The sequence below is a fragment of the Chlorocebus sabaeus genome, chromosome 22 (genome assembly GCF_047675955.1).
Source record: "Chlorocebus sabaeus isolate Y175 chromosome 22, mChlSab1.0.hap1, whole genome shotgun sequence".
Classification (NCBI taxonomy): domain Eukaryota; kingdom Metazoa; phylum Chordata; class Mammalia; order Primates; family Cercopithecidae; genus Chlorocebus; species Chlorocebus sabaeus.
The window spans coordinates 22,325,709-22,397,797 of NC_132925.1; the positions used below are offsets into that span (position 1 = coordinate 22,325,709).

The following is a 72,089-nucleotide window of genomic DNA, read 5'->3' on the forward strand; positions in this document are numbered from 1 at the left end:
GTTTATAGCAGGGTCAGCAAACTTTTCTGTAAAGGGCCAGATCGCAAATATCTTAGTTTTTGTTGGTGTCTATTATGGTTACTAAAATATGGCACTGTATCTCAAAAGCAGCCAAAGAAAATTTAAACACAGATAAGCCATGTTCCAATAACATTTCATTTATAGATACCATATTTTGAATTTCATGTAATTTTCACTTTTCATGCAAGGTTATTCTTCCTTTGATTTTTTTCAACCATTTGAAAAATGTGAAAACAATTTTTAGCACATGGACCATACAAAAATAGGTGATGGGCAGAATTTGGCTTGCCAGCTGTAGTTTACCAATCCCTTGGTTTACGTTTTAATTTTCGGGAAGTCACAATAAGATATCCTAGAACATCAAGAAATACATTTAAAAAACCAAAATTATATACATGGAGCTTTATGGATTTTTTCTTGGAAAGTGATAAAAATATTTAAAAAATTATGAAACCAAAGTTTTGTAAAGTGGCTAAGCCACAAGAATAGTAAAGTTAAAGTTATACCAATATAATAATTTTGTTATTTCTATTTTTGTATCTGTGAAAAATAGAGATGCTGAATTCAAAAATATATTTTTTGATTAAAAGTTACCTGAGGCCAAATGAAACTGTCAGTGGCTTTGTTTGTAAACTTAGGATTCTCTATAAAATGAGATTAACTTGAACCTTTCACTAACATTGTAAGTTCTTGAATCTAAAATTTCACCATTCAAAAAGTAAGAGAAACTGAAGACCACTTATTGTTATCCATTAGAATTTAAAGTATGGTATTTGCTCATATGTGCTTATCTGAGAAAAGCCAGGGTTACAACTACACTATCTCTCAGTTGAACACACCATCATTACGTGACAGAATATAAATCTTGTTTATATTACATGAATTGTACTTTGAAATTAAATCATTTTTCTTTATATAATATTACGGAATTGGAAAGAATTTGTGACCAACTTTTCTTTATATTTCAAATGTAATTTATCACAATTTTCATGTAATAAGTTGTAATAATTGAATAATTTTTAAAAACTACTCATCTTTTAGAGATTTAAAATTGTTATCCATAGAGTACACACATTTAAAAAACTTTTGTACATTTGTGTATTATGTATTTGTGCTCATGTATTTGAATTCTGGCAGAGCAATTCTGATTAGAAACCTATTGAATAAATATTTAAAAGTAAGGTAATATATTTCTACTTTCTAAAATTATTTATCAATTCTATTAAAATGTGTGCCATCACTGTCAGTGAAGTGTAAAGGAGACTTAGTAGAAGATTGTATTGTTTTACTTTTTTTAGTTTATAAAAATCAAAGTTACTTACAGGGCATAAAAAGTACAGCTGAACCTTGTTTTAAAAAGTGATCCAATTAATTAAAGCTACTTATAGAACATAAAAATACTAGTGAGACTTAAAAAAAACTGAACCAAGGAACTCACTAAATTCAAGCCATTTTTAATGTGAGTTTTATATATGTGGGTACAATTTCAAATCAATTTCTAGACCCCAAGTCCCATTTTCTTTTGTATTAAAAACATACAAAAATAAATATAAATTATTTCTAGTGATGGGTAGATTGATGTGATGGTTTTAGTCTGATTGATGTTTAGATGAAATTGAAAAGTTTAATTTAATTAATGATGGAATGTTTAAACAGTAAAGCATTATCTTGAGGACTAAATGTTGACACACTTAATTTTCTGCATTTTGATGATATGGCACTATCCCCTTTGTAGCAAGGTAATCATTCATTTAACAAACATTACTTGAAAATCTGCAGTGGATCTGGCACTCTAGCAGCTCCTAAATACAAAGACAAATATAATACTCTTCCTGTCATGAAGCTTAGAGATTTACTAGGAAAGAACAACGATGTACATCTAAAGAGAGATTTTGCCCCCTAGGAGACATTTGGCAATGTCTGAAGATATTTTGGGGTGTCACAACTTGTGGGGGAACTATTCCTGGTATATAATGGGTAGAAGCCAAGGATGCTGTTAAATATCCTACAATGCTCTTATGGCATCCTACAACAAAGAATTATCTGGCCCAAAACATCAATAGTGCCAGCTTTGAGAAATGCTGATCTAAATGCATAGCATTTTTAGAACTGCTGTTATAGAATGATGCATAGAGTTTGATGAAAATACAGAAGAAGTGGTCAATTCTATGCGCAAGACAGGATTGTTTTGATAGAGGAGTGTCTTGAAAGAAGAGCGTGGGAAGATTTTTGAAAAACTGAACAGAGAGATGTCTTTGTGGTGGGTTGGTGGGCTTGGGAAGAGCTGCTTTATAGTTGGAAGCAGTAAAGTGAGAAAGATACGGATATAGAAAACAACTTATTGAATTTGGGGACCGTAGTAAGTCTAGAGTGGATACGATGGGCATAGGGAATAGAAACATTCTATTGGGCAGATAAGAACTTTTTGTTGTTGTTGTTTTTTGCCGTGTCATGGAATTGTAGCTTTCTCCTGAATGGTGTTGAAAATAATAAAGGGTTTCAAGCAGGGACATGACATACTCAGGCAGTCTATTTATAGGATTCCTCAACCTTGGTGTGAAACGTCACGGTTATTTAAGAAAGCACAAAATTTTATATCATTTGATCAGAAAAGAGCCACAGGGAGAGCGAGTCTCTCGGTGGGAAGAAGGATCCCTTCTTTTTTCCTTACAATTATTTTACTTTTGGTCCAAACCTTTTCACTTTATTTGTAAGAACTCTTATCAAACAAATACAAACTGAACTCGTTTTCAGTGGGTTCATAAACGCGCGATGTTGCTGATTGGCTGACTCCTTCAGGCTTAAACTGCCATGTTGTACCATCAGGGAGCATTATCCTTTCTTGGAAGTTCTGTTTTCAGATTCCAGCTATGGAGTCATGGTGAGGAAAAAGTAAATATGCTTACCGGTAACAAAGACAACTAGAAATGGAATCTCAAGTATAGCAAAACCTTATTCCTCTATCTCAGTAGTTAGTAATCTCAAACGCTTATTAGAATCACTGCGGGAGAAATTTGGACATTCATATTTCTTAAAACTCCTCAGGTAACTCAAATTAGCAGTTAGGATGCAGACCATTATATTACCTTAACTCAAGGATCTCTCCTATAAACACAGAATATTAATCTTCCAATTTTATTTTGGCTCCATAATGATTTTTTAAAATATTTTTTTTTTCTCCAGGAAACTCACCTTCTTATTTCCATTAAAAATTAAAATAAATGTGCATTTTCTAAGCATACACCAACTTCCAAAGAGTAGCTTTCTGACATTGTTACAGTACAAGAGGGACCTCGATTATGATTTCTCACCTAATGTTCATGAGTTAGGTGAGTCTCAAGTAGCGGAGAGAGAGCTAGAGATTTCAACGTGGAGTTTTTCAATGGTGGCAATGCCTACTCTTAAAAAGTCCTATTTTGTGCTGCGCGGCTCTGTAATTGATTGGTTAACATGGCTAGTAAGCAGTGTGCTAGCCATGGAAAGACTGGGAGTTTGCTTTTCCTGCAGCCCATTCTCTACTCTTCAGCTGTACGTCACATATTCCATCCTAGGTGGCTGCTTTGGAAATGGGGGTTTTCTTACTAGAGTGCTACAGGAGAAACTGTGTACCAATGCTAATTCATCCTTGTAAAAAGTAACCAAAGATGTCAGTCTTCATCCTTTGTTTACAAATAGTCATTAATTATCTGCTCTGTGTAAGGGGATGATTTTCTTTTATCCATCAGGACACAGAAAGGAAACAATGGTTCAGACTTTGTTCCCTATGAATTAATTACAACACTGCATCAATGAGCAAAAGAGAAAACACTATTGTTATAAATTGTCCTCGTCTCTCCAGTCTCTTGAATATACATATTTTTGCATTTCCTTTCTCTGCCATCAAGTTTTCCCTTTGTGAAAAATTTTCTTCTAGATACAAATTTCCTTCTAGGTACCTTCATATTTTTCTCCTTTAATTCACAAATGAATGCCCTATATCTATTCCCTCTACTTCCTTACCGTAATATATATTTATAACAAGCATCCTCCCAAGACACACACAACTGAAGAATCAATCAAACTCTATAATCCAACTTTGAGGCTTTACCTAGAACTTGGGAAAATACATTTTCTCTCAACATTGTTATTGTAAGTGTTCAGTCTTGGAATGCTCATTTCCTCTTGTTTGCTTCTTCTGTGAACCCAATCAAAACTTGTCTGTGGGTGGGAAGATTCAGCCCATGGGTGCCATGCTGCTGTCTTGTTCTAAACCAGTAGCTTTGAAACTTTTTGACTATGACTCATGGTAAGATATGTTAACAGTGATCTAATATATACACACCTATAAATGCATACAAAGCACATATATATTTTATGAATACAGTACATACACAGTGCTCTCTAAGATGTTCCATTCTATTCCAATACTTTCTATTTGCTCCTATATTATGCTATCCTATTCTGTTTCATGAAAAATGCTGCTCTTGACTCATTAACCAATATTCTAGCACATTGTTCGTTGCAAATCATTGTTCTAATCTAATTCCGTGATTTTCAGCAGGGCCTGTGGAACAGGGAATTAGTAAAACTCTCCAGGGTGTGTAGGTAGTTTGAAAAATAGCTGTTTTTATTTTGTTGTTGTTGTTGTTGCTCCATTACTTTGATTTCTTTTTAGTGAAGAAAGCTAATTTATTTAGAAGTTCAAATATCACATACAGGAGGAAATTTGACTCTTTTATGTTTTTCAAATATCTAATCCCTGATCTTCTTCAAGTCCATTTATATTTCATCTTTGTTTTATGGCACTGACCAAGGAATAGACCAAACTAAACAGCTATTGTCATTCAATTGGCAAGTAGTTATGTATTTCTGGATGACATCTTTTGTGTGAGTCTCTGGGTAGAGATAGTTTTGCCATGATGAATCTTGGTTTTCATACTGTTCTTGATAGAATTTTACCAAAATATTATGAAATTTATTACATATTATAATATACAGAAAAGGTGGGGGTCTTCATGCCTGTAAATGTTTATGTTCAAATTTGCCAAAAATCCTGATTTACTAATTATAATGCAACATTATCTGCAATCTGAACCAGAATAATACATCCTTCTGCTCACCTCCTCCCTGCCCCTGGTCCTAGCCCCACTAAAGTAACTTTTCCTTTGACAGAGATCCATTGCTAGAACAGCTTACCTTGCCTACTGTGGCTCACGGCTATTTCTAGAGCTTGCCTGGTGTTTCAGATCCCAAAGAACATTTTGGTTATTGAGATAGGAGCTGAAAGTTATGTTTAACCTTATGTCTCATATCCCCAACTTTGACTATGGTAGGGATATAATTTTCTTAGAATTATGTTCATCTCATCCAAGACACAAAAGCGTGTTAGCTATCTTCTTAAGTAATAATTTTCCTTCCCTTCAATGCTTTCGTTCTCCAATATCTTGACACCATTTACTTTGATCCTTTAAATAAGTTAGTCTTATTTCTACTTCTATGCCTTAAGTCTACTAGATGAAATATCCTTTGCAAATTCTATAACTTAGTTATATTATATTATATTTCAAATATACAAACATTGAAATAGTATAATTAGTATAATCGTTAACATTTTGACATATTTCCTACACACATGCACACTCACACACACATGCACACACACACACACACGAACATTTTTTAAAGAGTCATTTCAAAACAGTAATACTGCCACTACTTAAAAGTTAGAATTGGGCTGGGTGCGGTGACTCACGCCTGTAATCCCAGCACTTTGGGAGGCTGAGCAGGTGGCTCGCCTGGGGTCAGTAGTTCGAGACCAGCCTGGCCAACATAGTGAAAACCCGTCTTTACTAAAAATACAAAAATTAACCAGGTGTGGTGGTGCATGCCTGTAATCCCAGCTACTCAAGAGGCTGAGGCAGGACAATCGCTTGAACCTAAGAGGCAGAGGTTGCAGTGAGCCGAGATTGTGCCACGGCACTCCAGCCTGGGTGACAAGAGTGAAACTCTGTCTCAAAGAAAAAAAAAAAAAAATTCAGAATTCATACTTAATTCTTTCCTTTTAATTATTAATTTCCAATGTAAAGATTTGTGTAATGGTTATCTTCATTTGTCTATGAGTGATTTTATGAAATCCATAAAATAGAAGCAATTAGTATAGTGCTAATTGAAGTGTTTAAAAGTAAGGGCTTAAATTTTAGGTTCTCCCAGATTTCAATATTGATTGTTCAGTAATACTTTTGGGTATATATGCTACTTGATCCAACTGGCTAAAACTTTTGTGCATGTGATTTCATCATGTCTGAAAGTATCATATTTTGTGGATGTAGTTTTATTGTTCACAAGCAGGTATAAATTTTAGAAATTATTATTTCAGGAGATGTTTTTAGTTATCTTCTTTTATATTACTTATAGCAATAATGCAACTATTTAAGAAAAACATTTAGCCACTTGACATCAATTTCCAGATCTAAAGGGCAAAGGCAGTTCTGTTTGCTTCAACACCTTCCTGAGTGAGGTCATGAAGTTTAATATTACATCCCCCCAAACAGGTCAACAACTAATTAAAAAAAAAAAATCATGAACGTTAATGAGAACAGGGTTGAAAATGTGTTTTGGGCAGAATAAAGTACCGTTATAAATTACAGCAGCCTATTTTATTTCGTGATTGTTGCTTCCTAAAGGCCATTGAGAGACAAAAATGTAGACTCAAAAAGAAATAAAAGTATACCACCAATAGCGACTTATTTTTTTCACGTAATTTTAATTTTGCCATTTTTGTCTGGAAGGAAGGACAAAATCATCCAAAAGCAGAAGGGCTAATGTTTTTCTTTAGCAACATGGAGATTAGGCTGTAAGATCTCTTGCTGATTTTCTCTCTTAAACAATGACCAGAGGGAGATATGAGTGTTTTGGGGATGTATCACTTGCCACCTCTTCAATTATCATGGATAAAGCAAGAAGACAATGGAAGATCTCTAAATCTTTTTGGAATAGTAAAGCCTACATTCTGATAAAGGAGGTGATATTTGAAGGTGGTCCTAGGGAACGTATTACTATTTTATCCCCCAGTTGCTAGAACATCATAGTTTCACAGGCACTTTATCTCTAGGGCAATACTTCATTTCACATATGAAGTATTTGGCAGTAAGACCCAGCATGTGACATCCCCAAGAGCACACACACAATTAGTGGCAGAATGAGAACCAGGGCCCAAGCCTACAGTTATATTTATTCAAGGGAGTGCCCTGGTGTGTGGCATAAATGACATGTTACATGAAATACACAGACAACATGAAAACACAAATATCTCAGTGAGCCTCTAAAAGTTGTTGGCAGGCTCAGCCCACTACTTATGGTGGTAAAGCATTTTTTTTTCTTAAAAAACTTTCACTACCATTAGATCATAAAAATAGTTTCCTATATTAACTTCTGCAAGTTTTACTGTTTTTAATGCAATTATTATAAAGCTGAAGTGCTCCTGTTGATTAAAAAGTTTTTGAGGAAGAAACAGATATTCTATGCAATTAGTGAAGTCACATCAAACTGGCATTTTTATTAACAAACTCAACTATATCTTCTCGGAAAAAAGAGGGAAGTGCAATTAATGAAAATAGTATGTGTAGTCTTCCTGTTGTTTCGGTCAGTGAATTTATTTATGACCCTGTATAAATGTGAGAAACAATATCAAACAGATTTGCTTCCATTGGTTTTTGTTCCCATATAACTCTCTTAGTGTGAGCATCTCACCTTGTAGTCTATGATTTTACGGTTTAAAGAAGTGAATCTTACATTTAACATGGCTTCTGAAGCAAAGCAACCACTTTTTTTGTGTGTTCACTATGACGTTTTTGATCCCCTACATTGAATTATTTAAAAATATATTCGAAAGTTTTAAGAATTAATATTCAAATAAAAAACTAGGCCCAAATCTAGTCATTCCTCAAGATTTTAAGTTCAAATTCTGACTTAAAAACATTCAATAATAATTTTTAAGTGACCTTTGAAAAATGTTTCATCTTATATACAAAGCCAGTTGATTGATGTACTGAAAAGGAAATCAAATATACTACATTTTTAGTAGAGGCATTTTAATATGTTTACAGGAGTTTACTTATCTGTTATTAAAAAATCTCAAGCATTTAATGCTTAAAAGTTAAAAAATAAATTTGTTCAATCTTAGGTTTATTAAATAACTATATATATATATATATATATATATATATATATATATATGACCTTGGTTATATATATAACCTTGATAGCATTTCAGTTTTACATAAGAAGTTTCAATTGTTTACTTGTTACACATTTTAAGTCATAATGAAAAGACTAACTGGTTACTTAAGTAGGTCAAATTCTTTAACACATTTGAACTGCTAAGAAAAACAACATGCATAGATTCTTTAACATTAAAACATTTATCTAATTGTTGATTCTTTTAAACACGTGCTTACATATGCCTGGGGTTAAGCGATGCTCATCCATTTGAAATGCATTTATCTTCTAAACTAACTGAAATTACTTATTAGTCAAAGTTTTGGCTGGGACCATGGCTAGATTCTTATTTGCAGCCATTATGTAACATAATCCTATTTATAGTCTATGTAAGGACTTAATAAATTAGGGAAATTCATTTCATTGTTGCTATAGCCCACACAACTCATCTAGCTCATGTATCTAAGTATCTAACATCCCTTAGATGCAAATGGCACATTACCCAATTCTCTCTGCAACCATGCAGCTTTTAATATTTGATTAAACTTTGCATTTCTTGATTCTTAACATATTCGAATAACTTGTCATGCCACTTTATTTCTGATTTGACAGAATCTTGCATTTTCTCCCATTCTTCTGGTCTGGTAGGACCATGGAATTACAAATTTAAAATGTTATCTGAGGAAGGGGAATTGCTTTATTACAAGAGACTAATGGAATATAACAACCAAATGTAATACATAATCATTTTCACTTAGTTGTATTATCTCCTTGGCCTATTTTAGGGTTTCCTGGATTGGGGAGGGGAAGCTATGTAATATATTTTTTATGAATTGAGAAAGTTTGACTACGACTTGATATTGGATTGTAACTGTCTTGAGACTGATAATGCCATTGTGGTTATGTGAAGAAGCGCCTTATTCTTATGAGATGTGTGTTGGAATATGGATCATAATATCTAAAACTTAATTCCAAATGACTCAGTGTCCACCACTACCATGACAGATAGATGGATGGATAAATAGATGGATGTATATGTGTTTGGATAAATACATAGATAGAAAGATGAGAAATACAATATCTGATTGGAATCTCCATATCTCAAAGTTGTATTAGACTCTGTTATAGTCCTAGTTTCTGAGAATGTAACTTGTGAGTCATTCTTGATTCCTTTTTCATACTCATTCTGCACCTAGAATGCAACAAGTCCTGTTATTTCTTTTTCAAAATAATATTTTAAGTATGTTTACTTTAATGCATCCCTAGTATTATATTGCTAGCACTCAATTCAAAGGTCTTCAATGATTTTCCATTCCACTTATGAGAAAAGGTCCAGCCCGGCCCCGCTGCCTACAGAGAGACTTAACTTCTGGCCCTCTCCTCCTAGCTCAGGATGATAGACTTTCTTCCAAAACAGTTTCACAAACTATTGACTGTTTTGATATTTGAGGACCTATGGTCATGCGATGAATGCTACCTAGTTCGCCTTGCTCCAGCCTTCATCTGACTAACTCGACTCAGTCCTTCAATACTTTTCAACTATCGCATTTCTCAGAAAGTCTTTTCTTGACACCTGCCATCTAAATCAGGTTCTACTGTGCTTTACTTTTCTTTCACAGCAATTGCCTAGTATATTTTGTAAACATTTTTAATGTGCTTGATTATTAATTTAATAACTCCCTCCGTCTTTAGTCTATAAGCTCTGTGTGGGTAAAGCCTATGTTTGTTTTGCTTGCTACTGGCTTCCCAAGACCCTGAGTCCAACACTTAGAAACTGCTCACCAAAAATATGTGAAATAAATAAGTTAATTAATTAACAGAAATCTCAAAGAGAGGAGTACTATTGGAAAAAGAGCTGTTTTATTCTTAGGAAAGGGTTGTCAAAGATGTGAAATTATATTGCCATTATTCATTGTTGGTGCCCATGAACATACTTTTGAACATTGGGGAGTGGGTTTATATTCAGCCAAAAGATATTGACATTGTGTCTCTTGTGATTGATTTCTGTGCTGTGCCTTCTCATAAATATTTTGCCTATCATCTCTATTGAGAAAGAAATATATTTATTCTGAAGTAATAATACTAACAATCAAGTTTATTAGAGGGAAATTAGCAATTAAGATAACTAGTAAAATTATTATTTTATTATTAATTTGTTATGATTACACTTCATGAAAGGAGGAAGGAAGTCAATATGCTAGCATATCTTCAATGCTGCTTCAGAAGAATAAAACGTGCAAATATCTTGAAAAGGAACCTGGTGAATTATTAAGGGAAAGCTTTTAAAGTGACGTAGTTCAATCTGTCATTTCACTTACTCCCCCAAAAGTAAGGTACTACAGTAAATGTTCTAAACACTGTAGATCATTTAAATGCTGTAGATTACTTGAGAAAACCCTCAACAGAAAGACAAATGAGGAAGGCAGGCAAAGGGAAATAAATGAACACTCAGTTTGTGTCAGAGAAAATTGGAGTAGGTTTTTCTCTTAGGAACAGCCTTTAGCTTTCATATTTACTTATGGTATACATCAGAATCTTAAGAACCATAAAATTTCTGAATGTCTTCTTGATGGCTAAACATATTTCCTGCTTTGTTTGAGGCATTATTCCGAAAGTACATGGTGTGTTTTTTTCTTTGTTTAGCAAGACAAGGACATTCTACATTAATGAATGTATATGTACATAATAATGAATATTTCCAATGAAGGTCATATATTTTCATTTAAAAAAAAATATATATGTTGACTCGATTGTCCAAGTGCAAGATAAAGATAAAGAATGTAGAGCTTCAGTCTAGATGCCCCATCAGAAAACATGTTTCTTTATTAAGGAGTTGTGATCCCTAGCACTTTAAAACTAATGATTTATAGTCGGGCATGATGGCCCATGCCTGTAATTCCAGCACTTTGGGAGGCCGAGGTGTGTGGATTGCCTGAGGTCAAGAGTTCAAGACCATCCTGGCCAACGTGGTGAAACCCCGTCTCTACTCAAAATACAAAAATTAGCTGGGCATGGTGGCAGGTGCCTGTAATCCCAGCTACTCAGGAGGCTGAGGCAGGAGAATCACTTGAACTCAAGAGGCAGAGGCTGCGGTGAGTCGAGATCACGCCATTGCACTCCAGCCTGGGTGACAAGAACGAAACTCTGTCTCACAAACAAACAAACAAAACAAACAAACAAACAACCAAAACTAATGATTTTGGAGGGTGATTTAATATGTACTTTTCCTGGAGAGTAGACTGTGTAACATCAAGATTCTTTTTTTTTTTTTTTTCTTTTGAGGCGGAGTCTCGCTCTGTCGCCCAGGCTGGAGTGCAGTGGCGTGATCTCGGCTCACTGCAAGCTCCGCCTCCCGGGTTCACACCATTCTCCTGCCTCAGCCTCCCGAGTAGCTGGGACTACAGGCGCCTGCCACCACGCCCGGCTAATTTTTTGTATTTTTAGTAGAGACAGGGTTTCACCGTGGTCTCTATCTCCTGACCTTGTGATCCGCCCGCCTCGGCCTCCCAAAGTGCTGGGATTACAGGCGTGAGCCACCACGCCCGGCCAACATCAAGATTCTTAACTGGGCAATACAGTTGCCTACCTGTGTGGCTTTAGTGCCTGTTTACCTGGGATCTATTAGTTATCCAATGCTGGAGTAGAGTTTCATCCTTTAATTTAAACTTTGATCTCTGTTAAAATACGCACATTTTTTTTTCTCCTTTTTCCTGAGAACTTTAAATGTTTCCAGTAATTTAAACCTTAATGAACTGTTGTGATCTTTTCTGCAGAGCAGGTTTGAGTGAGTGATACAGAAGCACCAGGTCTGAGGCCATGCCGCTGCAGGAACGGCAGCCTATGGAGAGTAGCTGCTCAGTAAATGCAGAGGAGAGCCAAGAATGAGAGGACTGGGGCATCACCAATGCCAAAGAACTCGTTTCATAGTTTTGTGAATCTGTATGATAAAAAGTTAGCTTTAGTTTATTGGGGAAAAGTGCATGAATCTCAGATTGATGTTTAACATTTGAAGAGATGATATTTAGTTTGAATTTTTTATTTTTCTTTCCAACTATAACAACAGATCAGCCTATATCAAGGCAATAAATTAAGAAAGTTTAAAAGTTTGATAAATTGTTGAGCTCATTTGTCTCTGCAAAAGTTATTTCTTGAGAGCAGATAAAGGCACTTTCGAACATGTTCACTTTATTTTCAGGTCACAGGGGTGCTATTTAATAAATTACTTTTCTCAGGCACTAAGAGCCACCTTTATTCATCTGAAAAGGTTAATGCAGATTTTTAAAGTGTCCAAGTTATTCCCGAAGAGTAATTTGTGCACTGGGAAAGTCTATTTTATTTGAGAAGTACCTAAATAGCAAGAAAAAAAAAAGCAAGTGAAGTATACGTTATAGACACAGAGATCTGGGTTATTCATAATCAATGTTCCCCACCAGCAAGCTTCATTTATGTGGGTTAGTTATATATCTCTGACCACTTTATTTAAAATTTCAACATTTCTTCCCTTCTGCCTTAGAACTTCCTACTATTCTTCTTGCGTTATTCTTCTCCATGTGCTCTTCTCCATAGAGCACAAATATACTCTGTATTTTACTTATAGATTTTGATTCCTTCTGACTTCTCTTAGAAGTTAGAATGTAAGTTCTATGCAGATAAAAAATTTTCTAATTGCTGTACCTTAGCATCTCCCCACCCCCTGGAGAGTACTAGACACATATAAACATTCAGTAATTATTTGAACCGCGTACACAAGAATAAATCGATACTGATCAAATTTACCAAGGAAATCGCCAAATTTCCCTTTGATTTAGAATTATATGCATCATTTTCTGGAAGGCAGTGCCACATGTAATAGTTGAGGGTGGTTTCTGGAGTCATTGTTCTGGGCGTGAATCCTGATTCTGACACTGACTGTCTGCTTAGCATTGGGCAAATTACTTCAGATTACTGTGCCTTAGTGTTCTCATTCCCCAGTGTAAGGAGAATAAAGTGCCTGTCTCATAGTTAGAAAACACATATAAAAGTACTTAAAACACTCTGGTACACAGTCAGCTCTTAAAACTTGTAAGTATTACGTTAAATCAATTTTTGAAAAGAGCAATGTTCTTTATGCACTCACTGCCTAAATGAAATAGTCATGAAAATTGTGTAGATATTAACAAATATTTTGTCTCAATCATCTGAATTATTTAATTCAAAGCATATCTTAAGCATACATTATTAATATAATTTACTTTCTGAAAATCAGTAGGACATTAATTTTATTTATTTGAAAAACTCCAATCAAGTCAAACAGAGTAATGTAATAATTCCAAATGTCAAGCTTGTTTTTGAATTCTGCATTGCCATTTACTATGTCTGTGATCCTGTGTGAGTCAATTAAAATCTTTAAGCTTTGGTTTTCACATTTTTAACATAAGTAAAAATTAAATCTATGTAATTAGTTGAATATTAAACATAGAACAGTGCCTGGTACATACAGTAACAGATCTCAATAAAAAGATTAAACAAAGATTATTTTATATTAAAATCTAAAGAACAATGTTTGTGACAGAACTATATCAATTACTATAAAATTGAGGAGGAATTGAAAGTGCATTATATTTTTCTGACTCCAAATTTAATTCTAAGCAAAGAAATTAGAGATTTACATGTTGGAAGAAATTATTTTAAAAAGAAAATTTAGTATGAGAAATATTGACATATTTGACAGCAAATCACTTAGCATATGATTTCCTCTTCTATTAGTAACAGTTTATGAGATACGGGTGTCTCTTTTTTGTATAAACACTTCTGAATTTCTTAAAATTCAACCTTTTACTTATAATCCTCCTTCTCCTCCCCATTCCCATCAATTTAAACTTATGAAGATTCTAAGTAAGAAACACATACAAAACTCTTTTGCACACACATCTTCAAGGCCATTATCATCTCAGAATGTGGTATTGATATTTTGTATTATTGGATGTATTAGGCAAGTCATTCTTGTAAACCACTATTAGAATCCAAGCAGACACACTGGTTGCTGCACTTAGATGTGGTGGAGAAGATGAAAAATGCTTCTGTTCAGATTCTCTGCCAAGAGTTTGCTGGAGCCGCAGTGCGACAGCAAGCACCTCAGATTATTCCAGAGTAAACCACAGGAACCAGGTTCTACATTCTGAATAGAAACTCCACTAAACCTTTATAACCAGATCAGGACTAAAATACACATGTCTGGAATTGCACCTGTCTAAGAGCCAGGGAGCCTGAGCAGCCAGGATGATATGTTTTTGAGGAATGTAAAGGGTGTTAACATAATCCCCCAATCCCATACAATTCAATTTCAGAAAAGAATTTAGGGACTGTGGTAAAATAGCACCTCCAAGCTTGCTACGGCAAGATGATGCTCAGGTTTTCCATGTGCAGGGGAAATGATGAAGGTAAAGTTGAGGATGGGAAATTTGCAAGATAATAGTTCATCAGTTCGTTTTAATTTATAGTTGAACTATAAAGAACCTCCAGAAGGCTTGAAAATGTCATAAGCTCTACCAAGAGTGTAGAAATTAAAAATAGGGATACTGCCTCTATAAGAGATATGGGTGTCCTTTTAAAATTCCTTGCTTAATGTGCCTTAATATTAAAACACAGATCAAACTGTACTATTCTTTATGCACTTATACTTTGTAAAGTCTATGATCATCATCTTGTTTTTTTTTTTTTTTTTTTTTTTTTTCTGAGATGGAGCCTCGCTCTGTAGCCTAGGCTGGAGTGCAGTGGTGCGATCTTGGCTCACTGTAAGTTCTGCCTCCCGGGTTCACGTCATTCTCCTGCCTCAGCCTCCCAAGTAGCTGGGACTACAAGTGCCCATCACCATGCCCGGCTAATTTTTTGTATTTTTAGTAGAGACGGTGTTTCACCGTATTAGCCAGGATGGTCTCGATATCCTAACCTCATGATCTGCCCGCCCCAGTCTCCCAAAGTGCTGGGATTACAGCCATGAGCAACTGTGCCCAGCCTTTATCTTGGTTTTTAAATGACAAATCTAGAGAATGGCTGAGAAGGGATTATTTGAATCCAATCAATATATTTTCTGTTAAGGAAGCTGCCTTCTACTTCTACCTCTTATTCATTAAAAAATGGTTAGGGTATTAATCCCCATGAAAATGCAGTAGGTTTTGTTAAAGAGAGTAGGACAGTGTCATGCCTTTTTTGGACAACCTTAGGTGTGATTTAAAGCTTTGAGGCTAAGAGTTTACTACTTGTTCTCAGTGAGCTGTTTCAATTAACACGAGTTTTTCATTTATTTTTGGTCAACGCAAATGTGTCTAGTTTAGTCAATAATAATGTCTTTGCTGTTTTCACAATGAGAAATAAGGACTTCTGTCTCTTTAAAAATAATTTTATTCCTCATAATGCCCCATTATAAAATATATCTATAAAGCAAATTGTATTAATTACATAAAAATTCTTTACTCATTATAAGATGAACAGATCTATTAAAAGATACAAAATGTAAAAAGCTAAAGAAAATGGCTGATGATTAAATGGCAATAAAGAAAATCTTAAATTTAATAACATGAAATTTAGGTAACTTGTTCAACAAACTTTACTATCAGAAAGACTTAGGGTTGAATTCTAGTTCCTCCACTTATTTTCGTGTCATTTAAACTTCCTGAGACTCATTCTTTTCTCTGTACATGCAGCAATAATTGTAATCTCATCCATCATTATAAAAAATATAAATGAGCAGCTACAGGAAAGTTATCTGACACCAAGTGCCTTCTTTGTGCAAAGTGTACATTTAAGAAATGTTATTTTCTCCTGTGAAAAATATATTAGCTAGAAAGCATTTCAGAACCACAAAATAACTCACCAACTTAAATTCCTGATTCTGTAATTTCTTAGGATACAACTCTATGTTGAGGACAACAGTGTGGGTCTAGAGTTTCCAATGTCTTCCAGGAGTTCTTGAGACCCACCATGAGAAGGAAGTGGTGGGCCATGGAATAAATGTGGCTGCAGTGGAGCGTATTGCTTATTCAGGCTTCTTTCTTTTCTAGTGTCTTCCAAAGACTCCAAAAGAGCAAGACTGTCTTATTCTATTTGAAGTATGTTGAGGAGCTAGATAATGATGGCGCAGGTATGGCCAAGAGCGCCTAGGGTCTGGGTCAACTACTGGTGTGAGCCTTTTGCTTTTGGACTGTCACAGGCAATCAGAACTAACTAGGCATATGGCTGTTCTCTCCAAAGTCTTTAGATCTGTGCCTAAGTACTATGTGATAGTGCTGAAGGAAGGAAGTGCCTGCTGAATTAGTATTTTTTTCAGTCTATTTTTGAGAGTAAGCATACCTTTCTTTCCCACATCCTCACCAAAGTGACCTTATTCACTGTAAACTAGTTATTGTGAAATGATGATTCAAAAGCAAGATGTGTTTCCTTCCTTTTCCTAAAGACTTGATTAATTATCTCAGGGCAGATCTTTAAGGACAGCTAAAACACCATTTTCCCTCCAAAACCCTAGCTTTTAAAATGCACTAAATTATTTGAGTAAACCATTTGCAATTTTATTTTCTTTTTGCTTTTTATACATAGACCAAAACCACCAACCCAAAAGATTTTTTTCAGGGTACAAACTATGCTCTGTGAATAAGTTAGGTATTTCTGAAAGATGTTTTAACTCTATCAGGCCAATTAATGGGCATCCAAGAAAAGTTATTAAATGCAAGACCAGTGTTTAAGTATTAAAGTCCATTTCTATTTAACTGTTCAACCCACGCTGATATATTTTAAAACATCTTCCATTACTTTATCCTAAGAATTCAACATTTTCTTATGTCTGTATCAGTCCTTACTACCCACCAAGGAGCAGTCATGGGAGGAAATGCAATATCGTTCACACACACAGTATTTCCCTGTTCTTCCTTTTGCTTTATCACTATGTTTCCTAAGAAAATGACATACAAACCATTGATTTTGAAAAGTGGCAGTATTCTGGAATTTTTCTGTTCGGGGAAGTTTTTTTCTGTTGAGGGCAAATTGTTATTTGGTCATTAAGATTATTGAGATTCCTCTTAGAATCAAGTATTCAACATTTAAATTCCTCTGACTATATATTTGTTGGCATTATAAAATGTAGACTCATCTCCAAATTGGTTAGTCTGCCTAGTTATGCTATTCCAATCTGCTAGATACTTGGTTTGAGTTCTTCCTATGCATAATAAAGAATTTTCCTTTTGTAAACTTTATGATTTATACGTTAGCTCTTCTACTATGAAAATCTAGCTTTGTCACCCTTAGCCAACAGAAGGCAACAATGAAAACAATATTGAAATGTTATAACCCAAATATCTGCCTTTACTACTGATAATCCTCAGTTACTTCATGAGCTTTTGCTGCATGGATGTAGACTGCTTATCCAACAGTGAGCTGAGATCAGCCTCAGTTTTTCCGGTAAGTAGGAGTGAAGGAGTAAGTAGGAGTGTCCACATGATAGATATCTCTTTTCCAGGTTTTGCAATGGAACAAATATGGCTGCTGCTGCTTCTAACAATTAGAGTGCTTCCAGGGTCTGCTCAGTTCAATGGCTACAATTGTGATGCCAACCTCCACAGTAGATTTCCTGGTAAGTGTAAGTCTAATCTATTCTCTAATTGCTTCTGAAAGAGTGATTATATTTGAAGAGCAAGTCATTTAAATATATATGGAGAACGGGGGGCTATCTCTTTACATTAAGTGGATATTAACAAATGGCAAATGACAAGACATTTTTCTAGAGCTGTAATTTACATCCATATTAACATAGAAAGTGTTCATCATAGTTAATATTATTATAATGGCTGCTCACAGATATGAAAAATATTGCCTATTGTGTAAAAAATTGGGAGAGACTAATTTCATTCAAAATTTGCAAAATTTGTATCTTTTTTCTCATAAATTAATTCAGACTTTAAAAAACTGCTCTTAAATGCTAATATATTTATTTAGGAATAATCTTAAGAAAATGATTGTGAAATATTGTACAATACAAAAAAATGCTATTTCAATGAAATGATGATTACCACCAAAGTACACAGTGAGCTTCAGAATGAATTTCACAGAAGCCCATCAACGTCGTGACAAATACGAGATTTGGCAACATTGATGGGCATATCCCACAGGTTTTAAAACCTGCACCCAATGAGAAGTTACTCAACATTTTACCTAAGTATTCATCATTTTATATTAGCTAAAGTAATGGAACCACAGTTCAACATTTACAAAATAAAGATTAGATAATTGGACACACTTTTCCAAGTCTGCCATGCAAATGGAATCTCTTTGGCCATGGTTTACATTCTCAAAACCTGCCAGTCCTCCTGTGTTTGGAGCATGCTGTGGAACAGCAAACCTGCATAGAGCAATCAGTAGGTAGTTACATAGATAAAGTGCGATTTCTACAACAGAGCACACATCAGAAATTGTCTGAATGTCTTCATGAACTTAGACATAGGATGTAAGCGCTTGGTTTGTTAGTAAAATATGAACGTCATGGTGGGAATGACTAAAGGAATTCGGGGAAAATATGCTAAGGCAGAGTTGTTAATGGCTTTCAATATCAAAAATGAGCTTATTTTACATTTATTATTATGGAAGATTTCAAATATATATAAAAGTAGAGGTTAATAGAAAGAGCATTCATATTGATTATCCAGCATTATCAATTATCAAGATTTATAAATTTTGTTTGATCTTTGTCCTTACCGCTCCCATCTCTAGCATATTTAAAATAAATGTATTATTCATGCTTTGGTGTTTATATGTGATGGAAAAGAACTTAAAAATCATTATCCTTTACGTATACATCTAATAAGCTCAACAGTAATTTCTTAATATCATTAAATTCAGCCAAGTTGCCTCTAAAATCTTCACACAGAGTATTTGTTGATATATCTTTTATTTCATTTTGTTTTATAACTGTTCTCCTCTGTCCTTTGCTTTTACAAAATGCTATTTATCTCTTTGAGCAGTGTGATCATCTGTCTTGTAGAGTTCTGACACTGGATTTGGCCGACTGCAACTGTCAGGTGTCATTGAACAGGGTCCTCTTTCCCTGTCTATACTGTAAACCAATTAGAGCTAGAAGTTTGAGTAAATTCAAGTACAATTATTTTGGTGAGAATGTGTGTTATGTAGTGTAATAAAAGTGTTTTCTCTTAATTTTGAATGCAATCAAGCATCATTGAGTCGTTTTAAACATAACCTTTTAAAGGTTTGATGTGGTCACATTTTGTTTTAGGAAGAGACATTAGGATAAGTGTGCAAGACAGAATCAAGTTAGGATAGACAAGAGGCAGAGAGAAATATCCTGAAGGCAGTGGCAGTGGAAGCACTATGAGGGGACATTTATTAAGAGATATTTTTGTGGTAGACTCAGCAGAAAAGGAGAATTGAATTGATTTGGGGGGTTAGAGAAATAGAAGATTAGAGGATTTTTTTAACTGGAACAACTGGATGTTAATGTTGTTAACAGACAAGAAAAACATAGGACACTTGCATGTGTTAGAAAGGAAGTTCGAGTTTGGCAATAATGGACTTGAGGCATTTTTAGAATATATAGTGGCAGTTTCTTTCTATTCAGTAGTAGGAAATGTGGAGCTGGGTCTGAGAAGAGAGATCAAAACTGAAGATGGCTGTATGAGAGTTGATTCCCTGTGCAGTGGATAAGCCATGAGTAGAGAGTAGGAAAATATAAAGTATGAAAATAGACTGCTATTTAGATAACTTTTGTAGTTGGAAAAAAAAAAAAAAGAAAAAAGAAGAAAAGAAAAACGAGCAACCTGAGCTAGGAATTGAAACAAAAGAAAGGAGCAACCTAAGGCAGGAGTTGAAATCAATTCCTGGGACTATAGAGGCCTGAGCATACAGGACTAAAGGGTGAGTATTAAAAAAAAATGGAAATACTAATAAAGAATAATTGATGAAATGAGAAAAGAAAACACCGAAGCGATCAACGGTGCAGATGACGGAATTAACCTTGGAAAAGTAGTAGTTGTTTGTTTGATTTAAAAGAGAAGGAGAGATAAAGACACAGTAGGAGAAGGTGAGAGATGCTAATTGTGTTCACTCCCTCAGTGTAGTGGAAGGCTGTGACCCCCTGTCATCAGAGTTGCTGGAGGCCTGGGCAGGGTGGTCAAGCCATGATCCTGTTATGGATGGATAAGAAGGCCGAGTAATAGAAAGACTGCTCAGCAGATATCTGACTGGTGTGGTAATTATATACTTGTAAAGGTTAATAAGACATGTTAAAGAGCCTTGAAATGACTAGGACAGGAAAAAGAAGTATTTATCATATGGTGAAGTTTTAAAAATCATGTTAAAAAGTCTGTGTCCAATGGCATCTACTGACCACCTGCATCAAAATCACATGGGTTAGTTGTTTAAAGTGGGGACTCAACCTGTTTCACCTCAAATAAGTGATGTTAGAATCTCTGAATGTGGTCTTGGGAATCTGTAGCTTAAACTCTGCAGATGAAGCTAATGTACATTTATGGTGAAGAACAACTGATAGTGTATTCTATCATTTTCTTGAGTCAGTTATTCCAATGAAAAGCACAATTATTTGTTGGGGAAATATAACTAAAAACAAAATCTTCTCCCAACCTAGAAATACTCTCTGCCTGGGTAGTAGAGACATAAAAACACTTTTATCATTAAATAAGCATTAAACCAGAATGTGATGCACATCACAGGTAATCAGTAAGAAATTACAAAAACAGAAAGAAACCTTGCTATTTTATATAGCCAAGCGGAGACAATTCATTACATATATTTTCAATATGGACAATAACTAGTCCTCAAGTAAGAGGACTTGACAGGACCGTTTGTGATGCATACGAATCCTCTCTTTACCTGGTAAGTAGGGTGAGCATCTGTGTTAGCTGATTTGTTTCATCCAGAGGAAAAAATAACTTCTCATATCTTTACGACAGGAGGGAGTTTTGCAATTTGGAGCAAGGCTCACATCAAAATTAGGCTCCCTACCCTAGCGCAGAAACTGGGACATAAGGCTACCATCTCCCTTGATGTTTACATTTCAAAGAGATGGCTCTCAGATCCTTGAGAAAGCCATTCCTGGGTCATAAAGCTTACAAGAATCCTATCTAGTTTTCAAAAGGATTAATACACACTTCAAAGAGAGGGGAAAGTACTTCTAATTACAAGTTTTCTAAAGTAAATGCTCTCAGAAAAAGGGAGGGAGAAGTCTCTTTTTCGATTATATTTGTGTTTTGTGTTTGTATTTTTTCTTACACATATTAGCACTTTAGGTATTATCTGGCTTAGGCAACAAACACCCAAACTTTCCAGATGTATATTCATAAGCACATACACCCATACACACACACACACACACACACACACACAGAGTTATAATTTTAAAATTTGTATTTAAAAAACATTAAATTTGTATTTTAATAAAACAAATGTTAATAAAATCCAAATAATGCTGAAGTCCCAGGAGAGACTTTATATTTAGATGGGTATTATTTAACCCATTTTTTTGGAGGTTGTTGGCAAAAAGAAGATCAGAGTGAGCAAATAAAGCCTAAGGATTAATTGCTTACTGCCTTCTTGACTCTCAGTATCTCTTCCACATCACGATCACCCTTGATGTCATCAGGAGCTCCGCAAGCTGCTCAGAGCCTAAGCAATGGGATGGAATGAGAATGAGTCTGGCAGAGGAAAGGGGCTATCTAAATGCAAAGCAATGTTAATAATGATAAGAGCAATCATCTCACCCTATCTGACCTTTGCTGTTTCATGACATTAGAACTATTTTCTTTAATTTCCATGGCATTTATCCTGGGGCCAAGAGACACACTATGGTCTAATTCATTTAAATTTAAAGGAATGCCATTTAATTTTTAGAGGTAGTTAACTCTTGGTTATCCAAGCTTACAGCAAAAAGCAGACTCATGAACCACTAAAATTACAGTTGTGATGATTCTAGAATAAAACTCAACTACTTTATTTGGTTAACGTAAAACATGCAGATGAATGTACTTGGCCTTTGTGACTGGTGTGTATTTTCTGAAGCCAGCCCTTTCTTTGGAAGTACATGAGGATTAGACTAAACTTTCTGGCCTCTAAAGAAATCCTCAATGATAAAGGCACATCCAAGGAGAAAAATGGGCTTATAAGCACAAGAAACTTTATGGCTTGACACTGTCTTATGGTGAACTAAGTAGTCATGGGAAACTGAGTATGAGTCAGTGTTTCATAACATGTGATTTGATATTATGTTGTAAATAATACTAATAAGGAAACAAGCACTAAGTTCCATGTTTTGAGTACCAGGCACCTCACAGAATTCTTTCATTTCTTACAACAAACTTTCAAAATCTTTTTAAATCCTCCCTCCCTTTACAGTAGGAAAACTGAGGATATAAATTTGTTAAATGTTGCAAATCTGCAAATTAATAGAGATATAAAACTAGGATTCTTTCCATCAAACAATGATGTCTGAAAATGAAATTTGAATAGTAAGTTTTAAAAATGATGTATGTATGGGGATTCTCAATTGAAGTTACCATGTTTAAGGATCTGAAAAGTCATGTGTTAGGGGAATTTGTTTAGTCTTTTCAAGACCTGCTTGACTAAGGAAATCTTTTTATCGGTAATATTTTTAATATTTTAATATTCAATGAACACAAGTGTTCCACAGGAGGTAAAATGGAGAATCAATGATTTAATCAATAGAATTCATGAGTGAGTTCAGTAAAATGAACTGTCTAATTTTGTGTTAGGCTTTGCTTAACCATGGCATTGTTCTGTGCCCAAAGACAAAGTAAGAGAGGCCAGTGGAATAATTATCCCAGGGAATATATTCTGGTCCTCTGGGTGGAAAGGAAAGGCCAATTCTCCTTTATTCCTACTTACTGATAGTGCTTTGGTCTCCAAGTTGTCAAGAGGATGCCTGCTTTCCACTTTGCACCTGTGACTGCAATTACTACAACAGATGAGGCAGAAGAACAGATCCAGGCGACTATTGCTGATCGCATTCTGGTTAATTCACAATGATAAAGTACAGTGGAGAAGACAGCAATCTGCAAGTTCAATGAGTGATTCAAGGTCCATATTCTCCCATGTTTTAATAACAGCGTTCTTTATTGCACGAATTTTCACGTTTTCTGTTTTTATAAAGAAAACCCATTTGCTTTTTTTTTCTGCTTGAAAAAAGATGACCAAACTTTTCTGGTTCCAAAGAATGTGGAGCAGCAAGTGTGATTATAAGTCTGCAAAGTTTGCCTCAGCCTGCATATGAATTTCCTACAGCACTGGAAACAACAGCTTGCATCTGCTAACAAGAAACAGATGTTGTGATGAAAAACTGAGGTGGCACAAAACCTGTTCAATAGACAGAGGAAACTTGAATTCCTAATCCACTTTAAGTTCTTCATCAGCTGTTGGTATTTCGTGTAGATGAAATATCAATACCCCTTTAGGACTTCTAGCTCTTTTAGCACCAAAACCTCAATCTTACATAAAAACTTGGTAAGAGCAAATCTTAACTTTCAAAAATGAGCTAAAACAACATATGTAGCATCTGTTCTCCAGGCAATTTGTAAGCCCATGTAGTACCAAATATCACCACTGTCATTTTAGAGATAAAAGCAGAACTGATATATAAATTATTATTATGGTCTACAAAGATGGTATAAATTAGTATTGGAATATTTATTGGAGCCAAGAATGTAAATTATTTTCAGGTGAGATTTTCTACCATGCTACGAAGCACTCTGCAGCATACAGAAAATGTTCCTCCCACTATATTGAACAGATTGCTGTTTATACTAACAGTTTTAAACCAATACTGCTTTTAAGTACATACAAACCAGTGCATCAATACGAATGTGATGATATTCACAGGAATCTCCGCATCTGAACTGTACAGAGCCTCCTGCCTGCTCACTGCGGACTAGCCACTCTACCCCCATCCTCTCCAGTTGCTTCCGATTCCCCAAGACAGCATGTCACACATGCTCAGGAAAGGTCCACTTCGTTTCTTTGGTCTGGACTCCTTGACCACAGTGCTACAGGCACCACCACTGCCAGAAATGCTTTTTATGGAAACACTGCCCCACTTGGCATAGCTGCCTTTTGTTGTGGGCTGCTCTGCTTCCTCCGGGTATTAAACTGCTATGGTTTACAGAATGAGACAGAGATGGGGGTAAGAGAAGAGGCTGATCCTGTTCCCAGTTTTGTTTCACACATTGCCACTGGGGCACTAAAGAAGGCTTACTTAGACTCAGCCTCACAGAGCATTTTATGAGCCTTCTTTCATTGAGATTCAAAACCAGTCAGTTCTTCAGACGAGAAAGGGAGTCAGACGCAGTTCTAGCCCCTTCATGATTCTTGTCTCTTTCCCTCCTGTCCCTTTTACAACCAAACTTTTCTCTCTTTTAAGCATGTAAATCAGACAAATTGATATTTGGAAGGAGGCTTAAACTCGCCAGGTGAAATCCACCTATGAGTTATCTTCTGTCCAGTCAAAATACAAAGCTGTGACTTAGCACCTGAATTGACCGAAAAGTTGTAACATCAGGATCACCTGGAAGCTTGTAAGAAATGCAGAAACTCAGCCCCAACTCAGATCTACTGAATCAGAATCTGTATTTTTATAAGATTCTTTGGTGATTCATCTGCACAGTGAAGTATAAGAAGTGCTGGTTAGGTCATGGTACCCATGATGGTCTGCTATCTTTATGCTGTTACAAAACCACACAGTATTTACACTAGCCCCAGCTGACCATCATGCACTTGCTTGCTATTAATAGTAATAGGTATCAACAAACCTATCATTGTTAAAAATTCAGTTTTTAATGAGGCAAGGTAACTAGTCACCAAGGCTAATACACTTAAAGAGATAAAATACAAATAACTTGCAATAATCTATTAATTTTATATTATTTAATGAGTTGCCTTTTCTCAATTTGAAGTTAGACATTAAGGATTTTGATGTTCATTGAACACTCAGAAAACAGAGGCGTCATCTCAGGCAGTTGGCAGAATACAGATAGATGAACAGTTAAGATGAACCCGTATCAACTGTACACATATTTTGTTTGTAAATATTGGAACTTGATATTAAAGACTTAGACACCATTGAAATAAATGTATTTTAATCAATATTTGCTATTTGTGACACACTCTAGGAAAACCCAGAACTCTCTACTATTAGTTTATAATTTAATAGGAAAGTAAATATCCACTCTCAGATAGAATGTAAGTGAGACAGTAGACCCACAGTTAAAGTGAGATAGGATAGAGCGTGAGAGGATGGTTACACTCCATTGGGAAAATTACAGAAAGGCTCATCAAAGGTCAGCTTTGAAATTATTTTTCTGTTTTAAGTTTATTTCTCTTCTTATCTGAATACTCTCATTGGTAATTTCAGCTATCACTAGTGTTTATTATTGATATACTGAGTATTTGGTGATTCTCAAATTTGTATTTCTTGTTTTCTGTCTCCAAATATTAGACTCATATTTTGAACTACCTACTGTACATTTCTGCTTGAATGTCACCTAAGTAATTCAGCCTCTCAAAAACTGAGCTTATCATCTTTCTCCCTGAATTTTTTTATCTTAGGGCATGATCCACCCACTCAGCAAAGCTAGAAACCTACACATCAGTGACATCCCTTTTTCTTCATTGAATCTTCCCATCACTTCCTTATAGAATCTAACCAGATGGAACTATTTTATTTCTTCCTAACAATCCCATTCAAACACGACTTTGCTACCAAGACAAGGTTGTTTATAATGTTGTTTACAAATCTCTAGTGTATCAATATCAGGCTGTATTGTAATTGTTTACTTTTCTTCTGTCTTCTTTATTCAGTAAGCTCCTTGAAGAAACGGGGTCGTTTGTTAATGTTGTTTTCTCAAAGTCTAGCACAGAGAGTGGTACATGATATGTACACAATAAATCCTTTCCTGAAACATGTTGCTGATAAGAAGTGGCATGTAGTTTAGATCTTGAAAATAAATAAAACCAATTGCCTCTAGACTAGTGGAAAATTGATGGCACTGATTTTTCATGTTTGATTCTTGTGCATCCCATCTTTTTTTTTTTTTTTTTTTTTTCCTTTGAGGCAGAGTCTAGCTCTGTCACCAGGCTGGAGTGCAGGGGCGCGATCTTGGCTCACTGCAACCTCCACCTCCTGGGTTCAAGCCATTCTTGTGCCTCAGCCTCCCAAGTAGCTGGGATTACAGGCATGCATGACCACACCTGGCTAAGTTTTGTATTTTTAGTAGAGATGGGGTTTCACCATGTTGGCCAGGATGGTCTCGATCTTTTGACCTCGTGATCCACCCGTCTCGGCCTCCCTAAGTGCTGGGATTACAGGCATGAGCCACCGTGCCCGGCCTCCCCATCTTTTTTCTTTTACACTATACACTGACCTCCAGAATTTCTTTTCATACAGATGTTTATTTTTTTAGATCAATGATGAAGGAACATCTTGAGTCACTGCACTACAGTACTGAGTACCAGCCTACAGCCAAATTTTGGAGTATTGCCATCTTTGTATTGCAGAATATATATGTGCAAATTATTTGAATAATTGTATCAATCTGTACTCATTATTCTGTAAAATAACTGGAAAATATTAAGCATTCTGATGCTAGTGAAGGGAAATGAAGGCTCCAACAGTATTGAGATGATCTGAAAATGATGCAGTCTATCAAAAGCCTCACCGTTAGCCTCAATTGAATGCTGTTAGATTTAAGCAAATTGAGTATAGAATTTTTAAAGCAAGATCAAAGTTAGATGTATTATTAGATATGTAAATAATACAATGCAAATATATTTTCAGTAATTGTGTGTAAAAGAAAAGGTGTAATTAAATGTTCTAGGAATAGAACTTTATTAGGGGTAAAGAAGTTGAATGAATCCTTATTCATGTATATAGAACTGGATCCGTACCTTCTTTACTTCCACTTATATGGTAACCAAATTCTATGAACCTCAAATCAGGACACATTTTATACACGGAGAGACACATGGCTGACAATGTGACAGGATGTTTAAAATTTGCAAAATTTTAGAAAATCTGAGATAGATGAAACCATTGCCTGATAGATGGACGACAGAGTACAGAACACTGTTTTTACCCTGTTCAATTGAATATTCAGTTATTGCTAATTTCTATGAAAAGCTTAGCTTGATTAATATCAGGGGAAAAACATTGCTGTTTTGGCAATATAACTGCACACAAACTCTGTCTGCAGGCCTGCCATTTGACATACTTAGTATCTTTAAACATAAAACATTAAAAATCAAACCCCTAAAGATATCTACTCATTAGGTTGTTTAGTAGTCTTGAACATCATAATTCAGGTCAGGGATTGGACAGTAAAAGGCTTAAAAAATGTAGCTGTTGAGAGCAAGAGAGCAACTGTTATTCAGTAACTCTGAAAAAACTCTCTCTTCTTTTGGCAGAAATTGCCCTTTGGCAACTTGAGGTATCCTTCTTTTTTCCTCCTCAAAGCCTCACAAATGGTAGCGTTGCGTTGAATGGATGTCTCTAGTACCTACAACCAGGAAAAGAATGTGTTTCTCTGAACAATAGTGAAAAGTCCTTAGAAAGCTGGGTTAGGAAAGACTTGGACAGATCTCTTTTCTTACACTGCAAAAAGCCTTTAGTGTGTCATCATATCTTGAAGTGGGATAAGCTTGTAGCAAATTCAGTCTCATTGCAGGAGTTACAAATTGGTTATAAAGCAGAAAACAGAAAAAAGCACTACATCTGGTCACAGTAATCATTTGCCATTTGTTTAGATACTCTAAGCATTAATTAATACCCTTAAACAGAGCTGAGGAAACTGGTCTTTAGTTGGTTTATGTTAAGAAGAATGATACTTCTCTTTTCGTGACATATTCATGAATAGGTATTCACTTTGGTATATTTGTGGTATCTCAAGGAGTGCAATGATACTTGTTCCATTTCACCAAGCAGAAAGTGAATTTGTAGTGAACTCTCTCACAGCTGAGGATTTGATTTGACATTCAGGTAGATGGTATCTTAGGCCATTTTATATGTAAAGGTTCCCTGTGATCTCACCTGTGCCTAACACATGTCCTCATTGCCTGCTATTTCCTCCTTTGCATTTTAATTACAAATGGCTGGGAACTACCTGGTTCCCAGGCAGCCTGAGCATATTTCCTTATTCACATTTGTCCCTTCTGTGTTATAAAATTTTCACTCCTCTATCTAGCTACCTCCTACTGATACTTCAAGACTGAGCTAATGCCATCTTCTCCAGGAGGCCATTCCTAACCAACTGGTCTCGGCAAAGCTGGCATTCTATGCTACTCCATAGCTCTCCACGTGATCTTTCTGTCCATCTTTCTGTCACGCTAATGTATCTGTCTCCTCTAAGGGACTGTAATATACAGGAGTTCCCTTTATCTGCAGTTTCATTTTCCATAGTTTCAGTTAACTGCAGTCAACTGTGTTCAGAAAATATTAAGTGGAAAATTCCATAAATAAACAATTCATACATTTTAAATTGTGTGCCCTTATGAGTAGTGTAAACAAATCTCATGCTATTCAGCTCCATCCTGCCCAGGATGTGAGTCATTCCTTTGTCCAGCTTATCCATGGTACATTTGCTACCTATCTACTAGTCACTTAGGAGCCATCTTGGTTATCAGATTCGCTGTCTCAGCGTTGCTTTGCTGTGTTCAAGTAATCCTGATTTTACTTAATAATACTTTACTCATAATCATTATTAGTATTATTGTTAATTTCTTACTGTGCCTAATTTATAAAATCAACTTTATCATAGGTACGATGTATAGGAAAGAACATACTATATATAAGGTTCATTATAATCTGTGGTTTCAGGCACCCACTGGGAGTCCTGGAATGTATCCCTAGAAGATAAGAGAGGACTCGTGTGCTTGGGAATATGACCACTATGTTTTGAATCCTCAGTGCACTCTGTTGCTCCAGTACCTTATATGATTAATTAGCTAATTACTCACTGGAGTACATTGGTTAATATAAAACCTTTTCTGCCTCTGGGACTCACAGTTTATTAAGAAAAATATACAAATACATATACGATTCTAAGTCAACACAACAGCATAAAACAGAGTGGCACACCTTAGACTTGGGATCAGGTCAAGTATTTGGGTAAATAAAATTTGAAACCTGAAGAATGAGTAGGAGTTACTTCGGCAAAGCTTTGGGGTAGGTGGAGCATTCCGAACGAAGAAAGAGCACTGATGCACATACTTTGTGTGTGTTCCTGTATTATGCTTTTAAAAATGCCCACAGTACTTTAGTGAGGAATAATTTACATATAATAAGATGTGCCAATCTTCAGGGTACTGCTTGAAATGTTAGCACATGTATATACTTATATAACCTCCACCCAAATCAAGATAGAGAACATTTTTATCTTTTCACCAATTTTTCTCGTGCTCCTATTATAGGCAATTCCCACCCCAGGAGGTAACTACTTTTTGGTTTCTATCACTCAAGGCGATGCATTTAAAGACATGAAAAATGTTCAGAGTCAAATTTAGGGAGCAAGGTTGATAGAAGAGAGAGAGAGGGAGGAGCATGCAGAGGTGGGTAGGTAACAGATTATGGAGAGACTTGAGCACCTAGTTCAAGATTTGGGCTTTTGGCCTATGGGAAAAAGTAGCTGTTGAAAATCTGAGCATGAGGATGACATGATTGGATTAATATATTAACAGCTGTACTAATTGAAGGACATTGAGACTGGAAATAAAGGAACCAGTTAGGAAGCTAGTACAATATTCCAGGGGAGAGATAATGATGGCATGAGCAAAGGAATAGCATGTAGATAGAGAAAAATCAGTAGATTTAAGACATACTTCATAGGTACTCACCAACATTTATTAAAATAAACTGTATTATTTTAGAAAAAACTATCATTTAAAAATTATCTTTGCATTTAAATAGTTAATGTTGCTGAAGGCTATGGAGATAGCCCCTTAATTTTAAATGGTGTTTATTATTTGCTAGGTTGGCAAAGTATACTTCATAATTAATTCATTATTTTTCCACCAACAAAGGAAATACTGTGTAGAATTTCCTATAACACCTAGCCTTTTGGTTTTTGGCCATGAAAAAGATTTTTCATCTTTCTTTATAGGTAATTTTAATGAGTTTAAACTTATTAAAAAACATAGATGTTTCCATATTGCTTATTCACATTCCCCAAATATGACTTGCTTTGCTAGAAATAAACCCCAGTGTGTATATAGAATAAACACTCTAAAGAGATAATGCTATTGAACATTTCTACTGTTAGATTAGGACTGAATTATTTAAGCAAATTAATTCTATGCTAAAAACCTTGAATGAAATTTACATACTGCTTAGGTGAACATACCATCATTCACCAAACATATGTGTTATTTTGTTTGGTTTTCCTCTTTTGAACAATCAAGGTCATTTCCCCATTGAAAAGCCGAATCAGTTTTTGTTTGTTTCTACATGTTGAAAGCTTGATACTTGTTTCAGGTTCTTTATCTAATTGGTATACCAGGGTGATAAAAAATGGTAAAGTCACTCTCTTAGTTTTCTAGGGCTGTTGTAACGAAGTACCACAAACAATGTGATTTGAGACAACGGAAACTTGTGTCCTGGGTGATTTAAAAGAAAGCAATTTATTGCTCACAGTTCTGGATGCCAGAAGTTCAAACTCCAGGCAGGGCCATGCTCCCTCTGAAAGTCTGGGAAGAATCCTTTCTTGTCTCCTCCTAGCTTCCAGTGGTTTGCCAGCCACCTTGGGTGTGGCTGGGCTTGTAGATGCATCATTCCAATGCTGTGCCTTCACATGGTCTCTCCCTGTGTGTCTGTCTCTTCACTGGATGTTTATTTTATAAGGACACCAGTCATACTGAATTACGGGTTCAGTAATTACCCGAGTATTACCTCATCTTACCTAATTTAATCTGCAACAACCTTTTCCCAAATAAAGCCTAAGGTACTGAGGGTTAGGGCTGCAGCATGTCTCTTTTGGGGGGGACATAATTCAACCCATAGCAGTTACCAGAACTGAGGAATGTAAAATAATCTGCCTCTAGGGAATCACCTAGCAGCCACTCTCCCCATTTCCTTTATACATTTTCTACATTACAAGTAGAAAAATAACTAACTAGAGATATGAAGACCGTGTGTGTGTGCTCACTTCTATAGACAGGGGCTAGATCCCATCACAGATAACCCACGGAGTCATGGAGAACCATGCAAGTTGTGTTTTACATTTCCATGTTTAGGTCATTTTTTTTTTTTTTTAAACTGAGGCATGCGTAGTCATTGGCAAAATTTTCTTATAGTGAGCTGTGCATTTTTGTTCATAATATCAACACTATTTTTCATTCCCTTTCTCTCTAGTGTGATTTAATTTAGGCAAAATAAAATTGAATTCTGATGGATGGCTTTTATTTATACAACCCGTAAGATGGGTTACCAAATACCAAAGTGCTTGACAATTGGGTTTCGGGTGGATTTCAACAGTTTTCTCCTTATACTTGGGAAAATGCATCATTTGTAGTGATTTTCACTACTCTTGACAAGTGATCTGAATAATCCAGTTGCTCTCGTTCTGAATTTCCTCAGTAACCTGATTTGTTTCCACTCAATTCTCTGGTCATTTGGCAATACTTGATCAACACTTAATGTACGTCCACTGGACACCAAGCACAAGGAAACAGAGGTGAATTGTAATCTCTACACTCAAAGATCTCTCCTTAAGTAACTAAATAAAAGGCTATTTTTCTTGTCTACTTAATAGCTGGCACATTGGATTATGGTGTATCAAATATAAAAATGAGTTACACAGACAAAGGAGATGAATAAATATATCAGTGGGATGTTAATGGTATTTATGATTCTTTCTGCTTTTCTGACTTATGTTTATTTTTTATATATTTTTATTTCAGCTGAAAGAGACATCAGTGTCTATTGTGGGGTGCAGGCCATTACGATGAAGATTAATTTTTGCACGGTACTTTTCTCGGGTTATTCGGAAACAGATCTGGCACTGAATGGAAGGCATGGGGACTCCCACTGCAGAGGGTTCATCAATAACAACACCTTTCCAGCGGTGGTCATTTTTATCATCAATCTCAGCACCTTGGAGGGCTGTGGAAACAACTTGGTGGTAAGATTAGTGTGATATTTTGTGCTAGGTCTGGGGTCATAAATAAAAAATCTCCCCATTTCATGAAAGAATAAGAAGCCCAATCTGTCTCTTAAGAAAAAAAAATAATAATAAAATTGAACAAATCACTTTCCTTTGCCTGTTTGAGGCATGCACTCCCAAATACACAATTCTATCTTCCAGTAATGGTTATGTTTATAGCAGTGTGGCAGTCAAAGGGCCTGAGGTCAGCTGTGCCCCTCTAAGCAGCATTTTTTTGTGTGAGTGACACTGATGGATCTGTCTCTACAGTTTAGCATTAGCCATATTCCTCAGGCTTTAGAAGAAAATGTCTGACCATTCAAACAATGTTTATTCCAGTGAGTCTGGCGGTGAACCACTTGGCCTGTTGTTTCAGTGACCTCATTTGGAAAGAAAGATGAAAGACAGAATGGGAAGCTTGTAATCTTCTTTCATGCTTACCATTGAATGATCGATACGAGTGCCTTGTAAAAAGGGGCTGTCAGTATTTCTGGTATAATATTCTTAAGTGTGTGGGACTGTCCTTTGAATTTCAAAATGTTTATCATATCCAGTCTTACCATGAAATCCCAGTAGCACACTCTCTGTAGTCATTGTGAAAATTGAAACATCTCTTCAAACATTTCCACCCTGAATTAGAAATACTAGTTTGTAGCATTCATTTATTTATTAATGCATTGAACACCAAAAATAGAGTTGAATAAGGAATTGACTCTCCAGTGAATTAAAATTAATAGAATTGAATATATTGTGATTTGACGGGAGTATTAGTTAAATAGTTACACTGAAATTCACTTAGTACTATTTTTTATTTTGCTTATTTAAATATAATCTTATTGGTGAATTTGCAAATATAAAAAAGGAAGCACAATAAACATGATCACTTAGCCCAGGGAAGGAGATATTGACTTTTACTCTTCGCAGGTTATTATTTTGTATTAAGGAGAAAGGATTGATTATTCCAAGGCCAGGGTTTCTAAGACTTGGTGGGAGACGGAAGACAGAGAAAATAGATTTCTTTGAATCTTCTTCTTTATCTTTTCCCAGAGGGCAGTTAGAATATTGTGCCCATGACCATTTCCAAGCCTGCAGCCTGAGTATTGTTGACTCTTTTTATTAAAAACGTTTATTCAACTGAGTTGTGTGCAGAGAGGTTATGAAGTGGGCCTAAGGGGGAGTGATGCAGGTCGATTATTACAAGTTCCTGTTCTGTGTGGAAGGAAAGAGCCTATCTGGAGATGAGCAGCATTTCCCCATCTCCCACCATGCCCTGAAGGCTTTCCTTCCCTTTCTTGTCTGAATGTGTCACCTTGCCCTGCTGCCTAGAAAACGATTCAGGAGAAACGCCAGGAAAAGTGTGCAATGTGTGTGCTGTTTACCTTTTTAAAAAGCTGAATAAGTCTGCTATAAAAATTGCTAGGCTGGGCATGGTGGCTAACACCTGTAATCCCAGCACTTTGGGGGACCGAGGTGGGCAGGTCGCCTGAGGTCAGGAGTTTGGGACTAGTCTGGCCAGCATGGTGAAACCCCACCTCTGCTAAAAATATAAAAATTAGCTGGGCCTGGTGATGTGTGCCTCTAATCCCAGCTACTTGGGAGGCTGAGGCAGGAGAATCACTTGAACTCAAGAGGTGGAGGTTGCAGTGAGCTGAGACTGCATGACTGCACTCCAGCCTGGGTAACAGAGTGAGATTTTGTCTCAGAAAAAAAAAATTGCTATATATATATATATATATATATATATATATATATGTATATATGTATATATGTATATATATGTATGTATTTTATTTTCATAGACAGAATTGGTGTGTTTAGTTATCAAATCAAGCAAATAGTGGGATGAGGGGAAGATTTGCTTATCTTTTATTTTTGCCTTAAGTGCTATCAGCTTTGGCAACTGCTCTAAGATCGTTCCTGCATGGGAAAAAAATTAGGTAGGCTACTAAGTCTCTGGATTGGAATAATGATGCTTTCATTCATAAAGATTCCTATCCCATTTATAAATTAACTAGATAATTGCCACAGCTTTACCCATGTGCTGTTAGGTTCATACGTAAAGTTTACTCTATTGTTGAAAATTATCACAGATCTTAGTAATAAAGTAGTATCTACTAAAATATTTATTGGGTGCCCTCTTGTATTGGACAAGGTCGAAGAACTCTCTGGTATTATGAAGGTCAAAAAATTATTGATTATTCCTAAAATGGTGGATCTTAAATTTTAGTAAGACTGGAGAATTCAACGAAGGCCAAGCAGACCCAAGAAAATACACATGGACAACATTTTTACATAACTTCTGAAAGTTCATGAACCCCCAAAACCCACCTATAAACTATTGTCCTAGAAGTAGATAAGTATCCTTATGAACTAGACAGGAAGACCCTGAGAAGATCAGTCCTCAGAAAATTTACGACCTTCATTCATTTATTTGAAAATCCTTTGTGGGTCCCAAGATGCTGGTCACTGTGCTATGCTGACTTTGCAAAGGTGGACAAGATGGTCCCTGCCCACAAAGAGTGTTGGTGATGGCTGAGGGAACTGCCCAGCGAGCAGGCTGCTCTTGCTCTGCCTACAAATATGATGGAGATCAACACTGCATATGGGGAGTCAGGGAAATTTCCTAGGGAAGGTGAGATCCTGGGGAGGAGTAGGATACATCACGGGAAAGTAGGGAGAGTGACAGCATTATTTTCAAGAGTTGGAGCCTGGAGATATGAAGCTAACAGGGAAAAAGGTTCAGATTAACAGGGTTTTTTTTTTTTTTTTTTTTTTTTTTTTTTTTTTTTTTTTTTCCAGCCATGCCAGAGAATTTTGGCTTCATCCATGAGTGTTTTCAGATTACTTGTTGTAACCGTCTGAACCTATAATCTCCTTTCTTTTTATAAAGTATGAGTAAAGTGTTTTGGTAAATATGAAGTTTCATTTACTTACAGGCCACTTACAAATCGCATTTCTCACTTATAAACTTGCAATTTCAAAACCTTCTCATTTTATAGTTGATCTTGCTTAATGTTTTATTTTGCATATGAGGTGCCTAGACGTATATATAGCCATTTAATCATTAAACTAATCTAACATTCTAACAGGTATCCACAATTCCTGGAGTCAGTGCTTATGGAAATGCAACTTCAGTGCAAATAGGAAATATTTCAGGATATATTGATACTCCAGACCCACCAACAATCATCAGCTATCTACCTGGGCTTCTTTACAAATTTAGTTGTAGTTATCCATTGGAATACCTGGTTAATAATACCCAGCTTGCTTCGTAAGTTTGCATTTTATTCTTGCTTTCTCATATGGCATTCTTGCTTCAGTCGTTTCATATCTTTCAGGGACTTAGAAAGATAGCAGGATTTATTGAAAATAGTTAAGTTCAGACAATGTAATGGGAAGCATATCGTGACTAATAAATTTATCTCTATCTGTTTATCTATCATTATCTATGTATCTATCTATCTACCTATCTCTAATTGTTATGATCCATAACAGACCCAAACCGTTTTTTCCCCCAAATTAAGCTGACTCAAACTAGCCAGTTGTCTGCCTTGGATTCTCTTCACTCCCTTTGCCCAAGAGCCTTGGGTGTTTCATGGCCCTGAAGGCCCTGTGGTGTCTCCAGTGTGTATGACATTTGGTAACTACATTGCTGAATTTTGGTTGGCTTCTGTCTCGGCCATATGCTTTCACTGCTGGGCTCTTCTACCCCAGATTCTGGGATCTCCATCCCTCTGTTGAGCTGTCACCTGCATGGGTGCTCATGATTCTCCCAGAAACATGGCATGGCATATAGTCAAGGAGCTCCAAATATGGACTGAGGGTGTAGCCTTTTGTTTATCTTCATATATTCATTATTTCCAAAGCACATACTCCCAGAGAGGGCTATGTCCATATTCCAATATAATCACGTGGATTTGTTGAATATTTTTGACAAAATGGGATGATTAAGTGAATGCTTTCTCCAATTTTAGGATTTGCTATTATGAAGTCTTAGTTATTGCTTAATCTTAGTTATGAGGAAATGTGGAGGCCACATTCTACTTCCATGAAAAAATATTCATAGCTGGTTTTAATAGCACAGTGATGATAAGTACCTTGGACAGAAGCAAGACTTTGATGTGGAAAATGAGAAAGGAAAGGCTTTGAGTCAAAAGAATATGGGTGTACAGGGAAGCGTCTCTCACTCTGCCCCCTACTCCCCACACTGAACACATTCCTGAGCTTCAATTCCATGGAAATTCACTGGTTATTCAGTTTATCACTTACCTATTTACCATCCAATGTTCTAGCAATGAACAAAGTAAAACAAATTCCCTGATCTCATGAAACTTCTATTGCAATGGAATTGATGAAAGTGTATTTGCATCAGATTCAAGCCCTTATTTGCCAAATCTCTTAAAACTAATGCAAAACACACAAAAAAGATTGCTTTAAAAATAAAATGATCATGAAGAATAGCTTGTCTTTACTTGTTCCCTCTTGCTTTTTTATTATTTTCTCTGTTCAGAGATTTAAACAGTATAGCAAATTCAAGCATAATTAACAGTATGTCAGAATTATTCGGGAGTTTTAGTGCTTTAAATCTAACATCCAGGTATCACTTTTACTTTAAAATCTCATGAGTGCTTTCCTTTTTCTAAATGTGTTTTAGGTCCTCAGCTGCTATTTCTGTGAGAGAGAACAATGGCACATTTGTCAGCACTTTGAACCTGCTCCTTTATAACGTAAGTTGATGGGTGAAGGATGTTATTTTCTCTTTCACTGTTGTGAGGAGTCATTTATGTGAATGGCTTTTTACATAAAAATCTACTGAAAGCCACATTAACCCTGTTATGCCTTGGTAACATTTATCTATTTTTGCTACCATTTTCATATATCTTAGTGATAAAGGTATAATAACATCTCCATTAAATTTTCTAAAAGTTGATAAATGATTTAAATTTTATATCATAAGTGTGATTTTAAATAATTACTTCAAATGTCTATCTACATTTACAGGTATTTATTTGTTTATTTAGGTAGGGGTGTGTGAGTAGCTACAGTTAGCTTCAAGATTTAGGAAATTATTTTTTATGTGTGATGCAAAGATTTTAACAGTACAAACGGTGTTTGCCTTGGCGGCATCCTTGGTGATGAATGTGTTAATATTTTCGATATGGGTTTTGGCTGATGACAATTCTATCACATCTGAAATAATTTGGATTGACTACACAGCATTATCTAAATTTTTGTCATGTAAATATCGACAGTGGCAGCAAAACGTGAAAAATACATGGATTCTATTTATAACTCTAACATTAATCCCCTAAATGATATTTTCATGTTGATTAAAAATTTTTATTCATACATTTTAAATGCCTGATTTAAATATCAATTTTTCAATCTATCAACCAACATTTTTGTAAATTATGAATCGGATTTTTACATTATTATTCATGTCATCATGGCACCGAGTTATAATTCATGCAACTGATTTAAAAGTCAGTGCTTTATACTTTGAATATAATGAGCTATAAATATTGTAGTAGGACATTTTCCAAAGGCATTTAAAAAAATCATGTTTATAAGTTTGTAGTCTGACACCACAGAGTTCTAAACAACAAATTAAAATGTGTTAGAATCAAGATTGCCTTTCTGTCGTTTCTGAACTTCCTTCTGCAAAGAGAAGCTGTCGGCTGGGCGCGGTGGCTCATGCCTGTAATCCCAGCACTATGGGAGGCTGAGGCAGGCGAATCACGAGGTCAGGGGATCAAGACCATCCTGGCTAACACGGTCAGACACCATCTCTATTAAAAATACAAAAAAATTACCCGGGCATGGTGGCGGGGGCCTGTAGTCCCGACTACTTGGGAGGCTGAGGCAGGAAAATGGCGCGAACCCGGGAGGCGGAGCTTGCAGTGAGCCGAGATCGCGCCACCGCACTCCAGCCTGGGCGACAGAGCAAGACTCAGTCTCAAAAAAAAAAAAAAAAAAAAAAAGAGAGAGAGAGAGAGAAAGGGAGAAGCTGCCAAGATACTTGATTCTACAATACTCACGTGTACCAATATTCATTTTTGATATGGCTAGATATTTATTATTGTTAACAATATGTATATAACTTTAAACTGGAAAATTTCTGTCTGTTAATTGATATGCATAATCTCTCTGAGGTAGAGTTGAGATCACTAGTTGGATTTTTTGTTTTTTTTTTTTTTTTACTAGTTGGATTTAATATTATTTGTTATAATCGAGTGAGACAAAGATGAGAATTCCTGATCCTAAGAAAGTGAAAAATATATCCATATGACATTTAATGATACTATTACTTTCTATGAAATTAAACTATTCTCTCACTGATATAGCAGAAAATCAAAATTTAGAAGTGTGGATTTCAGGAAAGCTTTGTTATTAAGGTCTTTATTTTATCACTAGAGATGGTACTGTAGTTCTGTTGCTAACAAGGTATAATCCTACAAAGAATCTCTGAAGTTAAAATCCTTAAAAAGCCTATAATCAGATGATAACCTTAATATTTTAATTATATGGTAACCAATTCTTTGTATTAGACTGCAAGTGAAATAGATGGTGCCAAAATACTTCTCATTTTAAATCAGTTATAGAGCAGTTTTAGTTTGACAGAAAAGTTGATTATAAAGTACAGAGTTCCCAAACATACCCCCTCCCCTTGCACACATTTTTTTCCTATTATTTACATCTTGTGTTAGTGTGATACATTTGTTAAAATTAATAAACCAATATGGATACATTATTAACCAAAGTTCATAGTTGACATTTATTTTATGTTTAGGTTACTCTTCCTCTTGTACATTCTATGGGTTTTGATAAATATAAAGTGGCATTTGCTCATCATTGCTGTATAATACAGAAGAGTTTCAATGCCTCAACCTAAAAATTTTTTAACACAGTGTCATAGTATTTTGCCATGTTACAGGATATCTAAAAAGTAGTAAGTTACACTAGAAAAAATTTTGATACACTTTCATTAGTTGATCCAAAATCATCCTTATTATTTGTTTGAAATATTAACATGTAGCTAGCCAGGTGTCATTTTATTGTAGCATTCCAAATAAAATATTATAATCTTCGAAGCCATTAATTCCTGTTTCACAAGGAAAGTTTTTTATTTCTAACCCTTGAGGATGATGACATTTTATATTACATCCCTACTACTTTCATTTTCTGATTTGTTGTTTGGAGAGGAAAAGTTGTACTCAGTTCGATGTAGCACAATAGTTTATTTTTGTGTGTTCTGGGATACAGTAAGTATACTGAGGGGAAATTATATTTAAAAAACCAATGACATCAACTACGTGATTTTCATGTATGAAGATTACTAATTGAACTGTGGCATTATTTTGTGCAATATAAATATGTCAGTTTTGTTCATTGTGGAAATGGAAAGTAAGGATGCTTTTGTGTGTTGGAATTCTACTTCAATGTTAGAGTCTTCTGAGAGGGTGGAGAGTCAGCAAATATTACATAAGGTTATTATAATTATGAACATTTTTTAAATGCTGGAGAAAAATTAAAATGGATATAATTGATTTTAGGGACAATATATTACTAATGAATAAAAGTCACCATACAAATTAAAGTCGGAAAATTACCTCTTAGAAGCAATTTCAGTAGGAAAAAATTGATGATTCATAATTAAACCACAGCTGGATCATATGTCATTTGCCATATGACTCAGCAATATAATGTTGTAAAGAAAGTAAGCATTCTTCTGGACAATATTGATTCAAATATAAGATGAAAGGGCTGTATAGTTAGTGAAGTGTAGGTTACTTGGAGAAGTTGGAAAAGAGAGCCTGAAAGATAATTACATAAAAATACTACCTACCAGACATGGTTAGAGGAGCTGTGATCATTTATCACCAAAATATAGAAAACAAAAGACTGAAGAGTATCAGTTTTTAAGTGTATCTCTTATTTATTTGACTTTATTTGGAAACAAAACGTTCCGTATTAACATTTTTTTCCTCAAAAGTGAAGCATCCAAACTCTTACTGTCTTAAATTATAAAATTCAAAATATGTTGCTTTCTTCCAAGCCTTCTAAAGAGAGTATGGTTGGGATGTTGTCTTTCCCAACGATTTTAAGATTTTATAATGACCCTTAAAAACTTTTCTTTGCTGCCAAACAGCAATGTCTTCAGAATTACTAAGTTTAGGGAAACAATTGGCCTCTACGTTAAATTACATGACTGTGTAAATTTGGAGGGTTTTTTTGGCTTGTTTTTTGCACTCTATATTTTCTGGTTTTCTTAATTATCAAATTATACCTGCCACTTCTTAATTTCTAATCCGATGCTTTAATCTACTGTGGGTTTGAGAATGATACAAATAAACTCTCTAGAATTGGTCTAAAATAAGGGTAGAAAAGTAAAAATGAAGTCCTGAGATATCTTTGTATGAGTGACTCTAAGGAATTTGTGCAGGAACCATACGGCATGTATTCTAGCAGCCTGGAGTCTGTGTTTGTCTCAAAAACTGAATCTTGCCCTATACAAAATGTAATATGTAAATGTCTCATTTTGGTTTTCCGTGTATTATTATTTAAAGTTTGCATCTTGAAGATATTGATATATTCTAGAAATGTAGTTCTCCTGTACTTTCTCCTATTGTGCCTAGAAGAAAATTTCTGTTCTTGTGTGACTTTAAAATGGTCTTACTTTGATTTTCAATTAAATTTTAACAATTTCAAGTTGCCAGGTAAGTGATTTTGAGTAAATAAAATATTATCAGAAGTATAAGACCTACAGTGTCTATAGTAAAGGACTTAAATTGAAGCAGATGTAATTTAAATAAACTGAATATTAGTCTCTAATATAATCAAATAAATGGCATATTAATTTAAGTAAACTAAATATTGACCATTGAATATTAACCAAACTGAATATTAACTAATGATCACTGAATATAATTGAGACACACTGAACATTAGCCACCATATATGGTAAACTATGGAAACAAAAAGATTTATGCATAGAATCAATTTGTTACACGGATATGGCTTAATAACAGTTCTGCCAAGAAACCAGAGGGTCACGTAAATCCTTTTCCGATTGATTATGTAGATTTATGTTGATTTCTTTTCTTTTTTTTCTCTAACATTGTTGTTTTAAGTAGTAAGTGTGCTGTTGTTGGGGAGGTAATAATAGAATTTTTATTGTTTTGTCATTAGGATTCAACCTACAACCAGCAGTTAATTATCCCCAGTATAGGATTACCTTTGAAAACCAAAGTATTTGCAGCTGTCCAAGCCACTAATCTGGATGGCAGGTAATTTCAAACTCTTATCTTTTTTAGGTCAAAACACTTTGACTGCCCAAACTCTCATGAGTCATAAAGTTGGCCCATTCATTTTTAAACTCAGTTTGAAAATATTATCATTGCCACACCATTTAGGCATGCTACTAAAAAGAAATAACCAATTACAAAGTTTAAGAGGTTACACTCGTGTTGTGTCATTAATCGGAAAATAACAAGTCTTCCCACAAAGAAGGCGGTGGTTCTTGGAAGGGGGAATGGGAAGATCTGGGATGCCAAAATGTTGTCTTTCTTCATCGGAAAGATGATTAACCAGATGTAGTCATTCTGTGAATACTTGATTTGCTTGCTTTTCCATATGTATGTTACTCTTCAATATGAATTTATTTAAAAATGAAAGGACTCTGCATAAGAGTATGTCAAAATTACATAAAATGATCTCCAGAAACATCTCTATAAAAAACGATTAAATTTCGGATGATACTTAAGAAAATTCAGATAATCAAACTGAAATAGAACGCAAAAGCTGAAGCTCTAACCCTGCCTTATTAAAAAAAGTAATGTGAAAATGGCCTATTTTGGATTACTCATGTATTATTATTTAAACTTTGCATCCTGAAGAGATTGGTATACTCCAGAAATTTCTTTCTTCTTTACTTTCCCTCTTCCTGTCCTGAAGAATATTTCTATTCTTGTACGAGTCTTTAAAATTGTCCTTCAATAATGCAGGAGTTTTTTCCATTTCATTGGCATTCACTTCCCATGGATTAGTTTTTTTTATAACATCAGAGTTGGAGTGGACTAATGTATAAGTGTGAGCAAAATCTAACATTATGGAGGAAGGATGTGGATGTGTATGTGCCTCATGGCTTTCTTCTCCCTAACACAGTGTCTATTGGGGACTCCACAATCGCCAAATCACTAATTCTGATATACAATTTGTGCTCTAAACTCCTTTGCTGTATTTGCTATTATAATATTCTCTGATTCTGTTAGAGACAGTCATATCTAGAAACAAAAGACTATTGTTTACAGTGAACATATAAGCATCTATGTAGCTCATTTTAAAGTTTACTTCTCAGACTTTGACCATTCAGTTGTCTTATACGCAATATTTATGACATTAGCCTTGACTCCCTTAATGTGAAATTGACAATTTGGTGCAGATTTTTAAACACTTTGAGTTTAGGAGAAAGTTATTACTTTTTAAAAACTTGTATGGGTACATAGTAGGTGTATATATTTATGGGGTACTTGAGATGTTTTGATGCAGGCATGCATGTGAAATAAGCAGGATGGAATAAGAGAAAGTTTTAATAAACAATAAACCTCTGCAAATAACAGGTAATAAACAATTATATTCCATGAGATAATAATTTTGTCAATATTTACTTCCCTTGTATTAGTAACTAATACCCCCCAAAAAATTCTGACTCTAGATTGTTTGCTTACATTCTTTCAGATGGAATGTTTTAATGGATTATTGCTATACAACTCCATCAGGAAACCCAAATGATGACATTCGATATGATCTCTTCCTTAGGTAAGACTTAGCTATCTAAGTATTGTATTGATACCAATGACCCAGTTGTAGATAACTGAAATGGCAAATCTAAGTCAGATAAATTATAAATCACTAATATAGCTTTTGAATTTCAAGTTTTACATTTTGAACTTTAAGTCCTTATAAAGCTGAAAGTTTAAAAGTTGAGAGAAGTTTTCAACACAAAATGCTGATAAGGCTATTGTTGAATCAGAGTTGTAACTAAGTTAGGTCCACCAAAGATGTTTTATTTGTGTTTAGGAGACATGGGAATATTTCACTGTCTTAGGAAAAGCATAGTTAGGACATTATTTGCAGGAAAAGAAATGCAATAGAGGTTACTATTTATCTGCAGCTAGACTGTCTCATATGTCAAAAGGAGAGTAAAATTAAAGCAATAGTCTGGATAATTTAGACCCCAAAATACTTTTGTTCATTTATCAGTATTTAGTATAAAACTATAATATAACCTACCACTCCTTTTTTTATTAGAGCCAATAACTTCATCCTCCTTCCCCAATAGACAGTGATAGAGTGAATGTAATATACATTTGGGGAAAGAGGACATTGATCATAAAACCATTCAATCATCCCAGTTCCTTTTCAGCATTTTTATCTGACAGCCGAACAGACTTGAGAGTCAAGCAATGTCTTCTAATCATGCTTATAAAGTGCAGTTGGCTCAGCTCACTGCAGCTTATTGACACATGATGGAAGTAATGTAATGGGAAACCAAAAGAATACACTTTATTGGCTAATCAAGGGTAAGATGACTGGTCAAACTGTTATTCTAACATAGCCTATTTCTGGAAATGTTAATTTGGGCAACATTTTTGGGAAAAAAATGTCAGTATGTATCAAAAGCCTTAAAAGTTTCATATTCTTTGATTCTAGCTTTACAAATTGGAAAACATATTTTAAAATATTTATGATGTTCTGGTCTATCAGTGATATTTACAATAGTAAAACATGGGAACGAATTATATATTCAGCAATAAGGAAATAGCTAGGTGAATGACTCTCAACCAGTAAGTTGAGAGTCCATACAGGTATTACAATCATATAGAGTTATGTCTTAGATAGAAAAAAAAAGTTTGGCTTTCTCTTACCTTCTCCCTTTTTGTCTAATTGGTATTTCTATCTTTGAAAATAATTGATTCTTTAACATTTAAAGGTATTAAAATATCAAGGAAAAGGATCATAATATATAATTGTGTATATATAATGAACTTCATTTATATAACAGAAAAGACTGTAAGGAGAAACAGCAAGAGGCTCCCAGTGGTTATTTATGCTTGGTACGGTTATGGATTTTTTTTCACATTTCTCTTATTTTCCCAAACTTCTATAATCCTCATATATTAATAATCTGGAATATGATCATCAGAATTCTTGTGTGAATATAGAAGCAGCTTAGTTCTGAATCTTTTCAGTTTTCGTATTGGAAACGATTCAGAGTGAAATGTATAAAGAAAAATAATTTCCCAAATGTCCTTTTGTGTGAATGTAGGAGGAAAAGAAAACCTAGAAATTCTAAAGGAAATGTTAGTGTTGATGAAAACAGTTAAGATCAAGAGAAAATGGTGTAGAAAGCAGTGTGGAAGAGGTGGTAAGGAAGGCAGGGAAGAAAAGTGGGTGCTGAGGGGTCCTAAGGGAGTCAGCTCCCAGAAACAGCAGGAGAAATACACACCTAGAAGAAAAGGGCACTACTTTGAATGGAAACTGCTGTCCCCTGGGCTGGGGAATCTGAAGAATGAAACAGTAGAGAATGCTCAGAGCCTCAGAAGTGGCAGATCTCAGAAAGTGCCAGCAAAAGCACACCTTCTAAAGGTGAAGGAATCACCTGGGAAGGCAGGGGCTCTGCCCTTGTTGGCGAGGCTGGTGAATAAACCTCAGGAACCCAGGGCTGGTGGTAGAACCCGTGAATATCTTTTAAGCTCAGTCAGCTGCACAGTTCTGCTATACTCAAAGACAATTGTTATTGAAAAACAGAGGAGGGAGCCCTTGAGTTGGGGAAACCCTTAAGGGTATTTACCATTCCACATTGCCTTAGGGGTCCTAAAAGTTTTAGCTTTAGGGAAATCCAACTCTTTCAAACTTGAATGATAAACAGATGCAGGTATTTCTTGCAGTATTCCAATATTCTACAGGAAAAATATCGAAAATGGCAGAAAAGAAATTTTAAAGATGAATTAAACTCACCAGAAAACTGTTGCCACGGAATATATAATACATACATTCCAACATTCATTTTTAAAAAGCAAAAAGCATCATGGTTATGAAGATAGAATTATGAGAACTTAGGTAAGTAAGGATAGGACAGTAAAAGTCCTGGCTATGGAAATGTGAAAAGGAAACTGGTATAAGTGAAAATAAATGGAAATCTAAAGAATGTATGAGAGGAAGGGACACGTAATTAGAAAACATTCAAAGGAGTGCAGATCACAGCAGAAACAGTGTGGGACATGGAAGATAAGTATAAGAAATACAAATAAAAATAAACAAATATAGAGGAAAATAAAAAGAGGACTAAGTAAGATAGAAATAAAAAGGTGAGAAAGGGAATTCTATATATATATATATAATATGCATAATTAGAATTGTCCACCCAAAAGTCAAAATAATAGAACACCATGTTTAAAAATATAATCCAGGAACACTTTCCTAAATTAAAAAAAAATCTGTCATTGACATAATGAATTGATGCCCTGGATGACATTGAAGATTTCATTAAGTGGAAACCAGGGGAAATATAAAAAGACGTAGAAATACAATAAAAAATTAGAGATTTTACCCCTTAGAAAACTTACTTCTGGTGGCCAACAAGTAAGTAAGGAAGTAAGGATATAGGAAATCTAAATGACATAGGCAATAAGCTATATACAGAGAGACAGCAATTCATAACAATATCAAAAACCAGGAAGTCCTCACCACTTGGAAGTTGTAAAACCCATAAATAAGACTTGTATCAAAAATGAAAATATGAATCAATGTTCTGGAAGAAGTTAAGAAAAAGTAGGTTCCTTGAAAAAATAAGTTAATAGAGAATCACAAGCTAATCAAATCAAGAAAAAAAGGGATAAATGACAAATACAAAAAGATAAGAGGGGAATCAACATGGAAATGAGCAGAGTACGGTTCTATCAGATATCACAGTCAATAAAATGTCTACAATTATTAAAGGAATGTGATATTATGCAAGGCTAGACACATAGACAAAAGTCACAGAACAATAAACTGAGAAATAGATCCCCAAACATATAGGAATTGAGTGTAAGATGGAGTGTGGAACCACAAATCAGTGGGATAAGTATATTTTTAAAAACAGTGTTGGACATGGATAACAGTAAGATAAAAGATAGTATTGGACCTATACTTCACTCAATACACCATAATAAAACCTAAGTAGATTATTAATTTAAATGTAAAAGCTACAACTTTAAAAGTGGTAGAATAAAACAAGAGAAATACCTCAAAACTTTGGAGTAAGGAAACTATTTTCAGTCTAAATACTAGAAGCCACAAAATAACATATTGAAAATTTAACTACATAAGAGTAAAACTGTGAACATACACACACACACACACACACACACACACACACACACACACGGAATGTCCAAAGCCAAATAACAAAGTGAAACAATTTGTAACTTATATAACAACCAGTAACCACTCTTCTTAAGACATAAAAGAACTCATAAGAATCAGAAAGAAAATGGCCAACAACACAACAGAATTTGGTCAAAAGACATAAACCATTTTCAGATAAAGAAAAGCAAATGACTATGAGGTATGTGAAGATATACAAACTCATTAATTATAAGAAAAATATAAGTTAAAATTATAGGGTGATAGTTCATTTTTACTCTCAAATAGGGAATAATAAAAAGTTTTATCCATACATTTTGCTGATGTAGCTCTGGAGAAGTAAGCATTGTTTTCATATATGGCTTGTGAAGTCCAAAATTGAACAATATTTATATAGGGCAATTTGACAATATCTATTAAATGATGTATTCTGATATATGGATGTATTCTGTAGATAATCCTGCACATGTTCAACATGATATATCATAAGGCTATTCATTATTACTTCATTTCAAAAAAGCAAAAGATTAAAAACAATGCATGTACATAAATAGGAAACCGATTAAATAAACTCTGAAACATGTCCATGATGAAATACTATACAGCTGTGGAAGAAAATGAGGAAGCTCTCTAAATGTTGATACGAAAAGATCTCTAACACTGCTAAATCTTTAAAAAGCGAGGTACAACATAGTGTAGACAATATGCTATCACATATTTACGGAGGGAGGACAGTAAGAATACATTGCTTCTGTTTCTATTTTCATAAACCCTGGGAATGATGTGAAAATAAATGAGAATGAAAAGACGTGAGATCACCTCTGGCAGGTTTCTATATATTTTAAATTGTTTGGATTTTGGAACTATATGAAAGTATAATTCTTCTAGCTATTATTGCAATCAGAAGCTGATCTGTTTAAATTTTATGATCCAGGTTTTATTGTCATATCTGTTGAAGTAGCTTATACTATGATTAAATGTCTGTAACGTGACATGGTTCTGTTAGCTCTTAATGTAATGGCGGATCCTTAATACGGTAGAAATTAATTTACAAGTCTCAGTAGGTTGATACTTCCCAGTGATGTCCTGTTTTCACATTCCCTAAAATTTAGCTGTGACAAGGATCCTCAGACCACCGTCATTGAGAATGGCCGAAGCCAGCGGGGCCGGTTTTCATTTGAAGTGTTCCGATTTGTGAAACACAAGAATCAGAAAATGTCCACTGTCTTCTTGCACTGTGTTACCAAGCTCTGTAGAGCAGATGACTGCCCCTTCCTTATGCCGGTATGTTTTGAAGAACTTCATTCTAAATTGTTGAATGGATCTAAGCTGAAAGTTTATCAAATGTCAGAAACTAATTTCTGCTTGGAAAGTGGATAGGTGTTAGGTCAAATAGTTTGAAGTAGGATTTATTCATTTGTCTAGTAAAGATCTGCTAAATATCCTACTTTGTGCCAAGCATTATACTGAGGATACATAGATGAGGCATGCACAAATTCTGAATTTAATTAGATTATCCTTTAGGATCATGAGCTAGTTACAGAAGAAAGCAAGACAAAAATCTTATGGTGCAAAGGCAGACAAATATATGGGTTGTAGTAATAGGCAGTATTCACCATTACAAGAGAGTTAAATCAGGAGAGGTTGAGAGGATTGGTGGAGATGAACTCCAGCTGTTACTTTGAAGAGGACTGAACCCCAAAGAACCAAAATCAAGACTGTGAGAGACATTGCTGGACAAACGATGGTCAAAGACACAGACACATAAATTAATGTGATCAGAGAGCTTCTAGTTCTTCAGGAGGGTTGTGGAGCAGAGTAGAGATGCTTGGAAAACCCGGGGAGCACACTGGGCTGGAGCTGGAAAGGTAGATTGTGGTCAGATGGTCGGGAAATCACTGAGATTAAAGGCTAAAAGCAGTGAAAGGTGTGCATCTGAATTGCGTACAGTCACCATTAAAATAAAGATCCATTTAGTAGTGAATTAAAAAATTCTATTCTGACTGGCTCTCTAGGGTCACATCATTATTAACCTGAGACAAACGCAGGCCCCTTTTTAATTTGAAATACCATTAATATGTTTATATTTATGTTCAATTCATGCATAAATGGGAAGCTATTTCTTCATACTCATTGATCCCTTCGGACTAATAAGCAATGTCAGATAGGGGTAAATGGGGAGTCCACATTACCTTGAGTCCATGCTGACCAACATTTCCAGGAAGGATTTATTAAAGGCTTGAGAGAAATAAAAGTAGAAAAGTTTGATAAACACAGCACTTTTTCAAGAGAGCCATTGAGCTATGTAAATTAATGAGGCAGTGCACAATTACAGAGGGAGGAAATAAGAAATGTGGCCCAAGCCAGGGTAAGAAACACTGTAGCAGTTACATGCAAAGTAATTAAATAAATGCACAGAAGGAAATGAATAAAATTAAACATGTGGTATCTCTTCCAAAAGAATCTGCTTTCCAAATGGCCATAAAGAAACAATTCTGTGCTGGTGTGGAATTTCATTTGTTTTCATTAACACCTCAGATTTGCAGCCACAGAGAAAGGAGAGATGCTGGGAGGAGGACGACTTGGAGCCCCCAGAGCTCTTCTGGCAGTGCGGTACTCTCTGCTGGTCCCATCATTACTCGGAGTGGTAAGCGTGCTCCTCCCTCTGTATGTAGTAATAGACGGTTCCAAAATGCCTCTTACTTGTCTTCCAACAAGAACTCAAAGTGGTTCCTAAACAGCACTAATTAACTGTGAGACAAGATAAACTGCGAAGCAACTTTAATTTCACAGTAGTTTTCCTGTTTACCCAACTTTCACACAAAGGGCAATATTGTCTTTACTACATTTCCTGTTTTCTCTCTCTCTCTCTCTCTCTCTCTCACACACACACACACACACACACACAAACACACACGAGTATGCCATGATGGACCTGTTTTTTTGGGCGGTTTTTTTGTTTGTTTGTTTTTGTTTTTGAGACGGAGTCTCACTCTGTTGTCCAGGCTGGGGTGCAGTGATGTGATCTTGGCTCACTGCAGCCTCCACCTCCTAGGTCCAAGAGATTCTCCTGCCTCAGCCTCCCGAGTAGCTGAGATTATAGGCGCCTGCCACCACACCTGGCTAATTTTTGTATTTTTAGTAGAGATGCGGTTTCACCATATTGCTCAGGCTGGTCTCGAACTCCTGACTTCGTGATCCGCCCACCTCGGCCTCCCAAAATGCTGGGATTACAGGCGTGAGCCCGGCCCATGCTGGACGTGTGTAATCACCCCATGAATACACTTCACCCTCCTCTGCCCTGCTGTCGCCCATGACTACTAATTTGAGTGGACTGCAGCCTCTAGCTTCCTTGCCCTCTAGTTTCTGGCTGGGCTTGATCAATTGGTGGTGCTGTAAGCAGATGGGAGGGCACAGAAATTGTGGAGTCCACAGGGCTTCTCCCAGACAATTCTCTCCCTGTAACTACTCTGAAAACCCTTTCCTTGTCCCTTAACTCTCCTCGTCCCTTAACTTTCCTCTCTCTCGTGAATTTTCTACGTCTTTATAAATAGCCGAGTAAACACTCCGTATATGGCCCAGTTTGAGTACCATTTGTTTCCTTTCAGAATTGTGCATATTACATATTCTCATCTACTGCATTCATTTGTGCTCATGAATTTATATGATCTAATGGACACAACTCTTTATAACTCTTTATAAACATATTCTCAGGTATACAAATATATGTGCATACATGTACCTACACAGACACACACACACACACAGTAAATGGATGTAGATTTTGTAGGTTTAAGTCAGTGTGAACCCCGAGACTTCCGGAGTCCATTGGATAAAACAGATGTGACATGAAAAACTCTGAAACTAAAGCCGGAAAAACAGGTTCTAGGTTTAGCTTTTGTTCTAACATGCCATGTGAGTAGAGGTTTTGTTTCATTTCTCTGGGCAAATGTTTCTTCATTTTTAAAGTAAAAGTTTTTAAAAAGTTTTAAAATGTTTTTTTCATTTTAAAATAAAAGTTTTAAGATTTTTTTTTTCTAACTCTATCGTTCTAAATTTTCTCCCAAAAAAGAGAATAATTCTGATTTGGATTATATGCTAATAATGTTTTCTCCATATTATATTAGCCTCAATACTGTTATTATGTTTCAGTTACATTTTCAGTACCTTTTCTCCATGCTGCCCATCCCACAGTCAAAATAAAGTTTTGCCTGAAGTAGGCAAATCAGTAAAAAGTGGTTTTGGCCCAAAACATTCAGACAATTGCTTTAATTACTTTCTTCCCTGTGCTTGTGTAGTCCTAACATTATTTAAAAACAAACCAATAGGCCCTTTCAATAATAATGCAGAGATATATTAAATATGAAATTTCAAACTTAGCCCATACTCCCTGAAGATTTTTGGTATGTGCTCTGACTGGTTTAAAAATGACTGGTTTGGTCAGGCACGATGGCTCATGCCTGAAATCCCAGCACTTTGGGAGGCCGAGGCGGGTGTATTACCTGAGGTCAGGAGTTCGAGACCAGCCTGGCAACATGGTGAACTGCCATCTCTACTAAAAATATAGAAATTAGCCAGGTGTGGTGGCACACGCCTGTAATCACAGCTACTTGGGAGGCTGAGGCAGGAGAACTGCTTGAGCCAGGGAGGCGGAGGTTGCAGTGAGCCAAGATCGTGCCACTGCACTTCAACCTGGCCAACAGAGTGAGACTCTGTCTCAAAAATAAATAAATAAAATAAAATAAAATAAAATAAAATAAAATAAAATACTGGTTTGTGGCTTGTGAAAGTCCCATTTTTGATCTCTATCTAGCTTTCAGAAGTGGCTCATAGAATTACATTGAATGGAAACTCAGTTCTTGCTGCCAGTAATTAGGATTGCTTTTGGGTAGGCACAATAAAAGAGATTTTTGTTTCCATGGGGCATATCTAGAGTCAGTTTGCTATAAGAAAAGAAATTTAAAAGTGATATTTCTTCTGTTCATCTTGGGTAGATGGCTTTTCCTCCTTAATTACCCTTTTCCTTCCTTCTTGCCTATGCAGAACTAAGTATTACAGTTTTTAAATAATTTGTTAGCTGTATTCATCCATTCTAATGCTGCTAATAAAGAAACACTTGAGACTGCGTAATTTATAAAGAAAAACAGATTTAATGGGGTCACAGTTCCACATGGGTGGGGAGGCCTCACAATCATGGCAGAAGGCAAAAGAAGAGCAAAGGCATGTCTTACATGGTGGCAGGCAAGAGGGCACGTGCGGAGGAATTGCCCTTTATAAAACTGTGAGATCTCATGAGACTTATTCACTATCATGAGAACAGCATGGGAAAAATCGACCCCATGATTCAATTACCTCCCATGACATGTGGGTATTATTATGGGAGCTTTAATTCAAGATGAGATTTGGGTGGGTACACAAACCATATCATTAGTGTAAAATAATTTTTAAAATTCAAAAAAGATTCTAAGATCCCCAAAATCCCAGCAAAGATAAATAAGTAGAAGTCTCTAATTCTAACATAAGTAAACAGTTCTCTAGGTTTATAGGTTTCATCCATCCCACGTCCAGTTGCCACAAAGAGCTATCACAATGCCTCTGATGTCATGCCTGGATTTCTTTCCAATTTTCAACCAGTTTCCACCTCAAGAATGTCACTTATTGCCCAACATGCTAGAGTTGTCTCGGGATCACCTCCGGTTTCTCCACCGGCAGAGCCCCCAGAGGAGCACACTCACACTTTCAGGGTTCCCTTGAATCCTCTCTCATTCTCTCTGGAATTATTTTTAAATAATTTGGATAAATTTTGGCATGGTCTTCTTTAGTCATCATGGTGGTCTCACTGCTTAGAGGAACATATATAAAGATGTTTACATTGTAATACTATGATACCCATGAAAAAATATATTTTTAAAAATTCCACATGAACACAGAACTCAGAACTCAAGCCCTACTCATCCATATGCAAATCCTATGTAAACTTCATGTTCAGCTTCATGACCAGAACTACCTTTTTTCCTTAGTTTTGCTTTATTTTTATCTTAGGTCAGCTGGAATTTATCTCTTCAGGTCCTGTGGCCAGTTTTATATAGACAAGTCCAATTTCAAGCTTGATTTGCCCTCTTCAAAGCTCTCTGATTCTTGGAAGTTTTGCTCTGTTTGCTCATTGAACCATTCCTTTTCCCTAGACATCTAGCTTAGGTCAAGTTCAGTAAGTTGTTAATCCTCAGAACTCCTGTTTTGTTTTGCTTTTTAATGAAATCAAATCCATTCTGGATATTTTTTTTCCCCAACATTGTTAATAGTTTTGTTACTTGACTTAGGAAAATCTTCACACCCTCATAATGCAACCCCTCAAGATAAATTTCCTGAAGTGTTCTTATTTAAAACTTCAAAATGCTAAAGGTGCTTGGATGGGGGAGTTCTTATCAAAGGGTGCAATTCTGGAAATCTGAAGGCACCAACACCAGAAAACAATACCTAATTTTTTTGTTATTAAATTCCTGTGGAGAAACCCAAGCCATATTCTTGTTCAATTAGAATTGTTGAGTTTTGTGAGTAGTTAATAATTCACTTGAGCATGCTTGTTTAGTCCCTTCATGGGACTGTCACTCTTCTAGGAACTGGGAGTACAACAGAGAACAGGCCACAGACTTTGTCCTCGGAGATCTTAGAGTTCAGAGGTAGAAACAGACTATTAACGAAGATAACACTGTGGAAAGTAAAAAGGTCGGCTCTTATTAACTTGAAATGTGTGGTCCATTTTACTACATAGGTTATTAAAGTTTTTTTAAAAAATAGTTTTCTAGTGCTAAGAGAAAAAAAATTATTCTGTGTATATCTCTGGTAGTCTTTTTATTATTATTATTATTTCAACTACTTACATGAGAAAGCAGAGAATGACAATTTATCTGCCACTTCTGGCTTTTAAATGACTGTGGCATTGCTGCTATCACCTTCCTCCTATAGGATTTCAAATAGATAAATATACTATTGGAGACCCCCAAAAGTTTGATATTCCAATCAGTTCTAATTCCAGAAGGCTTCAGGTGTTTCTTTTAGCATATATGTACACGTCAAGACCAAGTGGGTCCGAGGAAAAAACAAGCTGTGGTGTGATAAAAGTCTCCTGAAAAAATGTCTACCTTCCCTTTCAAGGCTTTACAGTGCTTTGATGTTTTGTTTGTTTGTTTGCTTTGTTTGCAATAATACAAAAATTGGAGGCTACCAGAAATAGCAACTAGATAAAGCAATTCTCTCCACCTTTATCCACTATCAAATACAATTCCAAATAGTATTAGAATATCACAGGTTTTGATTTCAACCACCTGCCAAAGGTAGTACGCTTTCATTTATTCAGAGTCCTGGAACCTGGATTTTGTCATTCCAGTCTCATTTGGAAAAGGGTGTGTCCTTTCCCCACACGGAGATTTTGTCTACAGCCAAGTCCTCTTTAATGACACCTGAAATATTGCTTCTATAGAAGTGTTGCTGGTAATATGGGGAGTGAGGGGGACAGTCTGACTTTTGTTAACCTTAGGAGGCAGAAAATAGCAGAGAGGGCATCTAGTCATAGCACTTTTGTCTTATTTGGAACACTTATTAGAAAGGAACTTTCTATTTTTTAGTTGAAATATTTTAAAGCAATTAAGTGTGATTTCTAAAAAAAAAGACAATAGCTTTCAAAAAGAAATTTTGTACCATTATATATTCTCCCCCTGTGTTCCAGTGAGGCAGCTCATCTTGGGAAAAGAGCACATGGATATTTTGGAAGAATTGATCATAGTCCATTCATCCCATCTGTTTCCATGAGAAGCAAGTGTGATTATAAAGTAGTGTTGGTTAGAGATTAGGATTTTTCTGAATGTTGTATAATAAAAATGTGTGTTATTTTTCTTTTTGTCCTATAGCGATGCATTGCACCATTCAAAAGAGTGCTATGAATGAGTGCCATATTAATTTTGAGCATTGTACTTCAGGATCCGACAGCATCGTTTCTGCCAAGATTCATGTGTCTGAAAAAAAAATGGTGTCAGATATTTTATAAATATCTCACCAGGTTCTCCCCTTACTTGTTTTAAATACTCATCCTAGAGTTTCATAGCTTGAGATATTCATCTTCATCACCAGAAATAGTTTTCATACTTGGCCAGTTTATATTATTTTAGGAAAAGGACTCTGAAACTGAGCTTTGTTTTAAGCATATGTTTACTCTGTCATAAAGGCTGTGACAGATGGAAATTTCTTTATCTGTAAAATGGGGGTAGCAATAATATCCAAACCATATGGCTTCTGTGAGAATGAAGTGTGATAATATATGAAACAGCAGTTTATGAACTATGTAGTTTTATACACATATTGATTGTAATAATATTTATATTCCAGAAATAAACAGTCAATTGCACACATTATATGGTTCAAATAACAAACACAAATATTAAAACACAAATATGAAATTATTGTTATTTCAAATATGAAATATGAGCTCATACAAGCTCAAGGGTTAATAGCAACATGATGACAAATTGGACAATAAAAATTGGGAAATCAAGTAATATGTTTATCACATCTATTATTGTATTTGGCAGGGAAAAGTCAAAAATCAACAGCTTCAATCTTTTACTTAACAGATGCAAATAAAACTACAACTCAAGCTAAGTAGTCATGTTTTCCTTTCATATAGTTATTAAGTGTAAATTTATCTTCTTGGAACTTAAAGTGATGTGTTTGCAGATTATGTTGGACAAATTGGCAATACTTAAAATAGAGTGGCACTAAATAATGAATATTCTGTATAACAGAATAACAAATAGCAGGTTATAGGACCATAAAAAATGTAATAGCTGTTAACAATTACTGCCCCCACTAACCTTACTGGAGAGCTAATGATGAAACAAAGTTGGCAGGCAAGAAAACAGCATAGTATAGATGTTTTTCGATTACATTTGTATACCCAGGACAGGTGCAGGATGTGGACTTGGGGAATAGAAAGATGATGAAATCCAGGACATATGAAACAGGGCGTGGAAAAGCAGAATGATTTAGGAGGACTTTCATTTTTGCCTTACTCAAGGAGATTATGGGTGGAAGTAAGAGGAGATTTGGGTAAAAATGTAGGTACAAAGTAATTATTGGTCAGAATAAACAAAGGTAAATATTTGGAGAGATGATGTCACTTCTCTTTTCCTGTTTTTTCCTCTCAGATGAGACTCCAACCAACAATTCACAACTTGGTAAGATAATTAACATATTTTGCTGTGTTTTTTTTTTACATTTTTGGTGATCAGTTACAAAGCTGTAATCATCTCAGTGTAATGAGCTTGAGTTTTCCAAGTTTGGTACATTTTAGATAACAGTTCACTGAGGGTTTTCAAATTCATATGTGATCTATTGGTCAATTTTTATAGCATTTGATAGCTTTTTGGTATTTTTGGTTTTGGCGGCCCATGGGCAGCCTCTAAACCATACAATCCTTTGGTATTGGGTTGAATTACAGTCAAATAGATGGTAACACAATTCAGTGCCATGCTGCTATTCTATGAGATGCTGATGAAAGACATTTTGCAGGTAAAACTGGGTTAAGGTGGGATAAATATTATATGGGGCGTTCACAACTGGGTGTGTTTCATTATTTGCAGGTTCTCCAAGTGTGCCTCCCTTCCAGCTGAACGCCATCACCAGTGCACTGATATCGGGAATGGTCATTCTGGGAGTTACGAGCTTTTCTCTTCTTCTGTGCTCACTGGCCCTTCTGCACAGGAAGGGACCCACCAGTTTAGTGTTGAATGGCATAAGAAACCCAGTCTTTGACTGACTGTAACAGGTGCCTCCTCTCTGGAGAAGGCTTCACTGACTAAACTATGTGTGACTGCAGTCAGTGTTCCATCTGAATTTCATGTCAGTCCACATTCAATATTTGTAGGTTTGATAAATTTCACAGTGTAGCTTGTCAGCATAATGATAGTGAAAGAAGTTTATAATATTGCTATTGTCACTGATGTATGTGGCCAGCCGTACTTTTATGCCACCAATGAATATATTGACAATAAGTGAAAAATATTCAGGACTTAGCTCTTCCAGGATCAGTAATATTTCATTTTACACCAGTTTGCTTTTGATTGTTGGTTAAAAGATAAAAGGTTGGAGTAGACAAAAAATGAAATGTGTTGCATTTCCCCCTTAAGCATTAAAGCCCACTGCAGCGGCATTTAGATTTGCACATGTGGTCCTAGAATAAATGTTGCTTTTTGTTTTAATCCAGATATTCCCTGCTTCAGGATGTGTTTTAATTGGACTGGCCAATTTGGATACCTGAGATTTGACTACTCATTCTATGACCTCCTGTGTTTTTGGCTGATTTCCATATCTGACAATACTCATTTTAAAAGAAACTCTTGGGACATATCTTTTAACCTGGGGCATCCTTTTGTATAGAAGATAGTGAAAATAGTTGTTAGCTTCCAAGTGTCCTAGTACTAAGTGTCCCTAGATCATTATTTTTTAGAATAGGAATGGCTGTGATCGGTTTTCTTCTTCTGGTTCACGTGAGAACATCAGCACATGTTAACTCTCCTCCCAGGTAAACAGTTCAACTGCTGTTGCAGCTGTGCTTCCAGCAGTGAGGTAACTATGCAAAGATTATTTTTAATTCAGGAATCATTACATGTGAAAACAAGCTGTAGTTGTGAAAAGAGAACATTATCATCAGCTCATAAACCTACTGTTCCTAGAAGGGTTTTGAACAGTTTAGATTCCCTTTTTCCTAAAACAAAAAGGAAACTTAGGTTAAGTGTCGTTTGCAGAACATTGTTGGAATCTACATTAAAAGATATTCTTTCCCCCCATATTTTTGGCGCCAGGCAATACAATTAATCAGGAGAGGGTTTCTTTTTAAGGTATCTTCTTGTAGGTTTCATAATTGCCATGAATAAACAATATTTTCCTCTAATAGTAAACTGCAAGAAGCATTTGATCCTTTATCAGTTTTGCAAAAAAGCAAGTTTTAAGCAGGCGATGTTCTTACAAAAAAAAAAATCAACGTTCTCTTTGTTTAAGCTACCTATGCACTGAACAAATAAAACAATTTAATAGCCAACCAAAACCCAGCATGTGAAGTTACTAGAAGTGCCATGTTAACTATAAGAAATTGCTGTAATCGCTAATTTCTATTCAACGTTGGTGACCCATTAGTCAGGACTTAATTTACTATACTGCATGTGAATCATCAAGCAATATTAGGTTGCTTCAAATGAAATGTCTACAATGTGAGTTAATAATTAAATCAGTCCTCAAGGCTGAAAAACACTTTTTCTCCAATTTGCCTGAATATTTCAGGAGAAAGTGTTTGTATTGCAATAATTAGCTATATAATTGCATCAACTTTTTATTTCAAGGTGTAGATGCCAAGGGAAGTGGGATCTGGAAAGTCTCTGGATAATTTCTTCACACACAAAAAAAGTTAAGTCACGTAAAAAGCCAGTCTACTCTTCCCTGTGTTACTTCAAAATAACTTTGAAGTGACTGTTCTGAACTTTATCTGTGTTAACATGATTAACTGACCATACTACTAATGTTACCCTGTGTGTACATGGATAGTATTGAAATATGCTGGTAAATCTATTTCAGATACTTTAAGTGAATTGCCATTGATTCTAGGATTAAGTTCTGTGAATAGGACATTATCTCATTTAAGCTGTTTTGTCAATTTGATTTTTATGCTTTTGGAACGGCCACTGTTTCAGCTATTGGCCTTTTCAATTCTATACTCCATTTTATAGAATCGAATAATGGACACATATCATTTGGGAAGCAACTTAAGTATCATATTATTTTTTGCCACCCTTTCATCATAAAAGGAAGAATCAGAGTTACAATGAGATAAACCAACTGTTTTTTTACAACTTGGTTCTTATAAATCTGCAGTTATATGGAGTATTTAGTTATACTGAATTTTACAGTTATTATAGTGTGAAAAACCTTACAAAATATGTGCAAACATTTCTTCAGTTTTAATACCTCAAACTGTTTTTTGCACTTCAGGGGTAAGGTCTGATGACATGTAAAAGATGATCATTTAATAAAATAATGGTTTAAAATGTTGACCTGGTTTTTTTTTTTTCCTCCTTCCTGCTCTCAACATCCTATTCCTACTTTCACAAATACAGAGGGTCTCCAACTTATGATGGTTACATTTACAATTTTTGACTTTAAGATGGGCTTATCAGGGCATTAAATGCATTGTTGACCTGTGATTTTTTTTCTTTTTTTTTTTTATGATGAGTTTTTTGAGACATAACGCCATTGGAAATTGAGGAGCATCTGTATTGAGAAAGATTTAGTCTAAAATAAGCTGCCTAATGCAACAGGGAAGGTCAGTGATCTCTGTATGTAGATGAAGTCTGCCCTCTCAATACTGAGCTCTGTGTAGGGAGACATATTCTTGATATCAGCTAAAGGTAAGGAAGGACATTTTTCTTAGAGCTTGAGCTCTAACTAAAATGGAACTTACAATTTTAAAAACTTTAGTAGGGACAGAAAAAAAAACTGGAAAGACAAGGAGCTTGGCTTCTGCCAGGAATTTCACAGTCTCTCCTAAGTGCCAGCAGGATCTGTGTCTTGGGGGAGGGTTGGTAGGAAAGTAGCATAGTGTTGAGGCAAAATCCTTTTCCTGACCCAGAGATAATCCAATCTCAAACAACTGGGCACTACCCTGAGCCCTAAGTATTGACAATCAGCCTTGGGAGCCTCACAAGACAGGATGGTATATGAGGGGCATTGTCAGCTGTGGAAAATGTAAGGCCACTTTATGAAGCCTCACAGACAGTAAACTTCCAGAAGTTAGAATAGAGCAGAAGTTCATGGGAGACTCTTTTTTGTGAACATGGGTCATGAACATAATATGAAGAATAGTTTGAAGAATTGCAACAGGATGGAGGGCCAGCACGTATTTTATTTTGATTCCGTATTTATAAGAAAAAGAGAAAGCTGATCATAGAGCAACTGCCTTTGGGAATGAGACTCTTCAATTATTTACAAGTGGGGAAACATTTAAAATAAAACAATCTAAACTCATAATTTAGAAAAAAAATTTAAAAACACTTGGATAGTAAACAAAACAAATATCAGAGTGAGCTGGAGTTGGTGTATCAGTCAGTGTTCCCCAGAGAAAAAGAATATATAAGATATTGGTATATATGTCACATATTATATATATAATATGTATGTGTGTTATATAAGATGTGTGTGTGTGTGTGTGTGTGTGTATTATATATATAGTATTTGTGTTTGTGTAACATAAGGAATTGGCTCACATAATTCTAGAGACTAAACAAGTCCCAAGAATAGAATCGCAGTTGGCAAGGTCGGGACCCAGGAAAGCTGATGGTGTAGTTCCAGTCCAAAAGCTGGTAGGCTTGAGGCCCTGGAAGAGGTGATATTTCCATGCAATCCAAAGTCAGGAGAAACAAAAGTCCAACTTTGAAAGGCAGGTAGGCAGAAGGAAATCATTATTATTCACAGGAGGGCCAAACTGATTGGAGGTATCATACTGTTAAAAGGCTAAACTTCCTAATCAGTCCAGGAATATTAAGCAATTAATAAATAAAAGTGTTACAAAATCTGACAGTGCAATTGAAATGGTTTAAAACTATTTACTGTCTGGCGGTAAGGGTTCATGAATTGAGGGTCCTCTTTTATATTACCTGAATAAGATTGATCAAATGGAAGAAAGACAGGGCCATGAGTAGGTGGGGAGTGATGAACTCTAAAGTTATACAAAATTATTCCTCGGCATCAAGAGAAACAGAGTACAAAGATACATGGCCAGGCGTTATTTATTGGACCCATATCCTACAGGGCTGGCATCGGGAATGCGGGTAGCCAAGGAGAAGAATAATGACATCAGCAGTGACAACAGGCTGGAAGCAGTAAAGAACATAAAACAGAGTAGCTGAGATAATAGGGGGCAAATGCAACAAGCGGTCGCTGGACTCTAGAAGAAGAGGCCGCTGCCACTTCTTAGGAGGAACTAGTTCTTTGGTGGGAGACAGAACGAGAATCATTGACAGCTGTTACATTCCTTATGGCAGCTGCTTGTCCTCCAGAAGTTCAAAGGTAAGTGAAAATTGAATTAAAAAGTTATATATTCATGTTTGTGAGGATGTCTTGCCTGACAGCTTATTGGCAAACGCAGTCTCTGAAAATTTGAATAACACAAGAAAACTGAAATAGCCTTAATTAATGCCACATTTTGCTGAGATAGCCAGCAGAGGATTAGTTTGGGGGCTTCTGCTCATGTGGACTAGATGTAACCTTTAGAAATCTCTGCTCAGTAATCTTCATTTATAAAATGCTTTGTATTCTTGGCAAAGTGAAATTGAGAACTCAGATTGTTATCTGCTTAGTTCAAATCTCCAATTCCCCTTTGCCTCAAGTATCTGGATATTTCCTTTTTTATTTAAATTGCCAACATAATTACTTCAATTTTCTCTTCCATTTTCTGTGTAGAAAGGAGCAGTGCTAATCATTACATGGAGCTGTAGTCAAAGGCAATGCGGCCCAAATTTTGAGGTTAGTTTTCATCAGGAGCATAGCTGCATTAGCATTGCCCAGAGCAAAATCCATTACTGAATAATCCTGCTGGTTTAACTAATCAACTAACACTAGAAGATCTTGGGAGTGCTGTGGTTTGACAATTTCATGCAACCCTGACTCAGAGTTATACAAGTCCCAAAACTATTTCTTCTCCTGTATGTAGTTTTGTAACTTATTTATTTATTTTTATAGTAGGGAACAATTGGCTAAACTGAAAAATTACTCCAGAGGAAATATAGCTGTGTTTAGCAATTATTTACGACTTGGAAATTAGAACTTATTTATTTAAAAGCTATCATTTTGCTAACGTATATTTTGTGGCTGATAAAATGAGATGGCAGAAAATGATGTAGGGTTCTCATTGTAAAGAAAATGGAACCCAATAATTTCTTTTGAATCCTGTAAAGATAAGACATGGGTGCTTCTTTGGTATCTCATCTCACTTTGTGAATACAATGTGGAACAAAGGCAATTCACTAATGCTCACTAAAAACTTTAATGCAGGCTGGGTATGGTGGTTTATGCCTGTAATCCCAGCACTTTGGGAGTCCAAGGTGGGCAGATTGCTTGAGCCCAGGAGTTCAAGATCAGCCTGGTCACAGTGAAACCCTATCTCTACTTAAAAATTTTAAAAATTTAAAAAATTAAAAGAAAAACTGTAATGCTTTCTTTCTACCTTGTCAATGGATATATATTGAGAGTTTCTCTTATTTCACAAATTAATCATCAACATGGACGATTCGTGCCTCTAAGACTTGATCAGAAAGTCTTTTTTTTTTTTTTTTTTTTTTTTTTTTTTGAGACGGAGTCTCGCTCTGTCGCCCAGGCTGGAGTGCAGTGGCGCGATCTCAGCTCACTGCAAGCTCCGCCTCCCGGGTTTACGCCATTCTCCTGCCTCAGCCTCTGGAGTAGCTGGCACTACAGGCGCCCGCCACCTCGCTCGGCTAGTTTTTTGTATTTTTTAGTAGAGACGGGGTTTCACCGTGTTAGCCAGGATGGTCTCGATCTCCTGACCTCGCGATCCGCCCGTCTTGGCCTCCCAAAGTGCTGGGATTACAGGCTTGAGCCACCGCGCCCGGCCGATCAGAAAGTCTTTTGAAAGTTGCCATGAATATTGTGATTAAACCAGTAGGACCTATGGTTATTTTTACAAAGATATGCCAGGCTGAAGAAGTGTGCACACATTTGGCCTTGGATTCATAGCTGGATGTGTAAAGAACTTTGCCTGGTTACCGTTGCAGTGGTTTCCAAATCCATGTGGCTCACTCCCTGAGGAGGCATTTCCACAGACCCATATGAATTCTCCTCAAACTTGTCTTCCATAATTTCCATAATTTTCTTCTCTTTCTGATTCCTGAAACTTTCAAACTTATAGAAAACTGCAGACAGCAATGTAACAACCACAGGAGTTTTATCATCTTGCATTAACAAATATGCACATATTTTTTAATTGTTTCAGATCTATAAAAAAAAATTTCATGTAAGTTGAAGTCCATTTTGTCCTCCTCTCTACTCTATTTCTTTTAACTGTCTGTCCAGAGGGATCATTGTCAGTAAGTTGCATGCTTTCTTTCCATCCATTTAAAAAATGATTACTACATGTGGATATTTTTCGAACAACAGAGTTTTAATGTTATCATATTTTATACTTCCTTATCACACGATGTTTTCTTTTACATGCTGATTTTTGAAGTCAACAGCATGTTCCTGAAATCTCTTTATCTTGAGACAGATCAGTTTCATGACATCTTTACATTCCTGCCTCCATAACTTCCGGCTTGAATTATGTTCCAACAATTATTACTTTGTGTATCTTATAAGAAAGTCCTTTTCTCTCCCTCTCCCCTCTTTGGCCTTCAGAATTGCCTTGGCTCTTTTTGCATCTTACTTTTATTCAAAGCTAATATGAGAAAAATTAGGTGAAAACTTTGATTGGAATTTCATTGAAGTTGTAGATTAATGGGGAAAAATTGCCACATTTTTGATACTGAGGGATTTTTCCATCATCAATCTTGTTTTATGGATCCATTTATTCAAGTCTTTCTGCAACACCTTCAATTGAGTCTAGTACTTTCTCCATAAAAGTTCATAATGTAAAACTTTTGTTACAGTTATTTGTAGGTGTCATAGGTTTTGGCAGCTATTGTAAACGAAATCTTTTCTAGGAACTAAACTTTCTAATTACATATTGCTGCTGGATACAAATGTTAGTGATTTTATTTTTATATTTTATTTACCACTATTGACAGAGTATCAAGTTTGTATTATAACCCTTCTGGCTGTGGATTCCCTCAGACCTGCTCAGGGCACCCAAAGTCCACACTGAGGCCCTGGAGCCAAACGCTTTCATTCAAAGTACCCTTTATTTTTCTCAGCAACATCCTTGGAATTTTTTTTTTTTTTTTTTTTTTTTCCCACAGAGTCTTGCTCTGTCGCCCAAGCTGGAGTGCAGTGGTGCAATCTTGGCCCACTGCAACCTATGCCTCCCGGGTAAAGCGATTCTCATGCCTCAGTCTCCTGAGTAGGTAGGATTATGGGCCTATGCCACCATGCCTGGCTAACTTTTGTATTTTTAGTAGAGATGAGGTTTCACCATGTTGGTTAGGCTGGTCCCGAACTCCTGACTCAGGCAATCCACCCACCTCGGCCTCCCAAAGTGCAGGGATTACAGGCCTGAGCCACTGTGCCCAGTCCGTATTTTTTATTTAATCACATTTTATTATCTTTGTCTCTTATGGGAAGGTTTCTCCAAAGGGCTTTTTGGAGTGCTACTAAATAGTGTTAGTCATTCAGGGAAGTATTTTGTGTCATGGGGGAACTTCTGGAAGTGTTATTAGCCCAAGGCTAGTTCTGAAAGTCAAACTCTGCCTGGCAGAAGTAGGTGAATGACAGTGATCAAAAGACATTGATTTTTGTCAGCTCCTACGTAAGTCATAAATGTGATATTTGTGGATGCATTTGGTAAATTCATACATGTTGATTGTTATTATATTTTTTCATGAAACTTACCTTATGTTTTAAAATTTGCTTTTGGAGGTGGGTATTAGTGTACCATGAGCCAATGAGGAAAGTTACATGCTGCATATGCTGTCCCTTAGCACTCATCCCAAGCCAAGTGATGGACAGGGATGAGGAGTTCCATAGGGAAGGAGTCCCTGCACTAGCATCACTTAAGGTACTAAGATTAGCCATCTGTCTCTTCTAATGAGGAAAGCAATGTTGGAATAGAGGACAGGCACATCAAAGGTTATGGCCAGGGTTGGACTTCTCAGCCCACGTTTGCTGAGGGAACAGATAAAGCAATAAAGTTGGGAAGTAACAGACTGGGCCACTAGGTGCCCAATAGTGGTGCTGGTGAGTGTTTGACTCAGTGTGTATGGTTTATTTGATGCCTACATCATGGTGACTCTTGTTCCCGCATTTTAATCTCTTCAGGTTGATAGGACATGGGGAAATACTAAAAGGCTGGTTGCCTTTATATACTTTTATCTAGAGGTAGTCACTTACAAATCACCCGTTTTTTTTCAGTTTGTAAGATAAAATTTCCAAGTTGTTAGAACTTATATTGCTTTTCCCATAGATTGTCAAAGAACGGTTATGGTTACATTAAAGTTCCGAATTTCCTGACCTCTTTGAGAGATAAAGGAACCGTAAATAAATTACACTGAATTTCTCTTAAAAGCCTTATCTTAGGGGATTAGTAACAATATCACATTTTTCAGAAGCCTTGGGGCAATAAAATCTCCTTAGTGTAATTGAAATCTAAGTACTTATCTACTAGAGAATTATATATTTCAACAGCTTTTTAAAAATTATGTTCCACTCTTAAAAGAAATCTGCATTTTTAAATTTATATTAAATCTTTTTATTCTAAGGCAAATAAGGTAAGAATCTACATATAGTTTAATTTGATCTCATAAATTTTTTGTAAATTAGATTTTTTAAGAAAAATTATGAATTATAGTTGAACCATCTAGCTTTTCCTGTTATGTAAGTATTATTTTAATCTATATGTAATAGGGGAAAACTAAGAAGAAGGGAATACTTACTATTTGTAGATACTTTTTATATCTAGTACATATTGTAATAACTTCATGAAGTAGATGATATTTTCCTAATTTACTTAGAAAACTTTGAGTCATATTTTATTTGAATATATTGGAGGTGTAATATGCCTTCTAAGTTTTATTAATTAGTTAGTTCACCTTTTGGAGTCATTGTTCTTTTAATGTTTTATTTGTTTTCCTTGACTGAGTTCTCATTCACCACTTGGGATGTGAGAGAAATGGAGAGAATAAAGAACTCCAGTTTACAGAGTTGATCAAAGTTCCTTGCATGTTAATAGGTGTGTGTTAGTGTATGTGAAAGATAAAGGTTGAAGAACTGAACATTGATTACAGGGAAATTCGCTAGTATTAATATAGTTTTATAGATATTGTACCATTAGTAGACAGCTGAGTAAACTAATAACAACTTGATTTAGCTGTTTAGTAAAATTTTAAATATTATAGATAGCGTTAATTTGTGTTAGATTACTTGATTATTAGTTTCATGTCATTTTAAGGTACACATTTTTGTATTGGTTAGAATCACAGTCCATTGCAAGTAAAAGAGATGCTGTTGTCACGATAGTGAGTGAGTTCTCATGAGAGCTGATGGCTTCAAAAGTGTTTGGCAGTTCCCCCTTTTCTCTCTCTCTCTCTCTCTCTCTCTCTCTCTCTCTCTCTCTCTCTCTCTCAATCCCTCTCAATCTCTCTCCCGCCACCTCGTGAAGAAGGCGCTTGATTCTCCTTCACCTTCTGGCATGATTGTAAGTTTCCTGAGGCCTCCCCAGCCATTTGGTGCTGTGAGTCAATTAAACCTCTTTTTTAAATAAATTACCCAGTCTCAGGTAGTATCTTTATAGCAGTGTGAAAATGGACGAAAACAGAGAATTGGTACTGGGGATAGGGCACTGCTGTAAAGATAACCTGAAAACGTGGAAGTGACTTTGGAACTGGGTAACAGGCAGAGGCTGGAACAGTTTGGAGGGTTCAGAAGGTGTGGGAAAGCTTGGAACACTCTAGAAACTTGTTGAATGATTTTGACCAAAATGCTGATGGTGACATGGACAATGAAGTCCAGGCTGAGGTTGTCTCAGGTGGAGATGAGGAACTTATTGGGAATTGGAGTAAAGGTCACTCACACTATGCTTCAGCCAACAGACTGGCAGCATTTTGCCCCTGTCCTAGAGATCTGTGGAACTTTGAACATAAGAGAGATGATTTAGTGTATTTGAACATAAGAGAGATGATTTAGTGTATCTGGCAGAGGAAATTTCTAAGCATCAAAGCATTCAAGAGGTAGCCTGGCTTATTCTGAAAGTGTCCAGTTATATGTGTTCACAAAGATGTAGTTTGAAATTGGAATTTATGTTTAAAAGGAAGGTAGATCATAAAGGTTTGGAAACTTTGCAACCTGACCATGTGATAGAAAAAAAAAAAAATTTTCGGGAAAGGAATTCAAATTGGCTGCATAAATTTGCATAAATAATCAGAAGCTGAATGTTAATAGTCAAGACAATGGGGAAAATGTCTCCAGGGCATATCAGAGACCTTCATAGCAGGCCCTTCCATCACAGGCCAGAGGCCTAAGAGGGAAAAATGACTTCTGGGCAGGGACCAGGGCCCAACTTCTCTGTGCAGTTTTGGGACTTGGTGCCCTGCATCCCAGGTGCTCCAGCACCAGTCGTGGCTAAAATGGGACAAGGCATATCTTTGGACCTTGCACCTCAGAGGGTGAAAGCCTCAATCCTTGGTGGTTTCCATGTGGTATTGGGCCTTTGGGAGTCAGAAGACAGGAGTTGAGTTTTGGGAACCTCCACCTAGATTTTAGAGAATGTATGGAAATGCCTGGATGTCCAAGCAGAAGACTGCTACCCTTGTGGAGCTGTAAGAAGAGGGCCACCATCCTCCAGACCTCAGAATGGTAGCACCGTGCACCTCAGAATGATAGCACCACCATCCTCCAGACCTCAGAGTGGTAGCCACAGACACTCAAGGCCAACCTGTGAAAGCAGTCATGGGGGCTGTACCCTGCACAGTTATAGGGGCAGAGATGCCCAAGGCCTTGGGAGCTCACCTCTTGAATCAGCATGACCTGGATGTCAGACATTAAGTAAAAGGAGATTATTTTGGAGCTTTAAGATTTAATGACTACCCTGCTGGGTTTTGAACTTGCATTGGGCCTGTGGCCCCTTTGTTTTGGCCAATTTCTCCCATTTGGAAGGAGAACAGTTATCCAATGCTTGTTTCTCCATTGTGTCTTGGAAGTAACTAACTTATTTTTGATGTTACAGGTTCATAGGTGAAAGGGTCTTGCCTTGTCCCAGATGAGACTTTGGACTTGGATGTTTGGGTTATTACTAGAATAAGTTAAGACTTTGGGGGACTGTTGGGAAAGCATGATTGGTTTTGAAATGTGAGAAGGACATGAGATTGGGAGGAGCCAGTGGCAGTATGATATGGCTTGGCTTTGTATCCCCACCCAAATCTTGTCTTGAATTGTAATCCCCAGGTATTGAGGGAAGGACCTGGTGGGAGGTGATTAGATCATGGGGATGGTTTCCCCCAGGCTGTTGTCATGATAGTGAGTGAGTTCTCATGAGAGCTGCTGGTTTTTAAAGTTTTTGGCAGTTCCCCCTTCTCTCTCTCTCTCTTTCCTGCCACCTTGTGAAGAAAGTGTTTGCTTCTCCTTCACTTTCTGCCATGATTGTAAGTTTCTTGAGGTGTCCCCAGTCATGTGGAACTGTGAGTCAATTAAACTTCTTTTGTGTCTTAAATTATCCAGTCTCAGGTAGTATCTTTAGAGCAGTGCGAAAGTGGACTAATACACAACTATATATAATACGAGTTCACACAGAAAAAACTACAGGAAGGAAGTTGATAAAAATATTGACTAAGAACAGTAAGGAAAAATAATTGGTTTTAATACTAGTCTTCTTATGCTACTATCTATTATGCTATCTTTTTATGAGAAAATATTCAGGTAATTTAAATCAGAACAGTTTTAGTTGTCTGATAATTGATAAGCAGAATAAAGTGTTTTATCTATACTGTTGAGATAATTACATCAATTTTCAACTTCATTTAGTTTTTCCTACTGAAAAAAATTATTTGTACCTAATCTAATGAGCACGTACAGCAAGAAAATAAATTTCCAAATCTTTTTTGAGATGTAGTGAAAACATAATGGCTTTGTTTATTCTTAACCAGTTCTAACATTTTATTCAATGTGAAAATGGTCTGCAACGAACTTCAGATTATACAATAGCAGCATATTAAGCAGATTTGGGGAGCTGTGGCTCCTACCGACAGCAATGAATGAGCTATCTGACTCATTGTTTTTCATTTGTGCTTTTGTTTTTCCCACATCACTAGCATTTGTTATGGTCACACTGCCAAGCTCACACAGAAAATGAGTTTATGCTTTGGGAAATGGTTGAAAAGCATCATCATCTTCATTATGTCAACAATGAAAATTATGTTTGTCCATGCTCTCTGGAACTGATGGCTAGAATGTTTGAAAACAACATCCAGGCATTTTCTCACTCATCCAGAAAAAAAAAATCCATGCCAGTGTTATTGTTTTTTATTTTACAAATAATTTGTTTTCCCCTTGCCCTTTAGAGCTGAGAAAAGCTGCATGTAATGAATGCTATTTGTACATAAAGGCAATTTCCAGAATGAGTATAACACCATTGTCTGATGATTTTTGAGAGAAATGGCATGTGGAAAAGATACAGAAACTCTTCAGATTGTCCCCTTCAGTTGAACACTACCCATTTTTTGGAAGTAAATGACTAACTCTTTTTTATGCATTTCCACCTTACCCCATCTCCCCAGGACCACAGTGATAATTGCTTTGTCGACTCTCAAATGTTTCCTTCATTACCTATTAAATATCTTAGAATGGGTGGCCAGGACTCCATTATAAAAATAGCTATAATATAACTGCATTGTAATATAACTGTAATTCCCGCATGTCGGAAGAGAAAGGCTACAGCAGCCTTCTTTCATTGACTCTATTCACGTCAGGGTTTTTCCTCAAAATGGCAACCAGTGAAAGTAATTTTATACATACCCAGGAGATTTAAAATAGTGCTTTGAAGACTGTGTGGGTTTCTGATGTCAACTGTACAGTTCAAAAGGGATCATATTTTTTTTCTCAGCTTAAAATCAACATTATTTTTCTTCAGATGGGATTAACAGAGTAACAGAGCCAAGGATAGCACATTACTATGTTTATCCTTTGCTCTTTAATCAAAATTGCTTCTCCCAATATGTAAACTCTGGGCTAACTCTAGATAGAAGGCAGGAAGCGAAGGATAATGTGCTGTTTTAAATGTAGGTGGAAGATAAGATGTTGAGACTAAATTTTAAAAGCCACTCCAAGATATATTCATTCCACCCTCACATTTAAATAATGCTCACATTAAATAATTGTTCCAAAGGAACTGTCAGAATGAAACAGTCAGTCATAGCTTTTCCTAGCTGAATTTTGACAACTATAAAAGTCCAAGGCTTGCTGTGAAGCTATGAAAATTGTTTTTAAAACATTTGCAAAACATGAGCAAAGCCTTATTTCTTTTTGATTATTGGCAGAAAAAATGAACAAATTCTACAATATTGATCAGGTGAAGCTTTCTAGATTATGTTTATTTTGCAGGGCTACCTCAAATAATCTAAAAAGTATAGGGCCTATGCATACATTGCATTTGTATGCATTATTATTTTTAACTTTTAGTTATCATCTATATCCATGCTTTTTAGCTTAGGGAAAATGTGGAACTCACTATGAAATGCATAACATCTGCAAGTCAGTACTTAGTTCCCTAGAGGCCTTGTTATACCTGAAGTCGAGGAATTCAGCACTTTGCTCAAAGAACATATTGCTCATTCCTAAAAGCTAATATTGTGTCATGGTGAACATGGGTCTGGGGTAAAGAGGAATAAATTGGAAACTTGTAATAACTCTAGAACCATAGTCTTCAGAGCATTATTCCCTGACCAGTACAATAAGTATTACTTGGGAAATTGTTGGAAATGCAATTCTTCAAGACCAAATTCAGACCTTCTCAATCAGAAACTCGGGTTAGAACCCCAGATTTTCTGTTTAACAAGCCCTCCACTTGATCCTAAAGTTTGAGCACCACTGCTCTAGAGTAAAGTTGAATTCAATTCCAGAAAGCTAAAAAGAGATCATCACAGATATGTGGCATCATTTTTATATCCTCAAATACAAAGAAGTATACACACCACGCAACGTCTACAACAGTGTGTTTTTTCCTCATAGCTCCTTGTTTATTCTCGGGAGGCATTAAGATATATGCTCCATTAAAAGGGGTGAACTTTTCAAACTGAGAAAGACTATTCTTTGGTGAAAAATACACATATGAATTCCCCTGCAGATTAGTTCCATAGATTATTGTGTATAATGGAAAAAAATGACCTGGTTTGGTATTGGGCCTGATGTGAACCACAGTTCTGTCAATTGTTAGTTGAATGACCTTGAGGAAATCATTTAGCTTCTGAGTTTCAGCTTCCTTATCTATGAAGTAAGATTCTCATATCAATTTTTAGGGTTAAGTTGAGAACTAGGGATAATCTATGTAAAGCAGCTAGCTGAAGGCCAGGCACATGGTAGATATTAGACCTCCCAACTTGCCTGGCTTCCCCTTGCTATTCCAAAGGCTGCTCTTTGCCATCTTTGTGACTTCTGAATTTTAGATTTGATTCTATCTGGAGTAGTGGGAGCTAAGTAGTGGGAGTAGTGGGAGCTGTGGTATCAGCCTACCTGAGTGTAAATTCCAGCTCTAAAATACATCCTGTAGTTTCCTCATGTGTATAATGTAAAAAATACTACTACCCACCTTCATAAGTTCTTCCAAGGAATAAATTAGCATAAGGTGCTTATCAAATGACTGACATATAGTAAGCATGTAATTAATGTTAGCTATGACTATCATCTTCATTCATCAGGTTGGTGTGACTTCACATCTCTACCTTACTCTGCTTGTACCCTAAAACATAATACTTTGGTGGAAAAAGATCATCCATTACTTCATTCATTTAGCAAATAAATATTTTTGAGGATTTACCACGTGAGAGGACTTGAGCACAGATAGATGCTTTGCCTAATACTATTGAAGCACAAATTTGCATTTATTACTTTGTATTTCTTCAAGTTAGTTTCCTAATCTGTAAAATGGGGATAATAATAATTCTCCCAGTATCTATGTTAGAGCATTGTGAATAAAATGAGGTAATGAACGTGACTCCAAAAACTGAAACAAAAAGCTTCAAGGCCATGTGCAGATAATTGAACCATCAACACCTCCCCAGATTATACAACATGAAGCCAGAGGAAGATAGCTATAGCTGCTCATTTCAAATCACATTCCTCAGTTTGCTCTTTGCATTTTCTATTTTATTTTATTGCTTTATTTCAGATTCATGGGATACATGTGAAGGTTTGTTACATGGCTATGTTGCATAATGCTGGAGTTTTGGCTTCTAGTGAATCGATACCGAAATAATAAATGGTGTACCCAACAGGCAATTTTTCAACCCTCATTCCCATTCCAGCTTCCCTCCTTTTGAAGTCCTCAGTGTCTATAATTTCTGTCTTTATGTCCATATGTACCCA

At 35.9% G+C, this 72,089-nt stretch overlaps 1 protein-coding gene across 1 annotated transcript; it reads left to right on the plus strand.

The window, feature by feature from the left end:
- The first annotated feature begins 14,596 nt into the window (after positions 1-14,596).
- Positions 14,597-56,625, plus strand: ZPLD1 (zona pellucida like domain containing 1). Its single transcript, XM_073009609.1, has 11 exons — positions 14,597-14,636; positions 17,705-17,818; positions 32,164-32,384; positions 35,495-35,676; positions 37,060-37,132; positions 41,595-41,692; positions 43,143-43,223; positions 47,927-48,098; positions 49,353-49,461; positions 56,015-56,044; positions 56,450-56,625. Exons 1-11 carry the CDS (start codon positions 14,597-14,599, stop codon positions 56,623-56,625), a joined length of 1,296 nt encoding a protein of 431 aa, XP_072865710.1.
- The last annotated feature ends 15,464 nt before the right edge of the window (positions 56,626-72,089 follow it).

Coding starts and splice junctions, on each gene's coding strand:
- ZPLD1 (XM_073009609.1), top strand. CDS start 14,597: ATGATGCTCAGGTTTTCCATGTGCAGGGGAAATGATGAAG. Junction 17,819..32,163: donor CCTCCACAGTAGATTTCCTG/GTAAGTGTAAGT, acceptor TTTTTATTTCAG/CTGAAAGAGACATCAGTGTC. Junction 49,462..56,014: donor TCCCATCATTACTCGGAGTG/GTAAGCGTGCTC, acceptor TTTTCCTCTCAG/ATGAGACTCCAACCAACAAT.